At 39.4% G+C, this 61,298-nt stretch overlaps 4 protein-coding genes across 6 annotated transcripts; 2 read left to right on the top strand and 2 right to left on the bottom strand.

The window, feature by feature from the left end:
- Positions 1-1,210: 1,210 nt before the first annotated feature.
- On the bottom strand, positions 1,211-7,614 carry rexo4 (REX4 homolog, 3'-5' exonuclease). Its single transcript, XM_034194426.1, has 8 exons — positions 7,238-7,614; positions 5,784-6,121; positions 5,537-5,689; positions 3,949-4,142; positions 3,755-3,843; positions 3,593-3,667; positions 3,410-3,484; positions 1,211-1,371 (listed from the first exon to the last, which is right to left on the bottom strand). Exons 1-8 carry the CDS (start codon positions 7,442-7,444, stop codon positions 1,261-1,263), a joined length of 1,242 nt encoding a protein of 413 aa, XP_034050317.1. The 5' UTR covers positions 7,445-7,614; the 3' UTR covers positions 1,211-1,260.
- A 324-nt stretch (positions 7,615-7,938) lies between these two features.
- On the top strand, positions 7,939-11,949 carry pigp (phosphatidylinositol glycan anchor biosynthesis, class P). 2 transcript variants are annotated; one of them, XM_034194278.1, is made up of 6 exons: positions 7,939-8,077; positions 8,167-8,251; positions 11,201-11,273; positions 11,392-11,510; positions 11,730-11,852; positions 11,915-11,949. In XM_034194278.1, exons 2-5 carry the CDS (start codon positions 8,167-8,169, stop codon positions 11,843-11,845), a joined length of 393 nt encoding a protein of 130 aa, XP_034050169.1. In that variant the 5' UTR covers positions 7,939-8,077; the 3' UTR covers positions 11,846-11,852; positions 11,915-11,949. The 2 variants fall into 2 exon arrangements, with proteins under 2 accessions (XP_034050169.1, XP_034050168.1); XM_034194277.1 differs by lacking the exon at positions 11,915-11,949 and having other exon boundaries at positions 11,730-11,898.
- si:dkey-197c15.6 (putative nuclease HARBI1) lies at positions 8,439-17,796 on the top strand. 2 transcript variants are annotated; one of them, XM_034194275.1, is made up of 3 exons: positions 8,439-8,474; positions 13,414-14,088; positions 16,746-17,796. In XM_034194275.1, the coding sequence occupies exons 2-3, from the start codon at positions 13,416-13,418 to the stop codon at positions 17,153-17,155; spliced, it is 1,083 nt and encodes a 360-aa protein (XP_034050166.1). In that variant the 5' UTR covers positions 8,439-8,474; positions 13,414-13,415; the 3' UTR covers positions 17,156-17,796. The 2 variants fall into 2 exon arrangements, with proteins under 2 accessions (XP_034050166.1, XP_034050165.1); XM_034194274.1 differs by lacking the exon at positions 8,439-8,474 and having other exon boundaries at positions 13,169-14,088.
- A 965-nt stretch (positions 17,797-18,761) lies between these two features.
- Positions 18,762-53,817, bottom strand: LOC117530893 (receptor-type tyrosine-protein phosphatase H-like). The gene is made up of 21 exons (XM_034193844.1): positions 53,490-53,817; positions 48,633-48,726; positions 48,133-48,282; positions 44,308-44,559; positions 43,394-43,651; positions 39,883-40,140; positions 38,615-38,872; positions 38,259-38,516; positions 35,117-35,365; positions 34,769-34,999; positions 32,906-33,181; positions 29,148-29,241; positions 29,026-29,073; positions 27,216-27,297; positions 26,998-27,088; positions 24,867-24,940; positions 23,532-23,666; positions 23,299-23,421; positions 23,013-23,173; positions 19,557-19,692; positions 18,762-19,369 (listed from the first exon to the last, which is right to left on the bottom strand). The coding sequence occupies exons 1-21, from the start codon at positions 53,553-53,555 to the stop codon at positions 19,217-19,219; spliced, it is 3,447 nt and encodes a 1,148-aa protein (XP_034049735.1). The 5' UTR covers positions 53,556-53,817; the 3' UTR covers positions 18,762-19,216.
- Positions 53,818-61,298: the final 7,481 nt, after the last annotated feature.

Below are 61,298 nucleotides of genomic sequence, written 5' to 3'. Positions count from 1 at the left end.
AGAAACAGTTAATTTAGAATATATGTACCAAATTCCATGCTTTTATCACAAAAACAATTTTTATGGAAATTTTAGCTAAGCTGCACCACTAAGACAATTTCAGTTCAATTTCAATTCAATTTATTTTCATTTATGTAGCACCAAATCTCGAGTTGCCTCAAGGCACTTCACACAAGTAAGGTAAGACAAGAAGTGCACTGTCTACTGAACACAGTTAGAAATGCAAGTTTATGTTCCCCTTTTCCCCAAGATTTCTATGCACCCAAAAGGGTTATTTCTCTTGTATTCCTTTCACAAATGTGTTAAAGTCCCCGTAAGTGTATTTGCAATTCGTGAAAGACCAACTGAGGCCTTTTAGTTTTTTCTTCGAGGCAGTGCATCATCACGGAGCTGAACACAGAGCCTCGTTTCAACAACGCCGGGCACCGTGTGGATCAGAGTCTGGCCAGCAAATCGCACAACACACCTGCTGCTGCACACGAAATGCTTAAATTCTTTGTTTCGTCACCAACCGTGAAGAAGAAACAGCAAAAACGTTCACCGACGTTTTCGGTGAGGTGTGCGTATAACATGTAGAACTTCCATCTGCTGACTTTAAACACTTCTTTATCAAACATCTGGACATGGCTTTTAACTATCTGCCTGCATCTGTGATACACGGAAAAAAATGAACAAGAGAAGAAGTTGTTTCAATTCTATTTGTCACAAAACTTGCACCACTGATGAGACATAAGATTAAAAATACTGATACATAGAAAAAAAATTATCCAAAACACACAATTTTGAATGCAAATTGTTCCAAAACTAATGTTTGATCAAAGAACAGCTTGAATACCTGCATCTGATTTCTGGATTTTATTTTAGATTTTGTTCTTCTACTTAAGAAAGAAATGGACTAAAGGAAATATGTTAGTTTTCGTGTGTTTTTAGACATTTTAATTCTTGTACGAGTCAGAACATGAGAACCACCAACTCTCACCTGTGCAACAACGACTAAAAGCCTGTAATCTGGGCAGTTTGTCTTTAAATCACATGATAAATGCATATTTAAGAAAGTTTCAAAAATACTTTGATGTCTTTTCACTGGTATTCTTAAACGATTGCTGGTTTTGGTCACAAACACTCATGAGCATTTGTTACTTTTACAAGTCTGTGTGCCGTGATCACATGTCCGGGGGTGATCAGTCCTCCATACCATATTTGTTTGGTAATTTATAGTCCTATGACACCCTTCCCTTTATTTTTAGGGAATCTGGGCTTTTATTCACTCTTCTTGTTTGCTTCCTTGTTCCTCGGCTGTCCTTTAATCTCGGCTTCCCACTGTTTTTTCACCAGTGTGTACAGCCTCATGGTCGCCTGTGCGTCTTGGACCTGGGATGGAACAACAGCATGTCAGCTCAAGATCACGTTTGTTCACCAATTAACAAGACCGTTGATGTCACAGAAGGTAGAAACATTTTACTTAGTGCTCCAAACGCTGAAATCTACCTCCACCAACAAAGTTGGGTGACGATTACGTTTTCACTCCTGTTTGTCTAATTGTGAACAGCCTGGAACCCACAATTTTTCATATATCATCATGAATTTTTTTTTACAGAGGATTCACATCCTGATAGCCAAGAACTGGTTAAATTTTCAAGGTCATAGGTCATAGATCAAAATCAGGAAAAAAGCTCGGAAATTCCCTATCCTTTAACATTGAGCAAATATTCAAAAATTCCTAACTCTGCCAAAAAAGATCAAAATTCTTTCATATTTGAGAGTGTTATGTAGGATGGTACCCTTTATTGACTGGCAAAGGTTGATCTGGATCTGATCCGGATTACAGATTTTGTGGCCATTGAAAACCCCATTTATTGTATATTTTACATTATATCTTAAACATACCCAATCACTCTCATATTTCAAAGTGAGGTGCAGACTGGCACTCACTATCGCCTCGCAAAGTTTGATCTGGATTGTGGATTTTGTGGACATTTGAGTTTAATATTGAATAGCTCATTTGATGTACATTTTGCATTAAATCTCAATCAAAAGTGCCATAATCACTCTCATTTTTCTGTTATGGATTTACCTACACCATCAAAATTGGATGGAGTTTCCAATTTTATGCCTGTTTGCCTATATTCCAGTTATCAGTTGGGAACCAAGGACCAACAGAAAAAAAAAAAGAGAGAGAAATTGTGCTTTAGCAGAGATAACCAATGTTCTGTGAAATTTATCTGAAGAAGACTTCAGAAACTGAAAAGGTTGGAAAAACAAAACCCTCACAAAAAAAATGATTCAAGTGCACAAACTAAACACACACTCCTGACATTTGATCACATCTAACTTAACTTATGAAAAGCCACTAAAAACAGGACTTGAACCTTGAATTTTTTTTCCAATTTAAAATATTGTGGAATTGGAAATTAGTGTTGGAGGATGTTTGCTCTCTACGAGCACGGCACTCTAGTTTTAAGAGTATGTAACAGGTCAAATCCAATTTGTAATCCTAGATCCCACACAGACAGTGGTGGCCTCGGTAGCCATCAGATCTAGGCTTTAGAAGTAAAAGAAACTGACATACAAGCTCATTTCAAACTACATGGTACCTCAATCACACCTGCTCCTAATTCCAGCTACGCATTTGATGATTTGCTTAAAAAAGACAACATTAAGTTTCAGCCACAGTTTGCCAGAAGGCACACGCGAGACTATACCGGTGATGAAATAGACAAGTCCAGTCTGCAAACTAACCCACGGCACTTTGGGCAAACATTGATGAGCTTACCACTGACAAGTGATGCTTGTCTGCAGAAGGCTTTCACAAAGTACTGTTTGGTAATACTGACCTTTTACTCCAAAATCAATAGGCTCCTTGGGGTCACCACAATTAACACATACCAAGTTTGGTGACAATCAGCCAATTCAGAAAGCTGCTTTTGTGCTTACAAGATTTTCACAAAGTACACTCCATTGACCTTGACTTCTGACCTCAAAATCAATAGGCTTTCTGTGGTCAGTATACCTAACACACATACCAAGTGTGGTGACAAACAGGCAGTTACCAAAACTTGCAGTTGCTCCAAAAACTGCCAGAGAAGCCTATAACTTCTTGTCATAGGTGTCTTGGTGGTTTCCCTCACTGTTGTTTTTCTTTACCATATTCACCATGCTGTTTGTATTTCTTAATGATGGATATAAAAATGACAGCTTTTGTGACATTTTTGTCGACACTATGTGCACATCTTGATTAATTTCAACTCTACTGCGATGGTGAAAAGATGCAAAATGGCAAAACCTGTCACTGTCCAGATATTTATGGCCCTGGCTGTATTCTTATTTTTTTAATCATTTATGTTAATGGGGTTGGGTGTGTGAAAGTTTTTAAAAAATGACAAAGTGAGAGGAGTAAAACTCCACTTACAGAAGAGTGCTCCCCCTGCTGGACCTTTACGTTGAGTATTTCTTTACAGAGGAGTTTCAGTGAGGGTCGGTTATTCTAAAACAAAACAAAGATAACCTCATTATGAGGACATCTGACTTCCAGGATACGGTGTGGGCATGTTAAAGATTTTTTTTCTTAATGTCAATAGTGTCATCCAAATACCTTTACAGTCTTCTTAAAGGGTTTATATTTCTGAGTGTCTCGGATCTTCTTTTTGGGATGAGACAGGACTAAAATCTGCCAGAACAGAAGACAATATCATTATAAATGCTTACGTTAGTGCTGAAAATGCGAACAATAAGATAAGCAGAACATCTGGGCTACCTTTAAGTCATTGTGTATCGCGTGTCCCACCAATATTCTCCCCTGAAGAATCTCTGCAACCTCCTGCTGCACCATCTTCACATCCTCTCCTGCAGTATTAACAGGTGCAACACGCACGTCAACACTAAACTATGCAAGCAGTAAAGTACTTTCAGATGCTGTAGAAGTTGTTTGTGGCTTGTTCCATCCCTCACCGTGTTCGATGTCCTCTGGTCGGATACCGCTGACTGCGGTCCGGTAGTCGGTCACCTTCTCTGTGGGCTTCACATATTTGTCGTAGACACATTTTCCAAACTGGTTGACGATGGACACGCGCGCCAAGATGCTTTCCTCTCCACCCGGACCCACACCCACCATCTCACAGTCCATGGCCACGGTTCTGGTGAGGCTAGCGGGGACCAGATGAGGATTGTCAAGCCTTTAACCTGTTTAAGCTTGGAGAACTAGAGCTTTTTCTAAAAATGTTTTCACTGTTGCCTTCCATACTAAGCCCAATAATTTCCAGAGTAAAAGTAAGATTTTTTGTGTGTGCATTTTTTTTTTTTTACAAGCTTGGTTTGGGTGCGTGTATAAAAAATAAGATTAGATAGAACTTTACTGATCCCTTAGGAAGACTCCCTCAGAGAAATTGAGGTTCGAGCAGCATTATACAGCAGCACACAGGGTAAGAAGCACACACAGTATCAAAAGTGGAAGTAAAAAAGAAAAACAGATTGCAAATATAAACACACAATATAAATACCAGACATATTGATCAATACTGGTTTACTGGCTACTACTGTTCCTAGCATATTAAACTGGCATACTGCCTCATTCTCTGTTTCGTAGTTGTGACTGCCGCGCTGTCTCGCAGTCCGTGACTCACACCAGAGGTCGGTTTCAGCAGAGTTCCAGTTTAGGGCACAATGTAAACACACGTCTTGAAGTATGGACAAGACAACATTGGGGCACAGCAGAAGTTCATCACAGGTGCTACACTTCTTCTAGATAACCCTCTCAACTTGAGAGAATGTGTCATCATCATAATCGTCCGTGAACCTGCTGAATCGGTGCCATCCACATCATCGCTAACCATTGTTTACATGCGCTGCGAGATTCCGGAACTCTGCTGGCACGTGGTGCATTCTGGGAAGCGCAGGGGGATTATGGGAAATGTTCAAGTACAGAATTAATCATGGACTAACGGTGGAGCTAGCACCACCAAACTACTGATTCCTGCTAATTAGCCAAAGCAGCACTAATATACAGTTTATAAAGTAATGCTGTAATTTTACTCAACAGAAATACTGGAGCAGACTTCTTAGATGGTCTGTTAGTACAGCTACCAACACAATGATCCATATTACCTCAGACATTTAGAACAAAATGCATAAAAAGTACAAAAACTGCCAAGGCCATAGCAGCAACATCCCCAATTATTCATAACTTTATAGCCTAAAGTAGGTTAGAGTACGGCCTTAAAAACAAAAATTAACTAGCTATGCAGCCCAAAACCAATTTTTGTACAAGGCTGTAAAACATGATTATTTCTGCTGTAACCTTGACAATTTTAACATGGGGATTGGCTCACATTTGGAGCAAGCCTCAAGTGGCCATTCAAGGTACTACAAGATATTGCACTTCTGTCTTTGCTTCATTTTTCAACACTGAATGATGGGAGCTTGAGGATTACTCAAAAACTCCTCAATCTTCATAAAACATTTGTAAAAAGGGTGAAATTGTGAAAAACACGAGGTAATTCCACAGAATGTCGTCGGTAGGCTTGAATCTGAAGCCACTCACCCCTCAAAGGCTTTGTCCTTGACCAGGTCTCTCTCAACATCCTGGGAGGACTTCTTCACAATTCCCTGTTTTTTTCTCATTACATCTGCTGCCTCTGCTCCCACTGTGGCCTCGATGTCGTCCGGATCTACATCATCAAACCAAATATCTTCTCTGTAACAGCAGAGGAACACATGAAGTTAAACAATGTGAGTAACTCTCACACTTTTCAAACACAAACATCAATATGAGCAATTAGGATATTTACTCTGTTGTTTTGGCCTCTTCTGGAGCTAATTTCTTTTTCTTGACATTTTGCTCACTGTTCGAGACCTTCCTTCTGTCCTTTTTTCTTTTTGGAGCAGTAGACTTTGGTTCTTCTGAAAAATTTGGATCTTTCACACTTATTTTGGAGTCCTTGGAAATTACATTTTTCGAAGCAGCTGTTTGCTTCTTTGTTTTTCCAAAATCTGCCTGAGCGGGACAGGTGCTGTTCGTAGTTACATTTTTAGAAGCCTTCTCTTTGGGCTCCACTTTTTTCAGAACACCATTCTGAGGCTTCTGGGTCACAGGCTGCGTCTTCACTGCTTGACTGGCATTTAATATCTGCAGAAACCACAGGCAGAAAGGAAAGATGAATATATGCAACACTGGAAATTGGATTAAGTTGGACATTTTTATACTTCCAAAACTGATTGCCACTCAGAATGAGGCTGCAAGCTGACATCTCAATGGCCTAGTAGACTTCCTGTTTCTATTCAATGTATTACAGCTAGAAGATTTACAAACCACCTTCCAAAATTGTGTGTGACCATGACCAATTCCAGAATAGCTTTGCACAGTTGTAGAAGTTTTGCTCAGTACTGGAATTCAAATATGGTCTGGGTCAACTTCCAGAAAGACAGATTGTGATATTACAGAGGACACATATTTTGTGCAGTATATGAATGTGGAGTGTTCTGGAATTGGTCCTGGACAATATCGGAAATCTGCCAGAGTGCATGACTTCTGCAAATGTACAATAACATGTTCTGGAGACAGACATAATTTCAATTTCAATTTATTTTCATTTATATAGCGCCAAATCACAACAGAGTTGCCTCAAAGCGCTTCACACAAGTAAGGTCTAACCTTACTAACCCCCAGAGCAGCAGTGGTAAGGAAAAGCTCCCTCTGAGGAAGAAACCTCAAGCAGACCAGACTCAAAGGGGTGACCCTCTGCTTGGGCCATGCTACAGACACAAATTACAGGACGTACTGTGCAAATTTCCAAATGCTTGATGCATTTCATAAAAATTAAATAAATAATAACTTTGCACAGTTTTGGAAGTCTTGCACAGGACTGGAATTCCATGTTGGGCTTGGTCCAATTCCAGAAGTGTACAAATTCCAACAGTGCACAGAACACATGGTCTGACAATATACAAATTGCTAATATTCCAGAATTGGTCCTAGACTATCTACGAATTCTGCCACAGCACAAGACTTCCAGAGGTGCACAAAGCCATGTTCCAGAAGCAGAAATATGGTCCAAAATTCTAACATTTTTAATGCATTTCAATTATTACCGAAATTACCGTCATTTTCAGGAGTGCAAAACACAAAGCTTGTCCCACTTTGCACACACGTACATATTAATGTAATGCAACTTTTACCAAAGATCAGAGACTCAGCAGTTTGCCTCCATTAAATGTAATAAATGTGAGTGTTTGGTGCACTGACCTGCTGTAAGGTTTTCCAGTTTGCAGAGAAAAGCTGGGGGTTAGCTGGAGGTTGAACTTGCTGACTTTTAACCTCTGTCCGTTTCTCAGATGGAAACTTTTTCTTCTTAAGTTTCTCTTTCATCCAGCGCTTCTTTTTCTTTTTAGCGCTCTTATTTGTCTCTGTGGACGCTTTCAACCTGTTCTCGCTTTTATTTGCCTTCGCCATTATTTTGGCCTCTTTTAGAAAACGTTTTTACGGGAAGCCACGAGGACGCGCTTTCTGACAATAAACAACAAAACGACAAGATATTTTAAAATAAAAACAAAGAGAAATTTTTTTACACGAACGTTACAGATTGGACATGTTAACACTTAAGTATTTCTGGGTTGTTGTTTTTTTTTTTTTTATCAAACACGACGTGAAATACTGCCACAAACTCATAGCCATGCTGAAACGTGTACATCCGGTTTGTGTAACTTTCAAATGTGTCCGCCAAAAACTTAATTTCTGTTCAATCCTTGTTAAAACGTGCAGAGACAAAAACAACTGAATGTGATGGCAACGATAATATTTTTTCTTTGCATTCCACTCTATTACTTATATTATTTCAAAGTTTAACATTCTAATATCTGTATTTCTCGCTGTGTTTGAATATGTGGAACTAGTTGTGCGGGAAATATTTCACATCGTGCCTAATGTCAGTTTGGACCGACGGTGGTGTGACTTATGTTGACAATATATTTAGAGGGTTTTTTTTTTTTCTTTAAATATGTTTTAACTGCATTATATTAATAATACAGATGCTATGAGCGCGTTATTTCGATAGTAATATAAAAACAGCCGTTATCGACACGTTAAGTATGTATCAGGAGCTTCATGTGACAAAAACTAATTCGATGTATTTATTTGTGTCATTTATGTGACTTTGTTGTCTTTTGTGTTTTCAGATGATGGTGGAAAATTCTCCCTCTCCTCTGCCGCAGAGAGCCATCTATGGTTTTGTTCTCCACCTCGGATCGCAGTTTGGTTTCTGTAAGTCCACCACTGTTACAGTAAATCCAAAAGAAAAAAACAGGAGACTTGGTGAAAGTGTTGATCCTGTACAGACACTGACTTACACCGATCAGCCACAATATTATGACCACCTGCCTTAAGCCCCATAAAAAAAGTTTATCATCCTTAACATCAGAAAAAAGTGATGAGGGCAGGCGGATTATTATTATTATTATTTATTTATTTATTTGTTTTTATTTTCGTAGAAACGGAAATACAATGTCATTTCAAACCTGAAAAACGACACGGACTGCACCTGCATACCAAGTGAGGAACTGAAAATATCATATTTTTAAAATTTATTTTGTTTCCATGTTGAATACAGTCAGTTTACTGCACGCTAGTAGTGTGATAAACATACAGCAGAACTGAACATGTTGCTATCCTCTTTGGGAGCGACAAGAATGGACATGATTTGGAATGAAGCAATGGAGACACGCACATCCAAAACACGTAAAAAGGCGTGCAGGACCAAGAAAAATATACCAAAGATAGACACCAAATGATCTGCACTGCCACAGCGCTCCAATACAAAAAGGACTTTATTTAACAAGACGTGAAAGTAACATTTCAGGCGACCAACCCTTCGAAGGAAGATTTGAAATGAACATATCAGAGGGACAAGCTCAGGTGGGACAATTTGGAGACAGGAGAGGAGAGATTGAGATGGTTTAGACATATGCAGAGGAGGGACCCAGGGTATATAGGGAGAAGGATCCAGAGGATGGAGTCACCAGGCAGGAGGAGAAGAGGGAGGCCAAAGAGGAGGTTTATGGATGTGCTGAGGGAGGACATGCAGGTTGTTGGTGTGACAGACGAAGGTACAGAGGACAGGGTGAGATGGAAATGATGTGAAGAAGACTGTGTGAGTGAGATGGAGCAACTGACTGTGGTTGTCAGTGAACGTCTTTGGCCAAAGCACACTAGCGGATGTGTTGGTTCTTGCACCAGCTGTACCGTCGTCAATTAAATTCACTAAAATAAAATAAAAAAAACATTTAAAAAATTGGCATGCGAGCGGGGATAATAAACTAATGGGGTTTTTATGGGACCTAATATTGTGACAGTCCCACCTGTGGACACTGAAACAACGCCACCCTTCGGGCGTGAACTCCACTAGACCTCTGCAGGTGCACTGTCGTATCTAGCACAAAGATCTGAGCACCAGAGCCTAGTATTGGCTCAGACCTGGCCTGGCAAGAGGTGCCATTGTAACGATATAATCAATGCTGTTCACCTCGTCTGTTGGTGGTCAAAATTTACAGTGCTGTGTCTGATCAGTGTATCTCAGGAGTGATGTTCATGTCTCTGGGTCCTCAGCCTTTGAGATCAGGAGATGTCTGGGAAGAGCTTACAGAGTCATGAAGTCACTGGACACAGGTGTTTGACAATGCTGATACCTTTGCAGGAGACCAAAGGTCTGAGTCTTCAGGGTCCTGGTGCTTCCTTACTATGTACAAGGTCTATTAGATAAGAAACCGACACTTTTATTTTTTTTTTAACTATATGGATTTGAATGACGTGCGATTACACCAATCATGCTTGAACCCTTATGCGCATGCATGAGTTTTTTCTCGCGTGTCGTGACGTCATTTCCCTGTGGGCAGGCCTTGAGTGAGATGTGGTTCAGCCCTCTCAGCTGAATTCCTTTGTTTCACACGCTGCTCGAGACAGCGCTTGTTGCTTTATCAAAATTTTACTGGACCTGTGAGGAATATCCGAGTGGACGCTATTCGAGAAATTTAGCTGGTTTTCAGTGAAAAGTTTAACGGCTGATGAGAGATTATGGGGTGTTTCTGTCGCTGTAAGGACTTCCCACGGAGCGGGACGTCGCGCAGCGCTTCCAGGCGCCGCCGTCGGCCTGTTTCAACCTGAAAACATCCTAATTTAAGGCTTAATTCACCCAGGACGTCGTGAGAGAACAGAGAAGATTCAGAAGAGGCAGGCATCAGGACTTTATGCAGACATTCCACTGTTTAAGGACATTTTGTAATGAAAGACGTGCGCGCAAATTCGCCGAGTCGTTTCCGTGACGACTCGGCGAAACGACGAGAGGGTGGACGACTCCTCACTCAAAGACTGCCCACAGGCGAATGACGTAACCGACAGACGTGAAAAAACTCTCGCATGCCCACGAGGGTTCAAGCATGTCTGATGTAATCACACATGATTCAAATCCATATGGCTTTTGAAAAAAATAATAAGGTCGGATACTTTTCTAACAGACCTTGTAGTTGTGAGACCTAGATGCTAACCAGTGTCCAAAGGGGGTAACTGGATGTCTTTGGTACAAGTTTCCTTTGGTGGATCTTTGGGTACTGCTGGATTGACTTTGTGTCAAATGAACTGTGACTTATAGAGATGAAGATGATTATTACTTGTACTGTGAAGGAACATGAGCTGTGACATTTTGACCATGTGACTCATTTCTCTATGATCCAGCATGGCAGTGGCTGGAGAAAGCCAAGGGGACAGCCCTGTTTCACCTGGCTGTGACATGCAGATGGTTTCTTTTGAGACGTGGTTCTTTGCCTTGGCGGTTGCTACCCAGACCTCATAGTAGTTCCTTGATGTGGTGGATGTGGCACCAGCTCCTGCTGCCAGACTTGATATGATGCATATTCCAGTTGGCTTAAAATGCTTTCAACCAGGTTTTGTCATATAACAGCATTACATAGTAGTTTCAGATACAGTATTAGGCATTTGAAGAAAGGACAGGACTCGGAGCACGTGCAGGCACCCTGTCGCCGCATCCACCACACCACAGAACCACCTTGGGTATTGGATTGCAACCGCCCGAGCAGACAGTCTGTGTACCTGCTTTTTATGATGTCATGTGCTCTGGAAAGGTGGCATTCTTTCTGTTCTCTTCTGTTATATCTTTATTCATCTGACAGATGATGATTCTGACTTTTTTCCTCCGTGCAGGTCTCTACTGTGTGTGGGCGTTCATACCGGATGAATGGCTTCATTCAATCGGACTCACATACTGGCCTCAAAAGTAAGTTATCTGATCATATAAAAGCCATCCAGCTTGAGATAAATCTAGAAATAGACCTCATTAAACATTTTACCTGCTGTTTTAAAACCTGGCGTCAATTCCTGTGAACTCTGTGCAGATATTGGGCCCTTGCTGCTCCAATCTATTTTTTGGTGGCATTAATGGTCTTCGTGGCGGTTTTGTTCGGCATCAACATGTACAACACGGCTCCACTCGACTCAGTCAACAACTTCACAGGTTACGATGCGCTCGCTAACCTCCTGCTTTACCTTTCTAGTGATGGAATTTTGTGGTCACGTAGTCACGCTAAAATAAAATTGCAGTCCTGAGTCTGTATTTAAAAGTATTGTCATGTAGTTAATGTGGAACGTCATAATACTGCAACATGAGAAAACACTCATGTAACGAAGCAGAACAGCTTCTTCTCGTGTCTAAATGTCATCGTATCTGTCACAGATGCGTTCGCTCGAAGCCAGAGAAGTGAAGATGATGAGAGAGGAGGTGTGCCCCGAATGAAGGATGTTTCCATTAGTGAAGTCAACGTAATGTTCTACATGTCACCACAACCATAACGAAGACTAACTTGCTGGCCGCGAGGTGCACAAGAAGCTGCTGCACGTTTGTTACCTCCGTCAGCAAAGTTGGAGGAGGTTATGTTTCACCCCTGTTTCTTTGTTTGTCTCTTTGTTTGTTTGTGAACAGCCCGCAATTTTTCATATATCACTATGAAATTTTTACAGAGGGTTCATATCCTGATAGGCAAGAACCAGAAGTGGGACAAAGTCACTGTCAAGTCATTCTCAAGTCATCAGTCTGCAAGTCTCAAGCCAGCTTGCAAACAATTGGTGGTCATTATGACTTGGGACTTGCTGATTCATTACTTGAGAGTCACTTGGTGACTTTGTCCCACCTCTGGCAAGAACTGATTCAATTTTCAAGGTCATAGCTCAAAGGGTAAAGTCAGGAAAAACCTTGAAAAAAACTGGAATAATCCCTATTGTTAATGTTGAATGAATTTTCAAAAATTCATAACTCTGTCAAAAAAGATCAAATTTCTTTCATATTTGAGAGTGTTATGTAAGATGGTATCCTTTATCAACTGGCAAAGTTTGATCCACATCGGATCCAGATTGTGGATTTTGTAGATATTTGAATTTAATATTGAAAAGCCCATTTGGTGTTCATTTTTTTTTATATCTCAGTTAAAGGTGCCTCAATCACTCTCATTTGTGACAATGAGGCACAAACTCACTCTCAATGAATAGACTAAGTTTGATCCGCATCTGATCTGTATTATGGATTTAGTGGATATTTGATTTGAACATTGAAAGGCCCTTTTGATCTGTATTTTCTGTTATATTCTAGCCACTTCTTGATCTTGAATTTTTTTTTTTCATTGTAAATATTTGTGGAATTGGGAACTAGTGTTGAAGGAGATTTGCGCTCTACGAGTGCGGTGCCCTAGTTACACCCTTGTGGTGACAGTTTAAACTTTATTTATCAGATGTATTTTCATACTTTGTCTAGGAACTATGCAGTGTTTTACGAGATTTATCTGTGGGCTGAATGTGTTGTACTAACACTAAAATGTTGAAGAGAAAATATAGAAAACATGTAAGTGCGCATGGCTGCAAAACAGCTTTCTGTAAATTTTGCCATAAGCATATTAAATATAACATGCAATAAAGTCCATATTCCGTGTCTACTTTCAGTGCAACATTAAAACTTACTTTCAACACAGACTAAATATAAGTTGGGATATGTTTTCTTATATCTTACATAGAAGACACTCGTTATTTTAGGGGTAGTTGGCTAAAATGTAATTTTTTTAAGGTGAGCATTATTCACATCTGTCCCGTCCTGACTGTAATCACCACCCAGAAACGTACACACAAAATTTACTTTAAAAAACAGGAGTAATTTAAACAATTCAGTGGGAATTTTTTTCCTTAAAAACCTTTGCTCAATCCGCCACGTGGTGGCAGTAGCGCAGTAACTACCGCAAATACGTCAATAGAAGAAGTCACGCGTCCACTTTGTGTTGTACTCTGCTTCTTCCCCGTTAATTTTTGAGTGTTTTTATTATTATTACTTGAGTTAGTTGCCTATGAATATACTTTATTAACACTTTTTTTTTAAGAAATGGCTTTTGCTCTGCCGGTGTGGTTCGCGGTCCAGCAGGAGCTCCTCGTTGAAGACGAGACGGACTTTTCGTCACCGTCGGTTTTCGACCATTTCGACGACGAGACTTTGTTCCAGACTTTCCACCTCAGCCGGCCGTGCGTCACCTTCATCCTGGACAGCGTGCGCCCCCGCCTGAATGCGCACACGCCGCTGCCCGCGGACGCCATGCTGATGGTGGCGCTCAACTACTACGCGCACGGAGTGTCCATCGTGTCCGTCCTGCAGAGGGTCGGTCTGAGCCAGACCGAGTGTCCGGCGGTGATCGGCGCCGTGTCCGAGGTGATCGCGGACATGGCCGACGTGTTCATCTCCTTCCCGACCAGCCGAGAGTCCAGAACCAACGTGGCCTCGAAGATCCAGGCATTCTGCGGGATCCCCAGGGTCCTGGGTGTCCTCGCCCCCGCCCACTTCAAGATCCGAGCGTCCCCCTACGAGAAGGACATCTTCAGGTCTTTTGTCAACAGTCAGGGCTACACGTCGGTCGTCACCCAGATCATATGCGACTGTGACGGCAACATCCTGAGCGTGGAGAAGTGCTGCGTGGGCAGCACGTCTGAGCAGGAGATCTGGGACGCTTCCTTCAAACGAAAAGAAATGGAGCAAGAGTCCGGTGGATCCTACTGGATTGCTGGTGAGACCCCCAAAAAATAAAGGCGAGGGAGACCAAACGGCTGATTCTCAGCATGAAGCAGTGGCGGATCTAGACGGGGAGTTGAGGGGGTTCCTTTGAGTCACTGGTCAAAAGTGTGATGCAAGTGTGAGAACCAGACTGGAAAGTTTGTTGTGTGCAGAATTCTAACTAGAACCCGACTGATATGGATTTTTTGAGGCTGATGCCGATAACGATATTTGGATGAAAAAATACAGATAATCGATAAATCAGCCAGTATTATTATTATTTTTTTTTTAATTAATAAAATGAGCTAAAAGCTGAAGCTTTGTCCTTATATTAACTTTATAATAGAGAAGAATTTTCAAGTTCAAAAAATGCAATCAGGAATTAAACCTTTGTGAAATTAGCAAACACGTATCCTTAAAAAGAGTTGTGAAATACATCTGATCTTGTACCTCTTGTTGCTGCAACTTAGATATAGGTTCAGATAAGGATATAGATCCTTATAATCTTACTTTTATTCTTTTATCAGCCAGTCAGTGCAGTGTGATGGCGATCTACGGGGGCCAGTGATGAACACTTTTAAGCAGGGGTGTAAGCAGCTCTCAGTTGAATAGAGTCAGAGCTCCATCAACTGGACAAACAGTGCAAGGACATTTTACATTGCCAACACAAACATTATTTCAGTAACTGTTCTGTTTATGAGAAATTATCGGCGTTCTATCGGCAAAATTTCGGCTGATAGTGAGTACTTTGAAAAGGGCTTATATCGGCCGATAATATCGGCCAGGCTGTAGTTCTAACCCCCTACAAAATCTGAGGTGTACATTAGGATTTAGTACACCACCCTCATCCACACAAATTTAATATATATTAAATGCAATATGGTTTCCTCTGCTCTTCCCAGGTCAAATTCAAAAAGCCTTCTGATAAATTCAGATCTCACGGCTAAATATTTGATCCAAACTACCAATATTTTGAAGTTTCTTACCACATGAGCTGTCCACACCATCCCAAAATGCAATATGGATTGCCTCAGCTGGTGCATATTGCGCATCTGTATCTTGCTATATGCACCACCCGTGGTGCATATAGAAAATCCACAAAAATCCACATCCGCGCAAACGCATGCTTCAAGGCAACTGAAAAATCCGCATCTACGCAAAATAAGAGCTAGAAAAAATTAAGAATGGCACACAAATATTAGATTGCTGTAACTGTTCATGTAAATCCGAGTTCTTATAACAATAACGTGTGTCCTTTACTATGCTATTTCACAGGGTGCTGTTCTACTATGTTCGCCCACAATCCAAAAAAGTGCAAAAACGCGATGAAATGGCTTAATCTGGCTTGCATCCTAACAGGCTACCTTATAAAGGGCAGACCTGAAAACCTGCCTGAAACCAAAAGAAAGGGGCTCAAGCTGCTCAACTTTGAACAAAAACTGCAACAAACACTGCTTCAACTTAACATTTTTACCTCAATGCAGCACGATCAAACAAGTTTCAAGATCTACGCACTACAAATACCCCATTTAAAGAAGTTCAAACATGATTGAAGCTGTTGAGACTACAAATACCCAGAATCTAGGGGGAGGTGATGGTCTAGTGGTCAAGCATTGGGCTTGAGACCAGAGGATCCTCTGTTCAAATCCCAGCCTGACGGGAAAATTACTAAGGGCCCTTGGGCAATGTCCTTAACCCCCTAGTTGCTACCGGTGTGTAGTGGGCGCCTTGCATGGCAGCACCCTGACATTGCGGTGAATGTGAGGCATTGATGTGTAAAGCGCTTTGAGCGTCTGATGCAGATGGTAAAGCACTATATAAATGCAGTCCATTTTAGCTATATCACATACTATCAACAATTTCCAGAATCGGGATGAAATTTTTAAATAGTGCAAAAACTGGATCCTGTTTTCAAATCTGGTGCCGATGACAGCCGTAACTACTACGTATACCAAGTTTGTTCAAGATTGACAAAGACTGATGAAGTTGCTGTGATGCTCCAAAACATGCTCCGATATGCTAATCGGGATTACACGGAAAGGAACGGTGGGTGCTCTGTGGAATCTGCACCCATGTAAGAATTGTCGTCACTCGCTTCCAAGGATTCATGCAAAAATATTACCCATACGCTACTTACTGCAATCCATCCGCGTAATTGGAAAGTCAATCAAAACATCTTCTCCTGTGTTTAACAAATTTTCCAGTCTGGATTAGAAAAGATCTCTTTAAAAAAAACTACTAAAACAATAGTCAGAGAGACAGTATTTAGTTTATAAGTTCAGTTAAGGTTCGCAGGGAGCTGGAGCCTATCCCAGCAGTCATAGAGCACGAGGTGGGGTACACCCTAAACAGGACACCAGTCTGTCGCAGGGCCAAATATAGACAAACAAACACAGCCACACACACACACCTACGGACAATTTAAAGTTTCCAGTCCATCTAACCTGCGTGTCTTTGGATGTGGGAGGAAGCCGGAGCACCCGGAGAGAACCCAAGCAAACACAGAGAGAACACGAAAACTCCACACAGAAAAGGCCACAGGTCATGGGTTCGAACCCATGACCTTCTCACTGTGAGGCAACAGTGCTAACCACTAAGCCACCGTGCTGCCCATTTACAATCAACAAAAAACAATTATAAAAACATTCACTGTAATTTGTATTTTCTCAGGTGGGAGTGGCTATCGCTTAACTATGCATGTCTTGACTGCGGTGTCCCAGCCCACAAACAAGAGAGAGGTGCTCTTCAACGAGGCCCACGCCAAGCTCCACGACGCCATGCGCAGCACGCTCAACAACCTGAAGAGGCGCTTCAGGTGCCTGATGCAGCTGGGCTTTGCCCAGGAAATGACTCTGAACAGAAAAGCAAACATTATCAAGGCATGTTGCGTCCTGCACAACATCTGTAAGAAGTTCTCGGTTCACCTCCCGCCTGCGGTCAGCTCAACCGAGTCTCTTCTTCCAGGCAAACATTCCGTGCTCGCCGAGGTCAAGCCCGATGCAATCAAAGCCAGACAGGAACTCATCAGTGACTGTTTAATTGTTGGCTCCAACAGCACAGTTGCCGACGGGGAAAAATAGAGCACTGCCTGTTTTTGTTTGATTGTTTTTCTTCTTTTCCCCTGGTATTATTACAGCTCAGATTTACACTGGTGGGCAAGCAGATTAGTGCACTTGTTTCCAATGCAGAAGGTTCCAGGATCAAACCCCACCCCTACCCGTTCTCCGTGTAATGTGGCGTTGCGTCAGGAAGGGCATCCGGCATAAAACGTGCCAAATCAACATGCAAATCCATCTCTGATCTGCTGTGGCGACCCCTAGTGGAAAAATAAGGGAGAAGCCAAAGGGACTTACTAAACTGTACGTCGTGTTCATCTGCCATTCTGTGCCAGGAAATCTGATGAAATATTTTCCATTTTGTGTACAGGTTTTATGAAAACAGTCATTTCAGTCATAAAGTATTTTATTTTTTTAATACAAAAATGGCGATGCATTATTAGTTCACTTTATGGTCAATTTTAAAACATTCTGCGGTCATCTTGAGCATTTTACACAGTACATAAGAACAACAAAAATATAAATACAGCACTTTTGCTTTCATTCCCTTTTTTTGTGAGTTGGAAGTAAAAGATCGAAGACTTCTGTACACACAAAAGGTTTATGCTTGAATTTTGTTTTGCAAGTTTGTTGAAATCCATGTTTGTGAGCACTTCACCTTCGCCGGGATAATCCATCCACCGGGCCTGGTACAGCAGATCCAGATGCAGTGAGATCAGATTTTAAGGTTCTGCTACTAGTCTATAAAATTGTTCATGGACTGGCACCTCCCTACCTAGCTGACCTAATGAAACCTTATGTACCGGCCCAGGCTTTGCGTTCTCAAGGTGTAGGACTACTTTGTGTCCCTAGGGTGAATAAAAAGTTTGTGGGTCACAGAGCTTATCTCTTATCATGCCCCTGTTCTGTGGAATGATCTCCCTGCATCAATAAAACAGTCAGATTCTGTAGAGATTTTCAAGTCCAGACTTAAGACGCACTTATTTTCCCTTTCGTATGGCTAGCATACTAGCATAATATAGTTCTACGCGTTTTACTCTTTTAATTCATTTTATTAGCAAACGGAGCGTGCCACGGCCTCAACTTTATCTAAATTCTGGGTCTTGGCCGGCGATTACCTTAGTATTTCTTGTTTTTCTTGTTTAATGCTGAGAAATTATACTGTACTTCTTGTCTTTCTGGATGCCTGATTTTATTTTTTTCTCTCTGTTTAAGGGCGGCTCCATCCACAGATGGGTGTGGTATTTGTGCTGGAGACCCTCTTGTCCTGTGCACCAACAGTATTTCCTGTATATGTGTTTTGTGAATTGTTCTGTAATTTATGTTTGTAGCATGGCCCAAGCAGAGCGTCACCCCTTTGAGTCTGGTCTGCTTGAGGTTTCTCCCTCAGAGGGAGTTTTTCCTTACCACTGCTGCTCTGGGGGTTAGTAAGGTTAGACCTTACATGTGTGGAGCGCCTTGAGGCAACTCTGTTGTGATTTGGCGCTATATAAATGAAAATAAATAGATTATTGTTCAGATCTGTCTTGGGCTGGTCACAGTAAAAAGCCACTCTAAAATATGTAGTTGATCTTCAGCGATAGATCTTAATTAGGCGGTAAATTGGCTGTGGCTGTCCAGGATTTGTGTGGTTTGTGTTGCTTGATTCTTTCATTTGTCCATCCATAGTCAAAAAGCAGCTAACTGCTAACACAAACGGCCGTAGCTGTTTGAAGTCTCATGTTCACATCGCAGCCCTCGTGTTGAGATCGCAAACACAGGCATCATCGCCTTCTGTCAGACTCTTTGTAGTCATACTTCTCCAAAATTGGATAAATTTGTGTGGGAACAACAAATTTGTGGCTAAAATTAGGAACAAGCCTTTTGTGTGCACGTTAGACTTTGTTCATTGCAAGAAAAAAATAGGGGGGAAAAGTGTTGCATTTATATTTTTCTACACCACAACTTACACATAAAATAACATTTTAAGTTAAATATTTAAAATTATCTAATGCTTATTTATACATTAAAATATTTGCTTTCATCATATTTCTGGTTCCAGTTTTGGGAGCAGCGACTCGACAGTCGACAAGACCTCGTTTACCGTTACACATTTGTTTTTTGTGAATGAATAATATTTAGTGCGGTGGCATTTTCGTAGATCACGTTCATGTCCACATTCTCATAAATGTTATCCTCGGGCTTCTCGCGTGAATGCAGGCAGCTCATGATGCAGCAGTGCAGGAAAATGTACTGCGACTGAAAGCAAACAGAAAAGCTGTGTCACTCTGAAAGCAGAACATTTGTCAGTATGGGGTTTCCTGTTTGAGAAATTTAAGTTTTCACACTTTTGTGTGGTTACATTTCCACACTCTGAAAATAATCCGACTATGTGGAAAAGAATTTGATGTGGCAATGCTGGGAAATCTGCCCTTTAATTTTTTACCTCCGTCTGCACCATGTGCGGTCGATTCTGTCTCATCTTGCGCACAAAGGCGTTGATGCCCACCGCCCCTTCTTGCTCAAGCTGCTGAAGCAGCACATCCAGGGAAATAATGGTGCCCGTCCTCCCCACGCCAGCACTAATGGACACAACACAGCACGAGATAAACAGTTAGTGCCCTGGCATGATGGTCAATACCAGGCAGACATCACTACTTCTAACGGGCATGCTTTTATTTCTAACAGGGGCGGCTCCAGAGGTGAACCTATGGGGGGGTTGCACAATAGATAATTTGAGCATCATTATTGAAACGTGTGCATACAGTAAAGCCACACTGTAGGACTTCCAATATCAGGTAAGCTGAATTAAGGACATGATATGACCAGTTTACCAGTAACCACAGGTGCATCTTTAATTCTTCAGACTAGCGATTCCAAAAAATGTGGCCCAGATTTTGATTTTTGTCTGATCATGACTTAACTGATTTTACCAAAAATCAAAGCACTTTTTCCCGTCTTCATGTTTAGACCAAATTACATGAAATCTCTTCTACAGGTGCAGCTCACAAAATTAGAATATCATGGAAAAAGTTCAATATTTTTTAGTCAGTTATTTGAAAAAAAGTGAATTTTGTATATAATCTTCACACTGCATATAAACTAAAAAATTTTGAAGGGGTTTTTTGTTTTACTTTTGATTATTATAGCCTAGCTTGTCTATATATAGTGTTCAGAATAATAGTAGTGCTATGTGACTAAAAAGATTAATCCAGTTTTTGAGTATATTTCTTATTGTTAATGGGAAACAAGGTACCAGTAGATTCTCACAAATCCAACAAGACCAAGCATTCATGATATGCACACTCTTAAGGCTATGAAATTAGGCTATGTTGAGATTCTCTTTGGGAGTAACAAGATTAGGAATGAACATATCAGAGGGACAGCTCAGGTGGGACGGTTTGGAGACAAAGAGAGGCGCGATTGAGATGGTTTGGACATGTGCAGAGGAGGGACCCAGGGTATATAGGGAGAAGGATGCTGAGGATGGAGCCACCAGGCAGGAGGAGAAGAGGGAGGCCAAAGATGAGGTTTATGTATGTGTTGAAGGAGGACATGCAGGTGGTTGGTGTGACAGAGGACAGGGTTAGATGGAAACGATTGATCTGCTGTGGCGACCCCTAACGGGAACAGCCAAAAGACAAAGAAGAAGAAGTTAAAAAACAGTAGAAAAGGGGGTGTTCACAATATAGTAGCATCTGCTGTTGATGCTACAAACACAAAACTATTATGTTCAAACTGCTTTTTTAGCAATCCTGTGAATCACTAAACTAGTATTTAGTTGTATAACCACAGTTTTGCATGATTTCTTCACATCTGCGAGGCATTGATTTTGTTGGTTTGGAACCAAGATTTTGCTCGTTTACTAGTGTGCTTGGGGTCATTGTCTTGTTGAAACACCCATTTCAAGGGCATGTCCTCTTCAGCATAAGGCAAGATGATCTCTTCAAGTATTTTGACATATCCAAACTGATCCATGATACCTGGTATGCGATATATAGGCCCAACACCATAGTAGGAGAAACATGCCCATATCATGATGCTTGCACCACCATGCTTCACTGTCTTCACTGTGAACTGTGGCTTGAATTCAGAGTTTGGGGGTGGTCTCACAAACTGTCTGCGGCCCTTGGACACAAAAAGAACAATTTTACTCTCATCAGTCCACAAAATATTCCTCCATTTCTCTTTAGACCAGTTGATGTGTTCTTTGGCAAATTGTAACCTCTTCTGCACATGTCTCTTATTTAACAGAGGGACTTTGCAGGGGATTCTTGAAAATAAATTAGCTTCACACAGGCGTCTTCTAACTGTCACAGCACTTACAGGTAACTCCAGACTGTCCTTGATCATCCTGGAGCTGATCAATGGGTGAGCCTTTGCCATTCTGGTTATTCTTCTATCCATTTTGATGGTTGTTTTTCGTTTTCTTCCACGTGTCTCTGTTTTTTTTTGTCCATTTTAAAGCATCGGAGATCATTGTAGATGAACAGACCATAATTTTTTGCACCCGCGTATAAGGTTTCCCCTCTCCAATCAACTTTTTAATCAAACTACGCTGTTCTTCTGAACAATGTCTTGAACATCCCATTTTCCTCAGGCTTTCAAAGAGAAAAGCATGTTCAACAGGTGCTGGCTTCATCCTTAAATAGGGGACACCTGATTCACACCTGTTTGTTCCACAAAATTGACGAACTCACTGACTGAATGCCACACTACTGTTATTGTGAACACCCCCTTTTCTACTTTTTTTTTTTTTTACTAATAGCCCAATTTCATAGCCTTAAGAGTGTGCATATTATGAATGCTTGGTCTTGTTGGATTTGTGAGAATCTACTGAATCTACTGGTACCTTGTTTCCCATGTAACAATAAGAAATATACTCAAAACTTGGATTAATCTTTTTAGTCACATAGCACTACTATTATTCTGAACACTACTGTAAACTAAAACATTTTGAAGGGTTTTTTGTTTTACTTTTGATGATTATAGCCTAGCTTGCCTATATATGTGTGTGTGTGTGTGTGTATATATATATATATATATATGTATGTGTGTGTGTGTTGTTGGGTTTGGTGTTGCTCGTCTTCCTCTTGGAAATACCCCACACACTCTGGGTTCAGGTTGGGCGAGCTGACTGGCCACAAAAGTACAGTACATGGTCAGCAAAGCAATTACTAGTAGTTTTGGCACTATGGGTAGGTGCCAAACGCCAAGTCCAGCTGGAAAAAGGACTCGATATCATTGAGTTTGGACTTGGTATAAAACACAGTGGACCAGCACCAGCAGATGATAAACACTGACTGTGGAAACTTCATAGATTTCGAAATGTAGCAGTCTTCCACATGATTATAGTTGTGTGTACTGAACCAGACTGAGACATTCATGGTACACTACATAGATGGTACAACATAAACCGTATTTTTCCGGAGTATATGGCCCAATCCCAGTACTCTCCCTTCGCTCTACTTGCATGTATGGGAGGGTGTTGGGATTGGGCCTTGTACTCCGGTGCAACTTATATTTTGAAAAATACAGAACTTAAACTTGAAATAAAATATTGTAATATTTTGAGATGCTGTTTTTGTTTTTTAGGTGAAGACCAGAACTTTACAATAAACTAAAACATTTTTAAAATGCATGAAACAGTTTGTTTGTAATGAGTCAACTTTCACTTCTTAAATAACTGACAAACAAATTGAATTTTTCACGATATTCAATTTTTATTTTTTTTTGTGAATGCATGCTGTCAGTTTCATCATGTGTAGATAGACACACACAAGGCTGAAAGCAATACCGCTGTATGCGCTTCTGCACAGGGGTGTAACGCTTATATTGCAGTGTCCCACAAGCGGTAATCATTTCCCCAGAAACCGAAAGCAAGTGAAGAAGCTGAGGTTACCTGCAGTGAACCACACTGGGCGATCCTGTCCCTTCACGGTCAATGTGCTCCCTGAACAGCTCTCTGAACTGGATCACAGTTTCTGTGTCCTGTGGGACTCCGTGATCAGGCCAGGCAGTGTAGTGGAAGTGCTTCACTGTGCGTACCTGGGAGGTCTTTGTCTGTCGATGAGGGGAATTCAGATACTATGTCATCTTTAAACGTTGATGCGTTTCATCCAAATTATTCTTTTGCACCTTCTGAACTACAGCAGTGTTTCTGCTGAAATGCCACAAATGTTTCATACATGTTTCACACTAAATTCCCTCAGCGTCCAGCTGGGATGCTTCTGCTCAGATGTGATGCTGACCATCAGATCTCCATAAAGACAAGGCTGACTATCTGCAGGCCAGTACTGCTCACATTTAATCTAAAAGGGGAAAAAAGGGAAGTTTTTCAGGGTATACATTCTAAATCTTTAACCAGGAAATGGTATAAATTGGTAAGAATACTGTGATATCAGATTTTCCTGATTCTTACCCGTCCGTCCTCAACGCAGTTGGTTACCATGATGATACGTTGTGCAGATTGTTCCCAGATCATTCTCCAGAAATCTTTGACTGTGGCGGGCAGAGGACCCTGAGCAGCAATATATTCTCGATGGTGGTTGTAGCCCTGAGAACAAGTCTGAAGTTACGCTGTGCACATGGATGGATGAAGTGTTTTCAATCTTGTATACGAAAGTCATTGTCGAATTAGTGGGTGTTCTAAATGCAGCACTTGAGAAGCTGAGTGACGGGTGACTTTAATATTCCGAAGGTCCACCACCCTGGATGAGGAGACGGTGTAATGCCCAAACGAGAAGCTCCTGAGCAGACACCAGGAGCTTTAACACTTCCACGCTGCCAGACCAGAAGCCAACTGAGGATGTGCCACCAAGAAACTTTCAAATCCCGAGAAAGATTAGCGACAGAAAGATGTCGCTGCTGTTTTCAGCAGTTGTTTGACCCTTCAGAATATTGAATGGTCACTGCTGCAAGCTAACCTGCTAGCTAACTAGCTGAGTGGTCTTCTTTAGGGAGTTTGGGACCAATGGACCTTCGGAAAAATAATGATCCATCCCGAGTGGGTAGTTGGGAGTGTAAAGACTAAGATCCAGGCTTTCAGTGACTTCCGGGGCTCAGCCAGCAGGAGTGTATCCTTGCAGTTGAGCTCGTAGAGACATTCATATCTCTGGGTCCTCGGCCTTTGAGATTAGCAGACAGCTGGGAAGAGCTCATGGATTCATGAGGTTGTTGGACAGTCGCGTTTGCCGATGCCAGTATCTTTGCAGGAGAATGAAGGTCCGAGTCTTTATAGGGCCCTGGTGCTTCCTCTGTTACTGTATGGTTGAGAGATTAGGATGCAAACCAGTGACCTTAGATCACGGTTATAGATCTTTGGTGCTATTTCTCTTAGGCAGATCCTTGGGTACTGTTGCCATAACTGTGTTAAATAAATGGTTACTAAGATGAGTATTGCTTGCATTGAGAAGGAATATCAGGTATGACAATTTGGCCATGTTGTGCATTTGCCTGCATGATCCATTATGTAATTGTGTCATTGTTGAGGTCTTGTTGTAGACGTAATATAAAATTAACTAATCAGAATGGCACCTGCAGTACTTTTTAAGGTAAGTTAAAAACTGTTCAGTCTGTCTCTAACTCAAAATTTATTGTATGCACTTAAATGCATCACCACGAAAACATCACAGGACAAAGAATATTTTTGCAGTATTTTTCTATGTAGCTAATATCAAAGTACACGATCCACTGATGTTTGAGCATAGCTAGTTAACAAAAGTAATTGTGGTGATTATTAATAAATGGTACCTACTGGCATGTAACTGGCATTAATGTAATCGGAGCCCGTGTGATGTGCTGTCGACAGCTTCACTCGACACCAGTCGTCTAGAATGAGAAAACAAAATTTGGTTGGCTGGCAAGTTATCGTGAAGCAGACAGAAAATATAATTAGCATGCGTCAGCAGTGTTGATTGGATGAATTTTTTTAAAGGGCGAGGGGTTAGTCATCAGGCCCTTATAAAATGCTTATTAATGCATGTTAGCAGACTCTACAAGTGTTAATAACAGCATAATAAGCATATATGTTCTACAATTAAATATTCACAACCACTAAAAAGAAACATGTTATAAACAGATGAAAAATGTGAAAAGTCTAACAAATTTCTTCTGTTTACAAAATCATTGCAAACATTTACTCGGTTTGTAGTTAATGCTGCACGTAATAACATTTGCCTTTTACAGTTACTGGAACTAAAACAAGATCAGAGCCTTAAAATTTAATTGTGTTATATAGTTTTAGGCTTTAAACCAGATTAAGACATAAAAAGAAAAAGCAGAAACAATCGACACAATGGCATCCGGTTAACAATTGAAGTGTGTTGGGGGGGGGGTGCTCATGGGTGTCTTTTATGCTTTTTTCCTTCTTTGCAATACAGAAACTTGGTGTTATGTTCACTTCCTGTCTTCCTCTGAACCTCATGCACACTTTCGAATGGTAGAGAGAAATTTGCCAGCGACAATAGATCTGCAACGATGAATTGATTATTCAATTATTAATTGACAATTAAATTAATTGGAAAACATTTTTCATAATTTGTTAATCAAATTTACTCATTCAAAAAAAAACTTAAATTCTTTGTTTGTTTGTTTGTGTTTTTAGTTTATTTTACAAGCTGCTTTACTCCTTTCCGGCGGTAAACTGAATATCTTTGGGCTGTGGACAAAACAAGATATCAGCTTAGGCTTTGGGTAACATCGGTCAACATTCGTCACTATTTTTTGACATTTAATGGTTTTAACAACTAATGGACTAATTGAGAAAATCATCAATCCATTAATCAATTAGAAAAATAATTGTTAGTCGCTGTCCTAAAGTAAAATGTCGTCTGGTCCAACTGTTTATAACTAGAGGGGGTAAATATTGGGTTATGTACCTTATACACTCACTGGCCAATTTATTAGGTACACCTGTTCAATTGCTTTTTAGCATAAATAGCTAATCAGCCAATCACATGGCAGCAACTGATTGTATTTAGGCATCTAGACGTAGTGAAGATGACTTGCTGAAGTTCAAACTGAGCATCAGAATGGGGAAAAAGATTTAAGTGACTTTGAACGTGGGATGGTTGTTGGTGCCAGACAGGCTGGTCTCAGTATTTCAGAAACTGCTGATCTACTGGGATTTTCATGCACAACCATTTCTAAGATTTACAGAGAATGGTCCAAAAACAGAAGTTGTGTGACCAAAAATTCCTCATTGATGTCCGAGGTCGGAGGAGAATGAGTTGAATGAACAATTGCGTGATGCCATCATGTCAATATGGATCGACATCTCCGGGGAATGTTTCCAACACCCTGTTGAATCTACACCACAAGGAAAAAAAGGGCTCCAACCCAGAACTAGCAAGGTGTACCTAATAAAGTGACCGTTGAGTGTAAATGCTGGTCTTCAACATCAACTTCAGTGTTTGATGGACAGACTAACGTGTAAGGAGAAATAATGTTGGTTTTAGTTAGGTAGTTTGAGTTAGGCTAAAGAATGTGACCCATATAGCCTAGCATGTTGCGTTGTTGGTGATATTTATATAGCCTATGTCAACAGACATTTTTAGAACATCTAAAAGATAAAAGTTGTTATATCACATTGCCTTACGTGGAATGCTATTAACCATGGGTCCAACTAATCTGGGAATGATAATTTTAAGTTGAAACACATAACTGGAAACAGTAAAATACAGATTGTGCTCTGAAAAAATACATTTTCGAGAAATCTGGTATGAAGATCTTTAGTTAACACATAATAAATACTATGTAGGCTATAAGCTTTTATGAAAAGATTTATAAAGGTGTTATTACTATGTAAATAACACTTATTACAATAACTAATAGCTTGACTTATGAGTGTGTACAGATGAGAGTGAAGGTGTCTGCAGTTTACGCACATGGCAGGACGTTGGTGAAACGATTCAGCGGTTTGTTGTCTGGGTTAATTGCAGCGTGTCGTGTTTGTTCCGTTCCTACAGGCATGAGGTTCTGCAGACGAGCAGACAGACTTTTGTGAAGATACAGATCGGCATAAAATTAAATGGACAGTAACACAACTACACGAAGAGGTTTCACAGTCATATTCAAAAATCCAAAAGTAAACCAGCAGCCGCACCTCATATTCCTGGCTGAATAGTCTGTTGTTGTCAGCACTTAGCTGGGAGAAATGTTCTGAAAAAGTGGCAGCAGGAATAGGTCTGAAAGAAATGCAGTCCAAAAACAGGATAAATGTGAAATTGTGCCCCACATTCTGCAAGATTATTTATAATAAAGGCTGAAGTTAACGTAATGAACAGTCTGTAGGATGTATTTTAACAGCTGTGATGCTATCGTCTAGCCACTGGGTAGGACAAAGGCGTGTGGAACCAATGCTGTTCTTCCTGCACACGAGTGAGCAAGTGGCCTCTGCTCATGCCTGCGTGTATATGTATTCGATCACGGACAAACTGGGGAGAGCTGACATTTGCCGTTTGGTATTCTTACGTATTTTGGGTTAAGGATGAACAGCGCCAAAACGGAACATTGATAAGACTAATATTTTGGAGAAACTACAGATATTAGCTAACAACAGTGAACAATAGTGTCACAGACTGAACACCCCCCCCACTAAAAATTGGTCCCCCTGCCTTCACTGCGCATGTGTCATTTTGGAGCGTCAACAGCGATTCACAGATTATCGTCTTGTTTCAGCTTAAAACTGCACTCCAGTCATCATCTGTCTCAGCAACAGATATCTGAGGCTTTTGTACAACAATCATTTCCACATAAATTCAGCATTATTTCATAATAAAAGACGGGGGAACGATCAGAGACATCTGAGTCTGACTCTCTGAGTCTGAGCCTCTACACCCAAAGTGATCAAAGGGAATAATGTGATTATTAATCATCAGATGACAAAGTAAAACCTCTTAAATCATTCTAAAATCAGTTTTAAGCCGAAGCGAGGCAATAATTGGTGAATTGCTGCTGACACTGAAATGACACATGCGCAGTGAAGGTAGGGCAACCGATTTTTAGAGGGGACCATTCAGTCTGCAACAATGGACATTGATAATTACATTCTGGACTCACACACCATTCCAGCAGGGAGCGGTAAGTCATCTATATATATTAAAAGCCCAGTAGCGTCCATGTACATGTATGCGTGCGTGATTGTATTTAGTAAGTTCAATGTAAGTACATAATTGCAAATACATTAAAAATATATGGATGACACAAGAAAGTGAAAACACTTCTTTCCATTGTGGTCCATTTAAAAATCAAATGATGAAATAAAAGTAATAATAAAATAAAATAACAATAAAAATAATTAATAATAACAACATAATAGCTTGCATATGATAACAAGAACCTAAACAATTTATAAATGCATACATTAAGACAATAAATTAACATTAAAAATAGGAAATAAAAGGGTTGTGTTCTTCCTCTAATAACTGTTGAGGTTCTAAAAACATTCTCTACTCACACGCCATTCCAGCTCATTATAGAAACTTTGCATAATTTATTACCACCCTTGAAAAAAGTTATCTGCTTATTTCATAAACACTACCCAATCTAGAGCCATGGATCCCCACGGGCAACACGCTAGTGGCAAATACAATTATACTTACTTGGGTTTTGTTTTAGAGAAAAATAATAGTTTGCATATGATAACAACAACTTAAACAATTTCTAAATACATACATTAAGACAATAAATTAACATTAAAAATAGGAAATAAAAGGGTTGTGTTCTTCCTCTAATAACTGTTGAGGTTCTAAAACATTCTGGACTCACACGCCATTCCAGCTCATTATAGAAACTTTGCATAATTTATTACCACCCTTGAGAAAAGTTAGCTACTTATTTCATAAACACTACCCAATCTAGAGCCCGTGGATCCCCACGGGCAACATGCTAGTGGCAAATATAATTATACTTACTTGGGTTTTGTTTTAGAGATTCCATCACCATCAATTAATCTTTTCTTTCTAAGGGAAAGAAGTCAGGCTGAGTTCACTTCAGAGATACAAAACTTTTACGTTGACAGTGATGTAGCACCAACCTGATAAACTGTGGCTTTTTATGCCAAATGAAGAAAACCACCAAGAGCACCAGGCAAAAAAACAGCACACTGACTACAGCCCCGGCAATGACTCCTACAGGCAGGGTCCAAACAGAATTAACTGCATTGATACTATTTCACAAGCATTCTAATTAGAACTGAAGTCACAAAATATCTACCATCCAGCATTAAAAAAAAAAAAACCTAAAATCCAGCACTGCAGCATGTCATCCACAAAAATAACTATTCAGATCTCTCACACAGGATATTGATGTTGAAAGCATGTAATGAAGATGTGCATATAGTGCAGAGCTTCAGTTTAAAGCTACAGTGTGTATGACTTAGAGGTGTTTCTTAGCAGAAATGGAATATAGCATTTGTAACCTAAAATTGTATTTTGCCCTGAGCTCAGAATGAGCCCTTCATTCGTACGCGGGAGTGGGTCCTCTCATGGAGGCTTCCATGTTGGAGTGCCGTGTTGATACAGTAGCCCAAAAGGGACAAGCTTACTCTGCCTTGACATTGTGCAGTGAATAAGAGGAATCCATGGTTGCTCCTCCATACACCATCTACTGGTTGTGGGTTAACAAGTGTGCAAATCCTCACTTTTCTTAAACGGAGGCTCATACACATTGGTTATCAGAAGAGAAGGCAAGAAAACATGAATCCCTATCACCGAAGAAGTGAGAACCTGAAGGGAAACTAAATCGTTACGGACAACGGAATAGATCCCATAGCATCAAGTGGATGAGAGTCTATAACACTGGACAGGACACCAGTCCGACACAGGTTACTTCCCCAGCCAAGGCCAGTACCCACTTACTAGAGGTGGGCGATACCGGGAATTTTGGTATTGATCTGATACCAAATAAATACAGGCCCAGTATCGCTGATATCGATATCGATACCGATACTGATACTTTTTCATATTTAAGCTTCATAGATCCAAAGGATCCAAAAGACCTAGGATAGAATTTCACCAAACATTGTACATGACAACAAAATACTTTATTATCACAATCAACATTTTTGTTTAAAAAATATCTCTCAACACAACTTAAAACAAAATCTCTTGAGGTAGAGGGCTGACTCGAGGAGAGTGCTGAGTGGGTGGGCCAGGCTGAACCTACCTGCATGGCTGTTGGCTGGCGCCGCTGAGCCACGTGATGGCGCAACAACAAAAGACCAGAGGGGGGAAGGTGCGCTGCTCTGTGTTGTGTGACACAGCACAGCGCTGCTCTTACAGACAGAGAGTAGACTTTGATGAATCTGCATGCGCAGCAGTCAGTGCGTGCGGGAGAGGAAAAAAAAACTTGAGTATCGATCTTTTTACACAAGGATTGTTCAATATCAATACCAGCGCTGGTATTGATATTATCAATATTAGGATCGATCCGCCCACCTCTACCACTTACTGCTGGGTGGACTGAGACAATATAGATTAAATGTTTTATTCAAGGACACAGACAGGTAGCACGAGCAGGATTCAAACCTAGGTCTAGATCTTGGCATGCCAGCTCCTTATCAACTCAGCTACCTGCTGATAGATATGATAGCTGGCAAATTCCTCAGGACAAATTCTGGCATGTTTCCGTTTCTAATAACTGCATATATTTAGCCCAAATCCTTCCAAACTCAGTCTCAGTGCAGCTGAACAATGACCTAATCATGCTGCAGCAAGAAGACATTTATTCTTTTTAGGAACAAAGTAGAATTTCATACAGTGGCCAAGCCAATTTAGCCATGTACATGATTTCATCTTAATTTAACCTTTATTTAAACAGGTTAGGCCCATTGAGATCGAGACCTCTTTTGCGAAGGCAATTATAAACTTTCCAATTCACCAAACCTGCATGTCTTTAAATGTGGGAGGAAACCCATGCAAACTCCACACAGAAAGGCCAGAGGTGGGAATCGATCCCATGACCTTCTTGCTATGAGGCAACAGTGCTAACCAATAAGCCACTGTCCTGCCAAATGAAGGCAAAATGCACCAAGAACAGACAGGAACAAAATTCATCTGCAGTGGAAACCAGACAGAGCATCACCACAAAAGAAAAGCAACATCTGTCTGTTCCTGGCTTCAGGTTGTTATTGAGTGTCTGCAACCGTAAGTACTGAGAATAACTTTACTTATTGCTTGTTTGTCCAATTATGTCCAGTATGAACTGCAGGAATTCACACAACATTTGTCTGATCTCATTGTAAATCCATCAGATTAAATTGAACACCTGCACTTTCCAACTATTTTCATTACAGGCTTTCAACATCCATATCCTGTGGTCGCTAAAATAACAAATACAACAGATCATTTTTAACTGCAGAGATCATCAGTCAAGTAAGTGTCTTCAGAAGGGAGTCACCACATACAGTACCCTCCAAAAGTATTGGAACACTTGGTTATTAACACATTTTAAGTTCTTTATACCATTTCAAATACAAAAAGAATTATCTTCCTGAAACTCAAACTGAAAGCAAATCTCTACAACTTGACATAAATTAATTAAAAATATAAAAGTCAAGATGATGGGTTGGATAAGTAACGGAACGCTTTGGTGTAATACTTGTAAATAATCCGTTTTATTGGCAGTTTTCTTTAGACACATCAGGGGATGGATACATGAACACTTTCAAGTCAATGAATAAGTCTTGGACTTTATTTACATCAATAACGAAGAAATACCTATACCTCTGCCCAAGCAGAGGGTCACCCCTTTGAGTCTGGTCTGCTTGAGGTTTCTTCCTCAGAGGGAGTTTTTCCTTACCACTGCTGCTCTGGGGCTTAGTAAGCTTAGACCTTACTTGTGTGAAGCGCCTTGAGGCAACTCTGTTGTGATTTGGTGCTATATAAATTAAAATTAATTGAAATTGAAATACAAACAGTATGGCACTCTATGGTAAATCTGTGTGGAGTTGACAGTTCTCAAAAAGTGACTTTGCAAGAAGGAGAAGAGTGAGGAAAGCCACCAAGACACCCAGACAACCCACAAGAAGTTATAGGTTTCTCTGGCTGAGTTTTCGTTCACCAAAACATCAAATCTGGGGTTGCAGATGTACCTTATGGCAAATTGTAGCTCAACTGTCAGGTCTTGTTTTTAAGAAAATCCTCTATACTACTTCATCACAAAGCTGTATAAGATGTGATACAAAATGCAAAACATGCACTGTGCACAATTTCTCAAATCACAGCCAGAGAAGCCTATAATTCCTTTTGGGTTCTCTGGGTGTCTTGGTGGCTTTCCTCACTCTTCATCTTACACAGTCACTCAGTTTTTGAGAACTGTATACTCCATGCAGGTTTATTATAGAGTTCCATACTGTTGGTATTGCTTTACAATTGATGTAAATAAAGTCCAAGACATATTCAATGACTTGGAAATGTTCATGTATCCATCCCCAGACTTGTCTGAAGAAAACTGGCAATAAAACTTATTATTTCCAGGTATTATACCAAAGTTTTCCATTACTTATGCAACCCATCATCTTAGCTTTTTTATTTTTAATTAATTTATATTAAGTTGTAGAGATGTGCATTCAGTTTGAGTTTAAGGAAGATCATTTTAGACTTTTTTTTTTTTTTGCTTTTTTTTTTTTTTTTTTGCATTTTCTTTGTTAAAATTGCACTTGAAATGGCATAAACAAATTAAAATGTGTGAAATACACAGTGTTCCAATACTTTTGGAGGACACTGTATAATGCAAATGCAAAATAAAAGACATAAATGAACAAGTAAAAGCAGTAAAGTTAGTTTCACTCACCCCTTGGATCAGTCTGACACTGAAAAATGTGTGGTTGCTCACTCCTTAAAGTTTCACCCTCAGTCTCACGAACTAAAGCCACAGACACTTCATATAGTTTTGCCGGCTGGAATCCATAAATTGCATATTGCTTCGTGTCATTTACTTCCAATCTACACTTAATTGTCGACACGTTAATCTCCACAGCAGTCCAAATGCTTTGTGGCTCTTCCCACAATATCAAGATGGCGTATCCTGCTGCCCAGTAATCACAGCCAGCTTGCAAATGTGCAGGTTCTGAAATGAAAGAGTGGAAGGATTCATTAAAATGAGTCGCAGTTGAACAGCTTTACTACGCTTTAAAATTGATGGCTGTTAGTTAGTGCACACACGTCTGTCTGAAGCTACACATTTAATGAAAGGCATCAGAGGGCTGATGCCTTTCCCTGCATGCTCTACACACCACGATTTAATGTACAAGTAAATATATGTATGTCACTAATGGTGTTTTTGACTATATATAACTTCATCATATGACTTCTATGTGACTTCATTATGAAGTCATACATGCAAAAATTTTGTTGATCAATATATGCTTTAGATAATCTATCTAGTCTCCTCGGTTGTTGAAATATTGCAAAAAAAAAAAAAAAAAATTAAAAGTGTTCTTCTGTGTTTTCCTTGATCTTGACCTCTGACTAAATTACCCCAAAAATCTAATCACCCCTAGATATGTACTCAAGTACTAGTCCCACAGAGTTTGATCCATAAGCTTCTTGGTTGTTCAGATATTACGAGAAAACATGTTTTTTCATATGATGTTTTCCTTGGCCTTGACTTTTGACCAAACTACTCCAAATCTGACAAAGTAATAATCTCACCAAATTTGTTGGAAATCTGTCCATTTTTATCTTTGTCACAGACACACACAGACATATACACACATGTGCCAGTGAAAACAATATCCTGCTATCTCCAGTTCACCAACATGCAGGGTAAAAATAAGTAAATAAATATTCAAACAACTTAACTGCAAGAATGTACTGTATGTGCCAAAAATAAGATAAGCACATTTGCTGATGATATTACATTTTCTTTGGAATTAACACTTTTTATGACATTATTATTATTATTATTATTATTATTATTATTGTTGTTGTTGTTGTTGTTGTCAGGGGTGGTGGCCAAGTGGTTAATGCATTTGGTTTCAGTTCAGAAGGCTCCAGGTTCAAATCCCACCCCTGCCACATTTCTCCATGTAATGTGGAGTTGTGTCAGGAAGGGCATCCGGCGTAAAACCTGTGCCAATTCAACATGCAAATCCACCTTGGATTTGCTGTGGCGACCCCGAGTGCAAAGAAGGCAGCAGCCGAAGGGGCTTACATTATTATTATTATTATTATTATTATTGTATTTGTTTTCAAAAAATGCATTTTCAGGGTGCTGTTGCGCACTTGATCACAAGATATGAATGCTATGTTTGTACTGTTTTATATTGTTATTTTTATTTTGTAATTCAGAAGTATTTAAGGTAATTTGTTTTTTTACTTAGCTTAATAGCAGCTTTTATTCTTACTCTGCACCGTGGGTCTGAGAGGACTGAAATTTCATCTGTGCTGTATGTCGAGCATGTATAGCATATTTGACAATAAAGCTGACCTTGACCTTGACCTATGTAACGTCTCCAATAATTCCAAAGTAAAACACAAATGCATAATTTGCCTAAAAACAAACAGTCAAGCATAAAAAGGCTTCATGTTTAGTAAAATGTCAAGACAAAATTACTGTAGAGTATTTATATGCACATAAAGACATTTATATATTGAACATATTCTAAAAAGTCTAAATGGCATGACATTTGCTGTGATTTCTGGTTGGACTCACTGGTTGTCAGCTTGTGTTCACACTGGGGAAAGATGCTCGAATTCTTTTCGTACTCAAAATACAGTCGATAGGTCGAGCCAGGGTATAGGCCTGTAAAGGTCACGTTTTCACCAGTGGGACTGATGTGAGGTCGTGATCCATTAGTGGCTGTAACTTTTGAAAACAAGCCTTTAACCATTCCTTGGATGGATGAGTTAGAAACATGCCAGGAGACATCACTGCAGGCTATGGCTGAAAGGAATAAGAAAATAACTGAAGATAAAAGGCGTTGATTTAATGTAAGAAATTTTATCAGTCACAGATTTAGGAATCAGAGTGTTTGGTCTTTGAAGAAGCAGATTTTTGTACTTGTTACGGTGAAGTCTGTGTAAGCTTTGCTTTGGATTCCAGAGAATTTTGTGATCAGGATGAATTCATATTCTGTTCCAGGTTTGAGATCTTTGACTTGATAAATCAGAGGGTCTGAAGATTTCACAATGTCTGTATCTTTCCCATTGATTTTAAGCACGTAGGCCCAATTGCTCCGAATATTCCATCTCAGGGTTATTGTATTCGTAGTACGTTCAGTCACATCGACAGAATCCACCATCGAGGGTGCTGTTGAAAAGAAAGAAAGAAACTTAATTCAGCACAATTTGCACTGCATCTGACTCAGAGTCTATGAACATGAGTTAAACTGGTATTTCCCTTTTTTGCAAAATAACACAGTTTTTGTGGGTGGGGGCCCCCCACTCACCCCACTCACCCCTAAATCAAACTGCTGGATCGCAAACTCAGAATTTCTAATTGTAAGAAACCTGTGCTGTACTTTTACACTGCAAATTTTCACCCACTATGTATATTTAAATATGATGTTTGTCACCTGAATCCTCTCTTGAAGTTTTTGCATGAATTTTTTTTTTAATCCTTACTTTTCAAATTTCCAGTCTGTCCAAACTGTTACTGTAAGAAAACAGCTCGCCTTGTCCATTCTCTGCTGTTTTTTTGTTTGTTTGTTTGTTTTTGATTTTTTTTTCTTTTTTGATGATACATTGTTGATTTATGGATTGAGACTGGACAATGGTGTGGATACCACCTCCCTTTTTTTTTTTTTTTTTTCCGCAAAATTACAAAAATGGTCTCTGTCCCAATACTTTTGGACCTGACTGCTGATTACAATGTTATCGCAAGAGTGTATAGCTCCAGTGATGTTGCTAATTATCATAGTGGCCATAATTAAAGTAGTCCTATTAGAAACATTTTCAGACGGCTGATGTCGGTCAAAAGATGTCTACGAATAAATATCAACGTTAGTCATCAAAAATACTTCCATCGATGCTCAGATGATTCTTCATAAATATACGCCAACCTCAGGTCTTGAGGAAACAACCTGTTTTTGTGTCTGTTGCTTTATGGTGAAGTTACTGATTGCATTGCCTTTTTTGTTGTTGTTGTTGTTGTTGTTACTTTGAAGATGAAGGAAGAAGCCGCTGCTTATATACAGTAAATTTTGCTGAGTAACATTTACTCTGCTGGGATAACATTTGGTCCCGGTGTAAATAGAGTTCAGTATACTCTCCCACAGGGCTAAATCAGTTCAACATAGTGTAAAATCAACTCTTACTGGAATAAAACCAATTGCATTGAATGGTCTGCCTTAAAAATCGGTCCCCCCTAAAAATCGGTCCACCCTGCCTTCACTGCACATGCGTCATCAGCCGTGGTTCGCTGATTATCACCTGTTTCTGCTTCAAACTGCACTCCAGTCATCATCTATCTCAGTGCCAGATATCTGAAGCTTTTGTACGACAATCATTTCCACATAAATTCAGCATTATGTCATCAGAAAACGGAGGAAGCGCTACACAGGCTGCTAGCTGTTGCATTCACTGACCGTCCGTCATTTCAAATTGTCATGGATTAACACCTCGTTCCTGCTTAAAATGGCCTCGTTTCTGCTTAAAACTGACTTTAGAATGTTTTAAGAGGTTTTGCCTTGTCATCTGATGGTTAATAATCACATTAATCCATTTGATCACTTTGGGTGAAGAGAGTCCATCCACAGAGCGGCTGTGCTCCGAAATGATGCATGCACAGTGAAGGCAGGTTGGGGGGGACCATTTGGTTGGTGACACCGATAGAGCTGATTTCACTCTACAATAGAGTGTTTTTTACTCTTAGACTGGGATCAAATGTTATCCCAGCAGAGTAAATTTTACTATGTACCGTATCATTCATTCTGTATCATAAAGCAAATAAGAGTCTACGACTCCTCCTTAAACGGACACCAGTTGGATGCAGATTACCCAGCTAAAGCCGATTTCCAGAAAGATGGACATGGCCACTGCAAATGAAGTGTCTTGTCCAAGGACACAGATCAGCTAGCATGACCCATGGAAGCCGAAATCTGTATCCCACTGAGCTACCTGCTCTAGAGGGGTTGTAAACTGAAATACACTAAAGGGTGGACTCCCTATTTAACATATACTTGTATATCGACATTGTGCCAACATTGGAGCTCCCCATGTTCACCAAACAAGGCAAGAAGCAATGTATGTAGAATGATAACAACAGGAAGATTGTAATATTATTCAGCTGTTGAGGAAAAAGTATTGATTAATGGATTGATAACAGGTTCAGCCATGTATTCATTCTTCTTCTGCTGCGTATTAACGTCCGAGCCGTGGTGGCAGCAAGCTACGCAGCTCATCCCACACTTCTTTATCCTTGGCCAAGTTCTCTAACTTTTCCTGGTGATCCTGAGGTGTTCTCAAGCCAGCTGGAAGGGATAATCCCTCCAGCGTGTGCTGGGTCTTCCCCAGGGCCTCCTCCCAGTTGGATGTGTCTGGAAAACCTCCCTAGGGAGACAACCAGGGGGCATCCTCACCAGATGCCTGAATCATCTCAGCTGGCTCCTTTCGATGCGAAGAAGCAGTGGCTCTACTCAGAGTCCCTCACGGATAGTCGAGCTTCACACCTTGTCCCTGAGTGTAAGCACAGATACCTGACGGAGGAATCTCATTTCTGCTGCTTGTATCTGCGACCTTTTCTTTCAGTTATTACCCAAATTTCATGGCCATCAGTGTAGACAGAAGCATAAATCAAACAGTAAATTAAGAGCCTTGTCTTCATCAGATGCAGCACCAATCCATCTATCGATCTCACGCTCCATCTTACCCTCACTCGTGAACAAAACCCCTTGTTATTTGAACAACTTCACATGGATCAATAACTCCCCGATCCAGAGAGGTCAATCCAGCTTTTCCTGACAGAGGACTATGCTCTCAGATCTGGAGATGCTGATCCTTATCCCAGTTGCTTCACACTCAGCCTCAAACCTGCCCAATGCACATTTAAGGTCAGAGTCTGGTGAAGTCAACAGAATCACATCATCCACAAAAAAAGGCAGAGATGCAACTCTGAGGTCACCAAACTGGACACCCTCCAAGTTCTATGGTCGTTAATATATAGAATATTCATGTATTTGCATGCGTGCTGAATGGCGACCTACCAGTGGCGGCATCAAACGTGTACCCAGTGCTGCTGACGTTTTCGAACACCGCAGTGACACTGAAATTGTATTTTCTTCCAGGATCAAGACCAGAAACCACACGTGTCTGTGACGCTTTTTGGGGATTTGCATCAATCTCCCGAAAGGAACAGTCGTATTTCAGGACGTATGTCGAGATGTTATCAACCTTCTCCCACTGAAGAGTTATGCTGCTCTCATTTTGTGTAAGTATCGTCACATGTTTAACATTTATGGGAGCTAAAAGAGAGAGTGGACAGTTAGTCTGAAATCACACACTGAGTTGTTGACCAAGATTGTTAAAGTGCACAATTCATCACATGACATACAACTCTTACCTGTGACCGCGTTGAGGTCTATTCCGCTACTTGGAACATTTTGGAAGTAAGTGAAGAGAGTGAAATTATATTTAGTTGCACTTGTGAGCTCTGGGATTGTGTGTTTCACTTGTTTCTGATCGTCCGTTGCGGTGACATTTATCTGTTCGTCACCGTACTTAATTGTATAGTTGAGGAGGTCTCCGACTTTTATCCACTCCACAGTTATACTGCTCTCGTTTTGTCCGACTACTTGAAACAGTTCTGCATTAACAGGAGCTAGAATGAGAAGAAAATTAAAGATACCAGATCATCATTTCACTATTGGATACTGGGAAGTGCATTTTACATGATGCGTAAATGTATGAATATGCAAAAATGTAATTACAGTACATCATAAATATATGATAATGCCTTTAATTTATAGCTCTCAAACTTGTGGTGTGGCGGCCAAATGCAGTATGGCTTGTCATTTTTAAGGACGATCTAAAATTCAGGACTTTAAACAACACTTTTTTGGTCTAGAGTAGGCATTTCTCAAGAGTTGAGCAAACATTCATGAAGGAGACTGGTGAGGGAAGCCACCAAATCTCCTCCTAAGGCATTATAAGTTTCTGTGACTGGAGAAACTGAGAACGGTCCATTCACCTGTAGCATCACAAGCCAGAGCTTCATGGTAGAGTGGAGCAGAGAATTATTTTAAAAAAGAAAACAGATGAAATCTTGACTACAGTCTCTTGTGTTTTTTGGCTAAATGTAGCTGAATTTTCACATCTTCATTTTTAGAAAATCCTTCTGTGTTCCACTCCACCATGAAGCTTTATAAGTGGTGATGAATAGACAAATGTTGCATCATTCCCAATTTCTCCAATCACATCCACAGAAACCTATAATTCCTGTAGAGCTGCCTGGGTGATTTGGTGGCTTCCTTCACCTGTCTCCTTGCACGCCCAGACAGATTTAGCACACAGCACCATCCTATAGATTTATGTAAATGAAGTCAAAACTGTATTCAGTGACTTGGAAATATTAATTTACCTACATCCTTGCATGTCTTAAAAATGCTTCTAAAACTATAACCATTTTTTTTACCATTAAAGTGGAAAGTTGTCACTACAAGCTCATCTTGGGTGTTTTATTTCAAATCCGTTGCTGTGCTGTGCAGAGGCACAATTACAAAACATTGTTGCTGTTCAGATATTTATGGACCTGACTGGAATTCCACTGTTCCAAGGTATACTGACTACTTTCTGTGGGACAATCTGTAGGGCTACATAAAATTTTCTTACCTGTAACAGCAGTGAGAGGTACTCCTTCACTTCTCGCATAGTCAAAGACAGTGAAGAGAGTAAAATGATATATTGTTGCATTCAGGAGTCCTGAGATGGTGCGGTTCACTTGCTGACCAGCCTCTAACGCAGGGACACTTATATTTGTGCCACTGAATTCAATTTGATACTTGAGGTGTTGTCCCATGCTTGTCCACTGCAGCGTTATACTCGTCTCATTTTGATCAACTTGTTTGACATCCTCTGCTTTTTTGGGAGCTATAATGTGAAGATTAAACTTCCATTAGTCTTTCAATACTTATAAAATAGCATTGTCATGTCTCTATTGGCTACTGTCAGTTATAGTTTACTGGCACATTAATGAGTTACTTCAGGACAAAAAAGATCTACATATACACTTCATATCCACTTAAGCCAGTTTCCCAATGCAGATTTGTAGCCTCAATTGCCTTCCCAGTTCCAAAAACAATTTATTACATAAGCGTGTTATCCGTGGGGATCCACGGGCTCTAGATTGGGTAGTGTTTCTATAATGAGTTGGTATGGTGTGTCAGTCCAGAATGTTTTTAGAATCATAGACTTTAGACCTCAACAGTTTTTAGAGGAAGAACTCAACGTTTTTAATTTCCTGTTAATTACACAATTGTTTAATGTTAAGTTAATGTCTTAGTGTATTTATAAATTGTTTAGGTTCTTGTTATCATATACATTATTATTATTATTATTCAGTACTATTATTATTTTATTTTATTATTACTTCTATTTTGTCATTTGATTTTTAAATGGACCACAATGGAAGTAAGTGTTTTCACTTTCTTGTGTCATCCATGTATTTTTAATGTATTTACAATTATATTATGTACTTACATTGAACCTTCTAAATAAAAGCACGTGTGCACGTATGCTCGCACACACTCTTTTAATATATAGATGATTTACTGCCCCCTGCTGGAATGGCATGTGAGAATGTAATTATCAACGTCCATTGTTCAGTGTTGTTAGCTAATATCCGTAGTTTCTCCAAAAATATTAGTCCTATCATCGTTCCATTTTGCCGGCATTCATCCTTTGACACAAAATACATATGCATACCAAAGGGTAAATGTCAGGTCTCCCCAGTTTCTCCGTGATCAAAGTTATATGCACGCACACACTCATGCAGAGCCTTTTGTCTTTTCTGCATTCTGCCGCAAGTAGGTCCTTTTATTTTACACCCACAAACAGAGATGGTGGTGAAAGACATCAAACACATGACACTTCTCACTCATGGTAACAGCAACATGACATTTAACTCACTCATGGTAACGGCAACATGACACTTAAAAAAACTGACTAAACCAATTGAACTACAAAAACACAATAAATCAATAACACTAACAAAACTGTTTAACATAAACCACAATAACAACATTTAAAACCCCACACTCCCATGGTGCATTACAGCACAACATCCGTTGTTCACTGTTGTTAGAGAACATTGCTAATTTCTCCAAAATATTAGTCCTATCAACTTTCTGTTTTCGCAATGTTTATCCTTATCCCAAAATACATAAGCATACCAAACGGCAAATATCAGCTCTCCCCAGTTTCTCCACGATCGCACAGAGGCTATTAATATATAGATAGTAGTCTGAAGTTGTGTGTCTTTATGCAGCAGGGTAGTGCAGACTAAACACAAATTAATTTGAATGCAGCCCCATGACACGAGAGCTTCTAGGCATGCACATAACAGTACTGTCTGTGGTTGTAACAAGACTTTTCCACAAAGCTAAAAGACATCTTTCAACATCTGATAACTGTCTTCTGCTGAAGACGGTGTGCCTTTCATGGGATTATATTATAGTTCCAGAGGTGATTTAAAGAGGTAAGTGAACGGTGAATGTTTGAATGCCCCACTGCTCTCTCTCTCGCTCTCATACACACACATACACACACACACACACACTGCTGTTTCATTGCACAGTCCGGCACATTTGACTCCACTGCAATGAAATTGCCCACTGCTTGCTTAAAAAAAAAAGCACACACACACACACACACACACACAATCTGCATTGTGTTTTAATGTTAGTTTACACTGTAGCTTGGCATTAAAATAACTGAGCAGCCAAATCCGCATTCAAGCAGAAATCATTTATTTAAAGAGACACTGACAAAATAACAAAGCCTTATGTAAAAATAAAGTAAGATGCAGGGGATGTGCCGTCCCATAGTTCGGTACTAAACAGTGGAGCGAGACAGAGGGACAGATAAGGCGACACTCCACTTTCTTATAATATATACCACCCAGGTATGTTCAGCTACAACCCATCCTCTCTGCTCCATACTATGCTCGTATGTCGTATCGCTCATATCCCGTGACTTTTGCTCAATATAAGCCCATATCTGCACAGATTACATCTGACTACTCAGTGTTTTGGATAACGATGTGCTCCCACATCACACATTTCTTGAAGATGTTTAAAGCATTCTCGATAACTCAGAATGACCTACAACACTACGTTTCCCCCTATTAATACCTATTAAACCTCATTGCAGGCCATGACTGAGGGTTTTGCGCCACTAACATAGCCAATCGTTTGTCAAATTTTGCAATGGGAGACCAGCTTTACATCAAGAAGATAACTTTGCTCCAAGATATTTTAGGTGCATCATTAAGTGTCTATGGCAGAGTTCTCAATCGTGCTCCCCAGGAGTTGGATTGAACCTGTGTAATAGAACCATCATTATTCAATATGTCACATATTTTTCCTAAAGCTGTTGCACGTTATTGTTGTTGTAATAACAGCCCACATTTTGTTAATCAGAGAGTCATGTTCCTGTGACTGTTCAATCATTCCGAAGCAGCTGTCAGCAGAAAATCCCGATCGTTTAGCCTGACATAGATTTAATTCAAGATGTCTACATCTCAACCTCCATAAAAAAAAAAAAAAAAAAATGAAGCCCACACAGAAGTGCCAATTTTTTGCACTTCCTGAAATGGCCACTTGAGGCTGGCTTCAAAAGAAAGTCACACCCCATAAACATCCATGTTTAAAAACCCCAATTTTACAGTAGAAATAAACATGTTTACAGCCCGGTAGCAATAAAAAAAAACAAACAAACAAGCATTTGTGATCTCTATATAACTAGTTTTCCTGCTCATGATATCTGTATTTTTTTTTTTTAATAACTTGTAAATTTAAGCCCTTTTAAATCATGAAGTTATGAATAATTAGGGGCATGGCCATTCTGAGTGACAGCTGTGCACTGGAGAGCTGCTAGCAGGGCCCCGCTAACAGTGACAGCTAGCTGTGGCTGCTAGCTACAGTGGACTACAGTGAGCATTTTATTACAAACATCTGAAATAATATACAATAGCTTGCTGTGTTGTTAATTCAGTTGAACAGACCATTTATAAACTTCATTTAAGAACTTCTGGACCTGACTAATTCCAGATATACTGATTAATTGACATTTCTCCACTGAGAAGTAGGACAATCTAAGGCTACATAAAATGAAAAACTCTTACCTGTAACAGCAGTGTGAGGTACTCCTTTACTTGTCACATTTTTGAAGACAGTGAAGAGAGTAAAATTGTACGTCGTAGCATTTTGGAGTCCTGAGATTGTGTGGTCCACTTGTTCTCGATCCATTGATGCAGTGGCCGTTATATTACTGTCATTGAATTTAATTTGATAGTTGAGCACTTCTCCCACTTTCTTCCACTGCAACATTATACTGGTCTCATTTTGGTCAGCTGATGTGAAGTCCTTTGCATCACTCGGAGCTATAATGTGAAGAATCGTTAGTCTTTCAATGCTTATAGGACAAACAAATTTAAGCGCAGCCCCATGACACGAGAGGCATGCACACAACAGTACCGCCTGCAGTCTGCGGTTATAACAAGACTTTTCCACAAAGCTAAAATGGATCTGGCAACATCTAAAAACTGTCTTCTGCTGAAGAGTGTGGCATGCATTTCATGGGAATATGGATCTATATTATGTTTCCACAAGCGAATTAAAGAGGTCGGCCAAGTCCATTAGCCTGCTAGCAGTTAGCTACTGTGGACTCAACCGTTTCTGAGCATTTTATTTCAAGTATCTGAGATAATATAGCTTACTGTGCAGTTAAGTAAACAAACAGACCACTTAGAAACTTAAATTTAGAACTTCTAGACCTGACTGTAATTCCAGATATACTGATTAACTGACATTTCTCCACTGAGGAGTAGGACAATCTGTAGGCCGTATGAAATGGTAGAATACAGGGACATACCATTTTTTGTGTGTGTGTGTTTTTCAATAGAAAATTTCTGGCAGAAGGACAGGACCGACGTTGACTAATGACCTTTGGGTAACTTAAGTTTAAGACCACTGCCGAGTAGTATTTTTCATGTTGTAGACAATCTATAGGACAACATACGAAGAAAACAGGTCTTACCTGTGACAGCAAGCAGTGATACACCTGTACTGTTGTTATTTTCAAAAAAAGTCAAGAGGGTGAAATTGTATTCTGTTGCTGGTTGGAGGTCATGGATGGTGTGTTTCACTTGTTCCTCTGATGCACTGACCAGTATCTGTTTTTGAAGGTATTTTATTATATAGTCGCTGTAGTTTTCCACTTTTTTCCACTGCAGTGTTATACTGCTCTCATTTTGTCCAAATGCTTTAAAATCTGTTGCATCAGGCAGAGCTACAAGGAAAAGAGACATTACCACTTCTAAGTGTGAGCCGTCACTATGTCTCTTTGGTATGGTGGCCGAGACAGGCCACAATAGTATCAAATAAAGAAAACATAAGCAAATGCAAAACAAAATCACCTGCATCAATTCAACAGCAAATTGTTGCATTAAAAAGTCGTGCAAGTTGAAAAACAAGCTTGTAAACACAGAGAACAGAAATAGAAATCACATAAAAAAAAAAAATATATATATATATATAGTCATGTTTAGAAAATGGTGCAAAATATTCAGTTTTCCGTTGAGTGAAATTTCAGTATTTGTATATTAGTGCAGTTATCGCAAATTAACAGCCAAGCTTGGATACGCCGGCAATATTCATTCATTTTCTGCAGTTTATTTCATCCCAAAGGATCCCAAAGTGTTCCCAAGCCAGGTGGGAAATATAAACCCTCTAGTGTGTCCTGGGTCTTCCCCAGGACCTCCTCCCTAGGGATGTGACCACGAGGCATCTTCACCAGATGTCTGAACCACCTCAACTGGCTCCTTTCAATTTGAAGAAGCACCGGCTCTATTCTGAGTCCCTCCCAGATAGTCGAGCTTCTCACACTGTTCAGCCCAGATGCCCTACGGAGGCATCTCATTTCTGCCACTTGTATCCACAACCTTATTCTTTTGGGTCATGACCCAAATTTCATGGCCATAGGTGAGGAGAGGAGCCAAAATCAACTGATAAATTAAGAGCCTTGTTCTGGCTCAGCTCCTTCTTTACCACAACTGATTTGAAGTCCTCTGCATCACTCAGAGGTACAACCCCTGGCAAAAATTATGGAATCACCGGCCTCAGAGGATGTTCATTCAGTTGTTTAATTTTGTAGAAAAAAAGCAGATCACAGACATGACACAAAACTAAAGTCATTTCAAATGGCAACTTTCTGGCTTTAAGAAATACTATAAGAAATCAAGAAAAAAAGATTGTGGCAGTCAGTAACGGTTACTTTTTTAGACCAAGCAGAGGAAAAAAATATGGACTCACTCAATTCTGAGGAATAAATTATGGAATCACCCTGTAAATTTTTATCCCCAAAACTAACACCTGCATCAAATCACATCTGCTGGTTGACATTGACCCTATGTGTCTTTTTGCAAGGAATGTTTTCACAGTTTTTGCTCTATGGCAAGATGCATTATCATCTTGAAAAATGATTTCATCATCCCCAAACATCAGAAAAGTGTCCAAAATATCAACATAAACTTGTGCATTTATTGATGATGTAATGACAGCCATCTCCCCAGTGCCTTTACCTGACATGCAGCCCCATATCATCAATGACTGTGGAAATTTACATGTTCTCTTCAGGCAGTCATCTTTATAAATCTCACTGGAACGGCACCAAACAAAAGTTCCAGCATCATCACCTTGCCCAATGCAGATTTGAGATTCATCACTGAATATGACTTTCATCCAGTCATCCACAGTCCACGATTGCTTTTCCTTAGCCCATTGTAACCTTGTTTTTTTCTGTTTAGGTGTTAATGATGGCTTTCGTTTAGCTTTTCTGTATGTAAATCCCATTTCCTTTAGGCGGTTTCTTACAGTTCGGTCACAGACGTTGACTCCAGTTTCCTCTCATTCGTTCCTCATTTGTTTTGTTGTGCATTTTCATATTTGAGACATATTGCTTTAAGTTTTCTGTCTTGACACTTTGAGGTCTTCCTTGGTCTACCAGTATTTTTGCCTTTAACAACCTTCCCATGTTGTTTGTATTTGGTCCAGAGTTTAGACACAGCTGACTGTGAACAACCAACATCTTTTGCAACATTGTGTGATGATTTACCCTCTTTTAAGAGTTTGATAATCCTCTCCTTTGTTTCAGTTGACATCTCTCGCGTTGGAGCCATGATTCATGTCAGTCCACTTGGTGCAACAGCTCTCCAAGGTGTGATCACTCCTTTTTAGATGCAGACTAACGAGCAGATGTGATTTGATGCAGGTGTTAGTTTTGGGGGTGAAAATTTACAGTGTGATTCCATAATTTATTCCTCAGAATTGAGTGAATCCATATTTTTTTTTTTCCTCTGCTTGGTCTAAAAAAGTAACCGTTACTGACTGCCACAATCTTTTTTTCTTGATTTCTTATAGTGTTTCTTAAAGCCAGAAAGTTGCCATTTGAAATGACTTTAGTTTTGTGTCATGTCTGTGATCTGCTTTTTTTCTACAAAATTAAACAACTGAATGAACATCCTCCAAGGCCGGTGATTCCATAATTTTTGCCAGGGGTTGTATAATGTGAAGAACCGTTAGTCTTTCAATACTTATAATATATCATCATCATGCTTCTATTGTTTACTGTCTTATAGTTTACTTACACATAATGTGTTACTTCAAAACAAAAAACAAAAAATGACCTCAAGCCCTCATATCCCCTTACATCAAGAAAATCACAATCTCTGATACAGAGGTCTCAAATGTGCGCACCAAGGGCTGGCTGCAATGCGTGAAATAAAACACTGTTTCTTATACTTTGTCATTCAGCATGCCCCACATTTATCTTTTATATGTTCGCAGCTATTATTGTTGTGATAAACCCACTTTAAAAAAAAAAAATCAACAAGGAGTCATGTTCCTTTAACTGTTTCATTCATTCACAAGCACAAGCGAGCAGAAAATGTAGATAATAGTTAAGCCTCTCACAGATTTCAAGCCCCAACCTCCGGTTCTGAAAAGTGAAGCCAACATGAAAGTGCCAAATCTTGCATTTCCTTAAATGGCCACTTGAGGCTGGTGCCAAAAGAAATTTACACCCCACAGACTCACATGTCAAAGCCACAACTTTACAGCAGAAATAAACATGTTTACAGCCTGGTACAAACAAACAAAAAAAAAAGTTTTGTTCTCTATAGCTAGTTTGCTAATTCATGACAATTGTACGGGAGCGTTGCTTTTTTTTAAATAACTCAGTTTATGCTATTTTAAATCATAAAGTTATGAATAATTATGGACATGTTCAATTTGAGTGACAGCTGTGGGCCAGAGAGCAAATCCAGGACAAGCTAGTGGTCACAGCTAGCTGGTTGAAGTGTTGAAGTGCTTCTCACGAGACAAATTCTGACAGAAGGACAGGACTGAAGTTGACCAATGGCCTTTGGGTAACTTGGGTTTATGACCACTTCTCTACAGGTTGGCGTGGACTTTACACAGAGCGCCCTCTGGTGGCCATTTTTGGCAGATGAAAACATCGCCGAGCTCAATACAAATACATGTAATTTGATCACCTTTCAAAGGGGATTCCGACTCGTCAGTAAAGTCCATTTAATGTACAATGGTTCAGTTCAGGTCAGTTTGGTGTATAAATCTGTCAGCTCGCTGTTAGACGCAAGTTAGAGACAAAACAAAACCAGCTGATTTCAGTAGACAATCAATGCAGCCTGAGCTTGTTTTCATCAGGTGGCCAGTCGTGGAAGTACGATTTCTCGCCTTCGGATTCACCACTTCTCCAGAAGTGACATGTCTTCGCGCCAAACCCATCATATTTTTCATGTCGGAGGCAATCAGTAGGACAGCATACACAGAAAATAACTCTTACCTATGACAGCAGTGAGCGGTACACCTGTACTTCGGATACTTTCAGATACTGTGAAGGGGGTGGCGTTTTTTATTCCCATATTTTTCCTCTGCAGTGTTACACTGCTCTCAGTTTGTCCAGCTGTTATGAAGTCTTCTGCACCAAGCAGAGCTGCAACAAAAAGACCTGTTAAGTGTGTGACATCGTTTTGTCTCTTTGATACGGTGGCTGAGACAGGCCACAACACGTCCAATTTAAGGAGCATTAACATAAGCAAATGCGGAAAACATTTTAAAAATGTAAAACAAAAGCACCTGCATCGATTCAACGGCAGCCTGTTGCATTGTAAAGTCAAACAAATCAAAACACACAGAGAACTCAAATATAACCCACATAAATCACTAAATAAAATTATTTTTAGAAACAGTGCAAGGTATTCCTGAATAATATTTATATCAGGGTACACTGTAATACACTGAAATATAGAAACATTACCAGAACAAGTAGGGGATAATACTTACATGTGCTTGTGCTTGTCTCAGTCGTATTTGAATATTTTGTGCTTGGAGTGGTTAGAAAGCCCTGCTGCAACTGTGTACTGCATTCAAAGGCACACTAAACAGAAAGGAATCGACATTAAAAAAAAAAAAAAAAAAAAACGAGAGCACCGCAAACCTCCGCCAACACTAGTTTCCAATTCCACAAATTTTTACACTGGAAAAAGTCTTGTTCGAAGTGGCTTTTCATAAGCTAAAATATAATACATAAAAATACTGTGTAGATCAAAGGGGCTTTTCAATCTTAATATCAAATATCTGCTAAATCCGCAATACAGATTGGATGCAGATCACACTTAGTGACTTCACTGAGAGCGCCATTTGGCACCTCATTGTCACAAATGACAGTGATTGAGGCACTTTTGATTGAGATATAATGCAAAATGTACACCAAAAGGGCTTTTCAATATTAAATTCAAATGTCCATAAAAGCCATAATCCGAATCAGAGCTGGACCAAACTTTGTCAGGTGATAGTGAGTGCCAGTCTGCACCTCACTTTCAAATATGACAGTGATTGGGGGATGTTTGGTTAAGACATAATGTAAAGTATACATTGAATGGGGTTTTCAATGTTAAATTTAAATGGCCACAAAATCTGTAATCTGGATCGGATCTGGATCAAACTTTGTCAGACGATGGTGAGTGCCAGTCTGCACCTCGCTTTCAAATATGAGAGTGATTGGGGCACGTTTGATTAAGATGTAATGTAAAATAGACATTAAATGGGGTTTTCAATGTTAAATTTAAATGGCCACAAAATCTGTAATCTGGATCGGATCCAGATCAAACTTTGTAAGGTGATAGTAAGTGTCAGTCTGCACCTCACCTTCAAATATGAGAGTGATTGGGGCACGTTTGATTAAGATGTAATGTAAAATAGACATTAAATGGGGTTTTCAATGTTAAATTTAAATGGCCACAAAATCTGTAATCTGGATCGGATCCAGATCAAACTTTGTAAGGTGATAGTGAGTGCCAGTCTGCACCTCACTTTCAAATATGACAGTGATTGGGGGATGTTTGGTTAAGACATAATGTAAAATATACATTAAATGGGGTTTTCAATGTTAAATTTAAATGGCCACAAAATCTGTAATCTGGATCGGATCTGGATCAAACTTTGTTAGATGATGGTGAGTGCCAGTCTGCACCTCACTTTCAAATATGAGAGTGATTGGGGCATGTTTGATTAAGATATAATGTAAGATAGACATTAAATGGGGTTTTCAATGTTAAATTTAAATGGCCACAAAATCTGTAATCTGGATCAGATCCAGATCAAACTTTGTCAGGCGATAGTAAGTGTCAGTCTGCACCTCACCTTCAATATGAGAGTGATTGGGGCACGTTTGATTAAGATGTAATGTAAAATAGACATTAAATGGGGTTTTCAATGTTAAATTTAAATGGCCACAAAATCTGTAATCTGGATCAGATCCAGATCAAACTTTGTAAGGAGATAGTGAGTGTCAGTCTGCACCTCACCTTCAAATATGAGAGTGATTGGGGCACGTTTGATTAAGATGTAATGTAAAATAGACATTAAAAGGGGTTTTCAATGTTAAATTTAAATGGCCACAAAATCTGTAATCTGGATCAGATCCAGATCAAACTTTGTAAGGTGATAGTAAGTGTCAGTCTGCACCTCACCTTCAAATATGAGAGTGATTGGGGCACGTTTGATTAAGATGTAATGTAAAATAGACATTAAAAGGGGTTTTCAATGTTAAATTTAAATGGCCACAAAATCTGTAATCTGGATCGGATCCAGATCAAACTTTGTCAGACGATGGTGAGTGCCAGTCTGCACCTCGCTTTCAAATATGAGAGTGATTGGGGCACGTTTGATTAAGATGTAATGTAAAATAGACATTAAATGGGGTTTTCAATGTTAAATTTAAATGGCCACAAAATCTGTAATCTGGATCAGATCCAGATCAAACTTTGTCAGGCGATAGTATGTGTCAGTCTGCACCTCACCTTCAAATATGAGAGTGATTGGGGCACGTTTGATTAAGATGTAATGTAAAAGAGACATTAAATGGGCTTTTCAATGTTAAATTTAAATGGCCACAAAATCTGTAATCTGGATCAGATCCGGATCAAACTTTGTCAGGCGATAGTAAGTGTCAGTCTGCACCTCACTTTCAAATATGAGAGTGATTGGGGCACATTTGATTAAGATGTAATGTAAAATAGACATTAAATGGGGTTTTCAATGTTAAATTTAAATGGCCACAAAATCTGTAATCTGGATCAGATCCAGATCAAACTTTGTAAGGTGATAGTGAGTGCCAGTCTGCACCTCACTTTCAAATATGACAGTGATTGGGGGATGTTTGGTTAAGACATAATGTAAAATATACATTAAATGGGGTTTTCAATGTTAAATTTAAATGGCCACAAAATCTGTAATCTGGATCGGATCTGGATCAAACTTTGTCAGACGATGGTGAGTGCCAGTCTGCACCTTGCTTTCAAATATGAGAGTGATTGGGGCATGGTTGATTAAGATATAATGTAAGATAGACATTAAATGGGGTTTTCAATGTTAAATTTAAATGGCCACAAAATCTGTAATCTGGATCAAACTTTGTCAGTCGATAAAGGATACCATCCTACATAACACTCTCAAATGTGAAAGACATTTGATCTTTTTTGACAGAGTTATGACTTTTTGAAAATTTGTTCAATGTTAAAGATAGGGTTTTTCCAATTTTCCAAGATTTTTCCTGACTTTGCCCTTTGACCTATGACCTTGAAAATTTAATCAGTTCTTGCCCATCAGGATATGAATCTTCAGTAAAAAATTCATGACAATATATGAAAAACAAACAAACAAGGGCAAAAAACATAACCACCTCCAACTTCATTGGCAGAGGTAGTGAATAAATGAGATGATCCCTGATGGTTAAAGTTTTTGTTTATTAGGTATATATATCAAGAATATCTTATCTGTGTGTAAAGTGTGCTTAGATTATGTGCACAGTTACCGTAAAGGTAATTTATGGTTCTTCTTTTTCTTCTTCTTCTCTAAGTTAATGTTCAACCAGGTCACATTATGCGCTTTATCTGATTCTTTTATGATCCCTCTTAACAGTAACAATAAAGAATGATGGTATTTCTCCAAAGGGAGTGTAAATCTGAGGTCTTTTGCATTATTTTCCATTCAGTAAATTTTTATAAAGACTTTCCAAAATTAAGCGATAAACAAGCTTACAAAATCTGTCGAGAGTGGTTTCGCTGGGCTCATTACTTGTCTTTTTCTTCTTTTTTCTTTCTCTTTGTCTTTTTTCCATTTGCATGTATGCTCAGTGATATGTGAAACCTGTCCAAGGTTGAGCAGATTTGAGGTTCAGTCTCTTGCTCAAAGAACTAGGTTTGAACCTGCTGGCTCCCACTGATCTTGTGTCGTGATTTATAACTTCAGATTTGTTTATTTATTGTCTTTTTGTTTGTTTGTTTGTTTGTTTGTTTATTGTTGTTTTTTGTTTGTTTGTTTGTTTGTTTTTTGCTTGTAGGATGACGCAAAACATAATTAACCAGCTACAAAGAAAAATGGTGGAAGGGTGGCGCATAGAGCACAGGCATAGGTCAAGGAGGAAACTGTAAATGGACTGCATTTATGTAGCGCTTTTTCATCTGCATCAGATGCTCAAAGAGCTTTACAATTATGCCTCACATTCACCCATTCAGGCTCACACAACGACATCAGGGTGTTGCCATGCAAGGCGCTCACTACACAGGGGGAGCAACTTGGGGATTAAGGACCTTGCCCAAGGGCCTTAGTGATTTTCCAGTCAGGCTGGGGTTTGAACAGAGAATCCTCTGGTCTCAAGCCCAGCACTTAACCACTAGACCATCACCTCCCCCTCCATCACCTCCTTCACCTCCTTAAAATTAAGGAGGAACTACCTTAATTTTAATGTGGATGTGAATAAATAGACCGATCCTGACTTTGATTTTATGTTAGCCTTTGATGCTGAGTCCCTTGATCTCGACTATAGGATCAAAGCAATCTGCAGTGAGGATCTACATTCTGCAATAAGGATCTAAAGATGAGGGACATGATCAAAGATGGACAACTGGTATATAAAGATGAGTGATCAGGCTAAAAGGCCAGCAATTACAATCAAAAATCTGCCATCAGGATCAACGATAAGGTTCTTTTTCAAAGGGTGGCAATCAAGCTCAAGGTTCAGCAATCAGGATTTAAGTTCTGCAATCAGAGATCAGCGATCAGGATCAAAGGTGAATCTTTAGGATTCCGTGATTGCCTATGCGTCATTGCACTTTTGTCCAAATCCACATTATGATCCAAATGTGAATGGTAAATGGATTAACTGGTAAATGGACTGAATCTCTGTTGTAATTTTCCATGTAATGCAGAGATACAAAGCACAATGCATCGACGCCTCCCGTTTACCCGTTCACACACAGACGGAAATGTTAATATTTGAAAAACAACGTATTTTAACTTGGCACTACTTTTTTTTTTTTCATTGTTACACGCTGGTTAAAATACTGTTTTCAACCTGGACTCATGATTATGTTTCTCGGAATGACTGTATCGTAAGTTCTGCACTCGTATTTCAGCATCGGAAAAATTCCAACATCTTTATGTTGTGCAATAAATGTCGTCTTTTCAGTAAAGAAACCTGAACAATGCAAAATGATTTCAAAGACTGAACATCCAAACTTTGCGACGACACATATCACGGGTTTTATACGCAGTTGTGGCTTTGAAAATAAGCGTTTCCTTATGTCAAACAGTTACGGTGGCTGTGGTGGCAAAGAGAGTGAAGAATGGTGAACTCACCCAAAGCAGAGCCAGGAGTGTGCCGAGCACCAAGTGGCTTGAAGCGATGTTTGTCAGTGATCTCATGATTGACAAAGTATATCAAGCCAAAGGCATGCTGTGAACTTGACGGTTTCTAGCTGACCCACGGTGACCCCCCACCCCACCCATCCACCCCTTTAGATCTTCAATCCTTTGGCAGGCGTGTTGACAGAAAAACAGCACGTTGACTGAATATTCTGTACCCTCAGGTTGACACAAATTCAATTTTTGCTTTATTGCAGAGCCGCTGACTTTTCATTCTTCGGCATGTCCTCCCCTTATCACCTCTCAGCTTCTCAGCAGTCTGACTTCTCCTTTCTAGTCTTATACAACACAGACCTTTGCCCGGCTTCTTACTTCCTCAATAACTGTCGCTGTCAGTAACACAACGATCAAACTAATTTGACCCCCCCCCCCCCCTTTACTTTTTAATATTTATCCTTATTTGTAATTGTTTTGTGTCTGCTGCTTATTTATAATTGTCAAAATATAGGTTTATGACTGTTGATCGCTAAATAAATCAATTTATCTGCAGTAAACCTAAGAGTTTGAAAATGTACCAGATGAATGAACAGGTGGTGGTGTGTGTGTGTGTGTGTGTGTGTGTGTGTGTGTGTGTGTGTGTGTGTGTGTGTGTGTGTGTGTGTGTGTGTGTGTGTGTGTGTGTGTGTGTGCGTGTATACGCTCATGTGTATTATCTTTAATTAACTTCATTTTTAAGATAACATTTTTAAAATCATTATCAGCAGCTTTCTGGTTTTACATGGGACAGATTTGACTCTGTGACATTAATAGTTCACTGTTATGTTGAATAAGAACTAGAGGAACAGAGAGTTTCAACCCCACCCCAACACACACACACACACACACACACACACACACATATATATATATATATATATATATATATATATATATATATATATAATATATATATATATATATATATATATATATATATATATATATATATATATATATATATATATATATATATATACGAGGGTAGGCTGAAACGTTTTAAGGCTCACCAAGAAGGAGAAATGCCATTTCAGTAAAACTTGGCATGCATTAAGTTCAACTCTTCTGATGACTGTGTTATTTTCTTCCAGGTTGTGAGGTAGTTTGTGGTTCATAGCCAAGTTTGAAAGTTCGTGGTAGAGGGAAACGGCAAAAATGGACAAAATCTGGCATCGCGGTGTGATTAAGTACCTGCATAAGAAGGGGTTAAAGCCCAAGGACATTCATGCGGATATGGTTGCTACATTAGGGGATGAAGCTCCCTCCATATCTACAGTGCAGAAGTGGGCAGCTGAATTTAAGAGGGGCAGAGAGAGCCTTGAAGACGACCCAACGGCCTGGGCGGCCTGCAACAGCCACAACCCAGAAAAACATTGACCATGTTCATGAAATGGTGATGGACGACAGACGATCGACAATTAATCAGCTAGCAGATGCTGTGGGAATATCCCGTGAGAGAATTGAACACATTCTGCATGAATAACTTGGAATGTCAAAAGTGTCAGCTCGGTGGGTGCCACATCTTCTGACGCCTGATCAGAAACGCACCAGGTTAGTCATGTCGAAGGCAAACTTGGCACAATTTGAAGAGGATCCAGCCAATTACATGGAACGTTTTCTAACCCAGGATGAGTGTTGGGTTCACCACTTTGAACCAGAGACAAAAAAACAATCATTGCAGTGGAAACACCCAAGGTCACCACCTCCAAAGAAAGTCAAGGTCGTTTCGTCTGCAGGGAAGGTCATGGTTTCAGTTTTCTGGGATGCCAAGGACATTGTGTTCGTGGACTATCTTGAAAAGGGACAAACCATAAATGGACAGTACTATTCTAACCTACTGAGACAGTTATGCGAGGCTATCAAAAAGAAGTGACCAGGAAAGCTGATGAAAGGGGTGCTGTTCCATCAAGACAATGCCCCAGCTCACAAGTCAACAGCAATATATATATATATATATATATATATAAAACAACATATATTTGTTTGATTATGGGATTGTGAACATGAGAATTTTGGGAGATCTACAAACTTTAAGCTTGGCTACGTTTGCCTTTTTGTGCAAACTGTTACGTCTGATTTTGTTGTTATTGTTTGTTTGTTTTTCTTCATCATCAGATTGACAGAAAAACTTGAAAATTTCCTTGGTTCCATTTCTACGCATACACAAAATAAAAATGAAAATTTGGCCTATCAGTAGCTGCCATCAGTAGCTGCCATCTGGTCTATTCCTATTTCCAGTGGTGGGCCCAGGTCATCCCCTGCAAAAGACGGGAGTCCTGTCCAGGGTGTACCCTGCCTCACGCCCTATGACTGCTGGGATAGGCTCAAGGTACGCCTGTATAGAAAATGAATGATTGAATGAACTTTCTTGATGGATTAGTTTTAAGCTAATTTTGAAAACTTTTACCAGACCAATCAGCTTTCACTGAATTTTGTTGTGTTAGCTATAAGACACACATTTTTAAGTGAATTTTTAATTAGCTTTTAAATTTTGTTCCACTAACTATAACCAAATGATTTTTTAAATAAAGTTTGTTTAACAGTCAAAAACATTTTAAAACCTTAAAACCTTAAAATCATACGATACGATACGATACAATATGATATGCTATGGAACCTTTATTGTCCACTGAGTGGAAACTCCCTTTTGGTTCCACCATCGTATCTCTCTCTCTCTCTCTCTCTCTCTATATATATATATATATATATATATATATATAGTGTCTCAAAAAATGTATCCACAAATATTTTGCCTTCTGCCTTTCCTTTTTGATGTTTAACCCTTTATCTTTTACACCACATGATCAATGTAACCTCCTCATCTGAAGTTTCCTAAAAAACAAATCGTCTGTCTCCAGCTTTTCAGAAAACCACCAAGCAAATTCAAGTCTCCTTGCCATTTGCTGGGGAGTTAGTTCGCTCTGAGACTGAATTTTGTATAGAAGGAGATGCAAGTCAGCCCTTAGAATGTGTTGCACAGAACTCAATTCCATTTCCTGGTATTCATATTTCAGAATACTTTTGGGTACATGTTTTTGTTTTGTTTTTTAGACACAGTATATATAATATAACAAAACTAGAAGCACTCAGAGAGTGCAAACCTCCGCCAAGGCCATGGGGTCACTGACGCCATAACATCTACACGCTGTGGAATCATTGAACCTAAAAAAGTCTAACAATGATGTTTGCTCAGTAGTAAAAAAAAGTTTCATCTGCTGTGACTGGATAGCATGTATCCTTAACGCTTGGCATCACAGTTTATTGCAACTTGCACCTTTCCCAGAAGCTACTGTCATCTGAGCACTGATGTTGATATTGCATGTGCTTATAGACAAAAACAAATAAAAGACAAAAATCAATTTATTATTCAACTAAACTGCAAATATATGAATTTTTTTAACATTTATGAAACACTTCTCTAAACAAGGCCATAGGGTCACTGACCCTCCTTGGCACTGTGATCTATTCAACAATTCAGTGTTACAACCAAAACTATGATACATACACTTTTCTTTCCTTTATATTTGACATCCTTGACCATGAAAACATACCACTAGAACTTGGAATCACTTTTATGTCTTTATTAGTTCAAACGTTATTGTATAAAAACACTTTTTCGGTAATGGCGGTTTTCTTCTGGATCTAGCTCCATAACATTTGAAGCTACATCAAATCTGATGACACCTTACTGAATCAGTACAGATTCAGCTACAATTTGATGTTAGTTGTGCATCTCTAGCTTCATTTGTCACCTCACACTGACACATTTTCTATTTTCCCTATATTTTTGCATATTCTGGATCACCAGATCCGGAATCTGGATCCAATCATCACCAAACTTTGTTGTTTGATAGAACATTTGACTATGTTACACCCTAATTTTTTTCAAGCCTTTCTACCTTGTTTTTGTGGAGTTAGAAACTAGAATGTCAAAATTCCCCCTATCCCGCAATGGTGAAGAATCCTTTAAAAAATTCCTGGATCCGGATCGTGATCCGGATCACCACTAAAATTTAATCACTTGTTCCGCTTGTCATTTCCATCCACTCCACAAAATTTCATCAATATCCGTTCAAAACTTTTTGAGTTATCCTGCTGACAATCAGACAGACAAACAAACAAACGCGACCGAAAACATAACCTCCTTGGCGGAGGTAAAAATATGAGTGCATTTAAAGTACAGGAGCTATCCAGTCATCACACATTCAAAAACATACCAATAAAAGCACCCCACGTAATTTTCAAATCATATGCTTATTCCTGTTTTAGCTTAATTACGGTCCACTAAATTTTGTTCTCCTCGCTGCACGTCAGATATTTTTTCAATAATGGTGAACCTTAAAAGCATGTCTGTTCCTGTTTTAGCTTAATTAGTTTCCACTAAATTTTGTTCCACTAGCTATAAGTCAGATAACATTTTTTTAAGTAAAGTTTAACAGTCAAAAACATTCTCAAACCTTAAAAATCATACATTAGTTTCTGTTTTAGCTTAATTAGCTTCTAAATTTTCTTCCACTAGCTATGTCAGATAACATTTTTTCAGGAAAGTTTAATAGTCAAAAACATTCTCAAACTTTAAAATCGTAATATGTTTGTTCCTGTTTTAGCTTATATCCTAATCCAATAAGCAAAACTGACACATCGTGCAAACACAACAACCATGTAGTGAGTGTGGAGGAGCAGCAGCTTAAGCCAAAGTATTATGCTAAATTATTACTTGTTTAATGCTTTCTCTAGTGTGAATAAACCATATGTTTAATGAAAACTATTGTTTTCCTTCAATTTTCATTTAATTATTTATGTTCATCTTGATTATCATCTGATTTTCTTCATGCTAACCCTTTTGGGGAACTTCCATGTTTACACATCAACACATTAAAATGTCAGCTTTTTAGGCCTGTTTTTCAGGATTTTAGAGCCAAAGAAATGAAGCCAGTGCTGAATTCATATTATAAACGTTAGCAGTTATTGCAGCTAAAGCTAAATGTTTCAGGGGTTTATTGATTTAGCATTATCACAGTTAATGTTTTTAGTTAGCGGATTAGCGGTTAGCTGTGCCCACCTCTGCTTAGCACCCACATTGTCCAGTTCTCTATTAATTGGGGTGTTATTTAAAAAAAAAAAGGAAATCTATAAATGTTTGCATGGAATATGGAAATATACACGGAATAAACCACAGCAGGATAGATTTTGGGTCATCTGGTTACAAAAACCCATATGGACAGTGCCAGTGAAGATATCGGGTTCAAAAATCGCCAAAAATATCAACGAAAATGTCATATCTTGAGAACTGCTGCACCTCGAGACTTGAAATTTGGCTCCAATGTTTCTTGACCCCAAGTTTATATTCACCTTCTATAGTAACAATAAGCCTATCTGGTGTTTTTTCAGAGTAAGTGACAAAAAACATAATTTCAGTACATATGTTACGATCAGTTGTAACAAACAAAATCTATGTAGTTTTTATTTCAGGAACATCAGTTGAGTATAATCATCACATGTAAAGAATGACATGGCCACAATGAACTAATTATAAGCAACAGAGTGGTTTTCTATGTCAACAGCACATATACGACACACGCGTTACTTGAAATTTTCAAACGTTCCGTCCATATGAGTTTTTGGAACCAAATGACCCAAAAATTATACTGTTATGGTTTATTCCATGTATATTTCCATATTCCATGCAAAAATTTATAGATTTCAAAATTTTTTGAAATAACACCCCTCCCTACTATGATGGCCTGATGGTCCTGCTGCTGACATACACATTCATACCCATTCCTAAAATCTAAATGTGTAATGTCATCACCCCATGTCTTCATGCTGGTTGTTACTTACTTAGGAAGCTTGTTTTGAATTTTGAATTCATAAGTGGTTACATTTTCTCTAATATGTTTATGTTGAGGACATGAACGAGCGAAGCTCTTCAACATCTCACCACGTCATTTCCAGTTTGTGACTTTGTCTACCATCGGTTGGTGGCTTTTTACGGCTTTTTACGACAATGCTGTCTGATTTGTGGCTTTTTCCCCTATGGAAAGATTTTTTTTTGTGTGCCATTTCCGTTTTTTTTTTTTTTGTTTTTTTTTTGCCATTTCCGGTTTGATTTTTGTGCCATTTCCGGTTTGTGCCTTTGTCTACCATAAAAAGTGAGCTTCACGCCGCTGTGTGGCGCTTCGCTTGTAATATATGTCAGTTCACAGTGAACAGCATAAACAAAACTTATTGCCTGATTAAATACCGTAATTTCTGCCAACCATTTTCTAGACTCCCTCAGTACAATGAGGTGTTGATTTGTTAAGCAAATGGAGGCTAACGGCCTTGAGGGCCACGTGTGGTGGATTAATGAGGTCGATATTGATGGCCATGACGTGTATGAATCAGCAGGGGGCACATGTCTGAAAAGTTGGGATACTGGGTTCAGTATCAGGTTCTGAGATTATGCACAGGTGTTTTTAAAATGACTCCCCACAACAGCATTAGTATCACAAATAGGACAAAAGCAACTAGAATCTATCTATCAGGTTCACTTACAGGGCCATAGTCAACATCGCCCTAAGCAAGACCTTCTAAAATGTTTGTAAAGGAAGAACTTTGGGTGGACAGTGATAGAGAAAGCAGAAATACTTTAAATAGCTCAGTTAAACATTATCAAATACATTCCTGAATGTAAGGCTTGCAACACATTAAAAAAGAAAATTGAGATGGGGTAATTTATTCTAAATATGACTATTACGTCATAATTGTTACAGCCAGTTTTTATGAGACATGTCAAGAAATGAACACATGAACATTTCCAAATCACTGAATATCTCTTGGATTTCATTTGCAGCAATCAATCATCAAGAAATACAAACAGAATGGCACTGTCTAGTAAATCTGGCAAGTAGGCAGCTCTCAAAAATTGAGTGACCATATGTGTGTGTGTGTGTGTGTTATATATATATATATATATATATATATATATATATATATATATATATATACAGTCTGTGGTGACCATGCAGGAAGGAGACTAGTGAGGGAAGCCACCAAGACAACAACAAAAATTGAGTGACCATATGTGTGTGTGTGTGTGTGTGTGTGTGTGTGTGTGTGTAATATACACTCAACAAAAATATAAATGCAACACTTTTGGTTTTGCTCCCATTTTGTATGAGATGAACTCAAAGATCTAAAACTTTTTCCACATACACAATATCACCATTTCCCTCAAATATTGTTCACAAACCAGTCTAAATCTGTGATAGTGAGCACTTCTCCTTTGCTGAGATAATCCATCCCACCTCACAGGTGTGCCATAACAAGATGCTGATTAGACACCATGATTAGTGCACAGGTGTGCCTTAGACTGCCCACAATAAAAGGCCACTCTGAAAGGTGCAGTTTTATCACACAGCACAATGCCACAGATGTCGCAAGATTTGAGGGAGCGTGCAATTGGCATGCTGACAGCAGGAATGTCAACCAGAGCTGTTGCTCGTGTATTGAATGTTCATTTCTCTACCATAAGCCGTCTCCAAAGGTGTTTCAGAGAATTTGGCAGTACATCCAACCAGCCCCACAACTGCAGACCACGTGTAACCACACCAGCCCAGGACCTCCACATCCAGCATGTTCACCTCCAAGATCGTCTGAGACCAGCCACTCGGACAGCTGCTGAAACAATCGGTTTGTATAACCAAAGAATTTCTGCACAAACTGTCAGAAACCGTCTCAGGGAAGCTTATCTGCATGCTCGTCGTCCTCATCGGGGTCTCGATC

This window comes from Thalassophryne amazonica, chromosome 18, assembly GCF_902500255.1.
Source record: "Thalassophryne amazonica chromosome 18, fThaAma1.1, whole genome shotgun sequence".
NCBI lineage: Eukaryota > Metazoa > Chordata > Actinopteri > Batrachoidiformes > Batrachoididae > Thalassophryne > Thalassophryne amazonica.
This window is presented reverse-complemented; position numbering and strand designations above follow the sequence as displayed.

Bases quoted from the DNA above. Each gene is read 5' to 3' on its own strand.
- rexo4 (XM_034194426.1), bottom strand. From the start codon at position 7,444: ATGGCGAAGGCAAATAAAAGCGAGAACAGGTTGAAAGCGTCCACAGAG. The intron at 5,690-5,783 runs GTAAATATCCTA...CTGCTGTTACAG, and splicing joins GAAGAGGCCAAAACAACAGA to AGAAGATATTTGGTTTGATG. The intron at 3,668-3,754 runs GTAGCCCAGATG...CTGTTCTGGCAG, and splicing joins CGATACACAATGACTTAAAG to ATTTTAGTCCTGTCTCATCC.
- si:dkey-197c15.6 (XM_034194275.1), top strand. From the start codon at position 13,416: ATGGCTTTTGCTCTGCCGGTGTGGTTCGCGGTCCAGCAGGAGCTCCTC. The intron at 14,089-16,745 runs GTGAGACCCCCA...GTATTTTCTCAG, and splicing joins TGGATCCTACTGGATTGCTG to GTGGGAGTGGCTATCGCTTA.
- LOC117530893 (XM_034193844.1), bottom strand. From the start codon at position 53,555: ATGAGATCACTGACAAACATCGCTTCAAGCCACTTGGTGCTCGGCACA. The intron at 38,873-39,882 runs GTAAGAAAATTT...TTCTCATTCTAG, and splicing joins ACCTCTCACTGCTGTTACAG to CTCCTGTTAATGCAGAACTG. The intron at 38,517-38,614 runs GTAAGAGTTGTA...TCTCTCTTTTAG, and splicing joins AGACCTCAACGCGGTCACAG to CTCCCATAAATGTTAAACAT.
- pigp (XM_034194278.1), top strand. From the start codon at position 8,167: ATGATGGTGGAAAATTCTCCCTCTCCTCTGCCGCAGAGAGCCATCTAT. The intron at 8,252-11,200 runs GTAAGTCCACCA...TCCTCCGTGCAG, and splicing joins CGGATCGCAGTTTGGTTTCT to GTCTCTACTGTGTGTGGGCG. The intron at 11,511-11,729 runs GTTACGATGCGC...TATCTGTCACAG, and splicing joins CTCAGTCAACAACTTCACAG to ATGCGTTCGCTCGAAGCCAG.